At 46.3% G+C, this 70,379-nt stretch overlaps 3 protein-coding genes and 1 long non-coding RNA gene across 4 annotated transcripts; 3 read left to right on the top strand and 1 right to left on the bottom strand.

Annotated features, from left to right (window-relative positions):
- The first annotated feature begins 15,959 nt into the window (after window positions 1-15,959).
- TP53TG5 (TP53 target 5) lies at window positions 15,960-21,747 on the top strand. Its single transcript, XM_005569134.5, has 5 exons — window positions 15,960-15,980; window positions 17,030-17,104; window positions 17,301-17,431; window positions 19,125-19,638; window positions 20,668-21,747. The coding sequence occupies exons 1-5, from the start codon at window positions 15,960-15,962 to the stop codon at window positions 20,770-20,772; spliced, it is 846 nt and encodes a 281-aa protein (XP_005569191.3). The 3' UTR covers window positions 20,773-21,747.
- A 3,696-nt stretch (window positions 21,748-25,443) lies between these two features.
- SYS1 (SYS1 golgi trafficking protein) lies at window positions 25,444-31,164 on the bottom strand. The gene is made up of 4 exons (XM_005569132.5): window positions 30,988-31,164; window positions 30,610-30,774; window positions 28,928-28,995; window positions 25,444-27,737 (listed from the first exon to the last, which is right to left on the bottom strand). Exons 2-4 carry the CDS (start codon window positions 30,769-30,771, stop codon window positions 27,497-27,499), a joined length of 471 nt encoding a protein of 156 aa, XP_005569189.1. The 5' UTR covers window positions 30,772-30,774; window positions 30,988-31,164; the 3' UTR covers window positions 25,444-27,496.
- Window positions 30,869-37,159, top strand: LOC141407930 (uncharacterized). Its single transcript, XR_012419439.1, has 2 exons — window positions 30,869-31,235; window positions 34,442-37,159. It is a non-coding gene; the product is annotated as an uncharacterized lncRNA (long non-coding RNA).
- An 8,705-nt stretch (window positions 37,160-45,864) lies between these two features.
- On the top strand, window positions 45,865-68,727 carry SDC4 (syndecan 4). Its single transcript, XM_005569131.4, has 5 exons — window positions 45,865-45,964; window positions 58,315-58,453; window positions 60,930-60,976; window positions 63,422-63,620; window positions 66,574-68,727. Exons 1-5 carry the CDS (start codon window positions 45,905-45,907, stop codon window positions 66,723-66,725), a joined length of 597 nt encoding a protein of 198 aa, XP_005569188.1. The 5' UTR covers window positions 45,865-45,904; the 3' UTR covers window positions 66,726-68,727.
- The last annotated feature ends 1,652 nt before the right edge of the window (window positions 68,728-70,379 follow it).

The raw sequence follows: 70,379 nt of genomic DNA, 5'->3' as shown, positions 1-70,379 counted from the left end.
GCAGTAACTGAGTGCCTCTCCCCATCATCTCCATGATATTCTTGGAGGTCACGTGGAGAAGCTGCGCTGCCATCCCCATCCAGTAGTAACAAGGCTCATTCCTTTCCCCACAACGTAAAGGAGGACAACTGTGGAAGCCTAGATTTCCGCCTCTTCCTAGCAATAATGGAGCCACCCTCCCTTACAGGGAGGTGTCAATGGAGGCCATGTAATAAGGCTGGACTACCAGTTTCGGCAGAGGCCTGTTAAACAGAAGACGTAAATAAGATCCAGAATCTCATAACATAATATCCAAAATGACCAGGTTATAAGTGAAAATAACTCACCATGCCAAGAACCAGAAAAATCTCAACTTGAACAAGAAAACATAATCAACAGATCCTAACACAGTTTGTTGGAATTAGCTGACAAGGATTTTAAAAGAGGGACTACAAAAATGCTTCAACAAGCCAGCACTTACAAACATTCTTTTTTTTTTTTTTTGAGACAGAGTCTCGCTCTGTCTCCCAGGCTGGAGTGCAGTGGCTGGATCTCAGCTCACTGCAAGCTCCGCCTCCCGGGTTCAGGCCATTCTCCTGCCTCAGCCTCCCGAGTAGCTGGGACTACAGGCGGCCGCCACCTCGCCTGGCTAGTTTTTTGTATTTTTTTAGTAGAGACGGGGTTTCACCGTGTTAGCCAGGATGGTCTCGATCTCCCGACCTCGTGATCCGCCCGTCTCGGCCTCCCAAAGTGCTGGGATTACAGGCTTGAGCCACCGCGCCCGGCCACAAACATTCTTAAATAATTGAAGACAAAAAAGAAAATCTCAGGAAAAAAGATTCCTAGAAATAACCTCAGAATGTGACTTTATTTGGAAATAGGGTCTTTTCAGATGTAATTAAAGCGAAGTCATACTGGATTAGTATAATCGCTAAATCAATGACTGCTCTCCTTATAAAAACGCTATATGAAGACACAGAGAGACACACAGAGGAGAACACGTGGAGCTGGGGCAGACATTAGAATGATGTGTCTACAAGCCAAGTGAAGATTGTTGCCAACCATCAGAAGCAAGGAGAGAAGCATGGAACAGATTCTCCCTCTGAGCTTCCAGAAGGAACTAACCCTGCCAATATCTTCATTTTGGACTTTTGGCCCCCCATATTGTTAGATAATAAATTTCTGTTGTTTTAAGGCACAAAGTTTGTGGTCCTTTAATACAGAAGCCCTAGGAAACTAATACAGTAGCCAAAATTGTTTAAAACTCACCAGATGGGTTCAATAGAAGAATAGAAATGTGTAATGGACAGAATATTGGTGTCCTCCCTCACCTCATTCATATGTTGAAGTCTTAATCCAGTGTGGCTGTACTTGGAGATGGGGACTCTATGAAAGCAATAAGGTTAAGTGAGGTCATAAGGGTAGGACTCTGATCCACTAGGATGAGTATCTTTATACGAGAGACACCAACGCACTCTGTGTGTGCACACAAAGTTGTCATGTGAACACACAACGAAATGGTAGATGCTTACAAGCCAAGAGAAGAGGACTCAGAATGAATCTATCTTGCTGTCACTTTGATCTTGGCCTTCCAGCCTCCAGAACTAGGATAAATAAATGTCTATTATTTAAGACATCCAGTCTGTGGTTTTGTTACGTGCAGCCTGAGAAGACTAATACAAGACAACATAGGAAAGAATCAGTGAATTTGAAGATAAAATAGTAGACATTACCCAATCTGAAAAAGAGAGAAACTAGATTAAGAAGGAAGGAAGGAAGGAAGGAAGGAAGGAAGGAAGGAAGGAAGGAAGCGAGGGAGGGAGAGAGGAAGGGAGAGAAGAAAGAGAGAGAGAGAGAACAAAGCTTCAGGAACCTGGAAGATTATAACAAAAGATTTAACATTTGTGTCATGGGAGTCCTAGGTGAAGAGAAAAAAAGAAGGTGGAGTTAAAAAAGTGTTCAAAGAAATAAGGATGAAAATTTCCCAAATTTGATGAAAGACATACACACACAGATTCAAGAAACTGACTAAACCCTAAGCATGATAAATCAAAAATATCCATGACAAGACACACCATAAACAAATTTCTGAAAACTAAAGTCTTGAAAGCAGTTGCAGAGAAATAAATCTTACCAATAAAAGAGCAGCAATTTAAACTGCAGCAGATTTCTCATCAGAAACCATGAAAGCCAGAAAGAAGTGGCACAACATGTTTAAGTACTAAAAGAAAAAACTATCAACCCAGAATGCTAAGCCAAGTGAAAAAATCCTTCAGGTATAAAAATCAAGACATTCTCAAGTGAAGGAAAAACTAACATAACTTGTTAACTGAAGAACTATAGTAAGTCCTTAATATCGTCAGTAGTTTATTGGAAACTGCAACTTTAAGCAAAATGATGTATAATGAAATCAAGTTTATCATACACTAATTTATATTAACAAGGTAAGTCCATACAGTATATTTCTGGTCACAAAAACAACACCGTGCTTCTAAATAAATGCCCAGACACATCTAGTATTAAATGTTAAAATAAATGTGAGCTATACATACACTTAAGAAAGAATAAAACAAGAAAGGTAATTATTTACTCACCTGTTGGTGATGTAATTAAAGTGAGGTCATGCTGGATTAGTATAATCAGTGAGTGACAGCAGTCATCGTGGTGGGTTTAACCAAGGAATAAATCTTTGCAGAGCAAAAATTGTAATGAGTATCTTCTACCACCATGCAGTTCAAAAACAATAATAAATGTGGCAGGCTGGCTAAGTGATCTTATACCAAATTATTTACTGTTATGCATTTGTATGATTATTATATACTTCACAAATTTTTATTTTACAATAATTCGTATTTACTTATTCTTCATTTCCAACCTGCTTATTCCATTTCAGGGTCCTGGGTGGCTGAAGCTTATTCTGGCAGCTCAGGGTGCAAAGCACCCCGGACAGGATGCCATTCCATCACAGGGCGCATGCGCGCGCGTGCACACACACACACACACACACACACACACACACACCCCTCACTCATACTTGGATAATTTAGATAATTTAGATATACCAATTAACCTAATGTGCACATCTCTGGGATGTGGGAGGAAATTGGAGTACCCAGAGAAAACCCACACAGACATGGGGAGAATGTACAAACTCTACACAGACAGTGGCCATGGCTGGGAATCAGTTGGTGGTTGTTTTTTTTTTTTTTTTTTTTTTTCTTGTCAACATTATAAAGAAATGACATTAAACAAAATAACATTATTTGAGGACCTGCTGTACCGTAAAAGAATGGATAAAGGAAGTTCTCCAAACATAAAGGAAATGATGAAAGCAGAAAACCTGAAATTTCAGGAGTGAAGAAAGAACAATGGAAATAATAAAAATATGGATAAATATGATGGGCTATCCTTCTTCACTTGCATTTTCTAAATTATGTTTGAGGGCTAAAACAGAAATTACAACATTGTCTGATGAGGATTCAATTTATGTAATGAAGAGATTTAAGACAATTACATTATGAAAGGAGAAGGGTAAAGGGACCTAAATAGAGGTCAGGCTTCTATCCCTCACTCAAAGTGGCTATCCCTCACTCACTCAAAGTGGCAAAAGTGTCGATACCAGTAGATGGTCATAGATTATGTTATGTATGACGTAATATGGAAGGCAGCCACTAAAACCTACACAAAGAAATACACTTAAAAAAAAAAAAAACCTCACCATAGATAAATAAAAATGAAATTCTAAAAACTGTTTAACCCATAGGAAGAGTAGAGAAATAGAAGAATGAAAAGCAGAGGGAACAAAAAGAAAACAATCAAATGGCAGGCTTAAATCCTAACAAATAATTACATTAACTGCAAATGGTCTATAAATATAATTTATAACTCTGAGACTGGCAAAATGGAGTGAAAAAAATGACCCAAAGTAAGCTCTCTATAAGAAACTCACTTCAAATATGACATAGGTAGATTGAACATAAAAGGATGAAAAAAGACACACCATAGAAAGATTAATTAAAAGAAAGCAGAGTTGGCAATTTCAATATCAGATAAAATAGACTGCAGGGCCAAAAAAAGACATTGTATAATAATAACAGGGCCAAATCACAAAGAAGACGTAGCAATCATACATGTGTATGTACCAAGCAACAGATCTTCAAAATCTATGAAACAAAAATTGATAGAACTGAAAAAAAAAAATAGACATCCACTATTAAAGTTGGAGACTTCAACACATCTCTCTCAACACTTGATAGAAATACTAGACAGGAGACTGGGCGTGGTGGCTCACGCCTGTAATCCCAACATTTTGGGAGGCCAAGGCGGGTGGATCACCTGAGGTCAGGAGTTCAAGACCAGCCTGGCCAATATGGTGAAATCCCATTTCTACTAAATATAAAAATTAGCCGGGTGCGGTGGTGGGTGCCTGTAATTCCAGCTACTCAGGAGGCTGAGGCAGAAGAATTGCTTGAACCCAGGAGGGGGAGGCTGCAGTGAGCCGAGATTGTGCCACTGCACTCCAGCCTGGGCAACAGAGCGAGACTGTCAAAAAAAGAAAACAAACACCAGACAGGAAAGCAACAAGGATGTATAAGAACTTTTAAAAAACCATCAACTAAAAGAATCTAATTAACATTTAGAGAATACTTCACACAACAATAACAAGATCCACATTCTTTTGAAATGCCTATGGAACATTCACCAAGACCGTATCTTAAGTCACAAAATAAAAGTCAACTAAAAAAATTTTTTTAAAGAGACAGGGTCTTGCTCTGTTGCCCAGGCTGGAGTACAGTGGTGCTGATCATGGCTCACTGCAGCCTTCAACTCCTATCCTCAAGCGATCCTCCTGCCATGGCATCCAAGAGACATGGGATTACAGGCATGAACCCCTGTAGCCGGCCTCAAGGAATTTTAAAAAATCAAAATCGCACAGCTTATGTTCTCAGATCACAATGAAATTAAACTAGAAATCAATAATAAAAAGATAATAGGTAAGTCTCCAAACATATGGAAATTAAACACTGCATTTCTGAATAATACGTGAGTCAAAAGGTGCAGTTGTGCACTGGGTCACCAAGATGACTCCCCCAAAGTATACTCCATCACACCTGGCCCCTCTGCCCACGACCCTCAATCCAGCTGAATATGACATATCTCCACAAACTGCAACCTGAGCAGTTGGCCATAAATCTGGGTTTAAACAGGGGTACTTATTCAGCACAATGACCCTAACCAATGATGATTCATCAAGGGCTCATCAAAGATCTTGGCTTAATTTGTTGGACTTGTGTAAGATCAGCAAATGTCTATCCCAATTTCAGACCCATTATCAAATACTCGTCCAATAGCTCTATGTGGAATCGGATCCGTCTTTTTCTGGTGGTGTTTTCAAAACTGGTAGGGATAAGAAAGAAAAGCTTATCTAGGAAGAAAAAATGGGTCAAACATTTAACATCTCATATTAAGTCTAGTAATGATGACTATATGTATTCCTGCTTAAATACACTTCTATTAATCCAAAAATCCCACCACATTTCTAAATAATACATGTGGGCTGGACTCAGTGGCTCATACCTGTAATCTCACTTTAGGAGGCCAAGGCCAGTAGATCACCTGAGGTCAGGTGTTTGAGACCAGCATGGCCAAAATGGTGAAACCCTGTCTCTACTAAAAGTACAAAATTACCCAGGTGTGGTAGCATGCGCCTGTAATCCTAGCTACTCTGGAGGCTAAGGCAGGAGAATCACTTGAACCCAGAAGGCGGAGGTTGCAGTGATCCAAGATCACGCCACTGCACTCCGGCCTGGGCGACAGAGTGAGACTCCATCTCAAAAACAAACAAACAAACAAACAAATTTCTAATACTGGTAATTTGTATCTTCTTTATTTTTTTTTAAATGGTTAACCTGGCTACAGATCTGTTAATTTTATTCATAATTCAAAGAGCCAGCTTTTGGTTTCACTGATTTTCTCTATCATCTTTCGGTTTTCAATTTCATTGATTTCTGCTTTTTTATTCTTTCCTTCTACTTACTTTAAGCTTAAATTGCTCTTTCTCTAGTTTCTTCTTTCTGAAGCTTAGATTGATTTTAGATCTTTCTTCTCTAATATATGCATTTAATACTATAAATTTTCCTCTAAGCATGGCTTTTGCTGCATCCCACAAATTTGGTAAACTATATTTTTCATTTTAATTTAGTTAAAAATATTTTAAAGTTTCTCTTGAGACTTTTCTTTGATCCATGTGTTACCTACTAGTGTGTTGTTTATTCTATAAATCCCTTGGGGATTTTCCAGCTCTCTGTTATTGGTTTCTAGTTTAATTCCACTGTGTTTTGAGAACATATTTTGTATGATTCTATTATTTTACATTTGTTCAAGTGTGTTTTGTGGCCCAGAATGTACTATCTCTTGAATGTTTCATGTGAGCTAGATATGAATGTGTATTCTATTATTGTTGGACGGAGTGCTCTATAAATGCCAGTAGATCAAGTTGATTGATGGTGGTATGCAGATCAAATATATACTTACTGATTTTTCTGCCTACTTGATTTATCAATTATTGAAAGAGGGTTGTTGAAGTCTTCAACTATAATGGGATTTGTCTATTTCTCCTTGGAGTTCCACCAGTTTTTGCATCATATATTTTGGTACTCCATTGTTAGTGACATACACATTATAGGTTGTATGTCTCCTTGGAGAATGGACCCTTTATTATTATTTAATGCCTCTCTTTATCCCTGGTAATGTACCTTGTTCTGAAGTCTGCTTTGCCTGAAATTAACACAGCTACTCCAGTTTTCTTATGATTAGTGTTAGCATGATATACTGTTCTCCATCCTTTTATTTCTAGATTATCTGTCTCTGTATATTTAAAGTGTGGTTTTTTTAAAGGCAACATATATTTGGGTCTTGTATTTTTTACACATTTTGACAAGCTCTTTTAATTGGTATATGTAGACCATTCACATTTAAAGTGATTATTGATACAATTGGTTTTATATTTATCATGTTTATCATTTTTTAAAAATTTGTTGTGCTTGTTCTTTGTCTCTTTTTCTTTCTTCCCTTTTTTTCCCACCTTTCTGGTTTCAATTGAGCTTTTTATATGACTCCATTTTCTCTTCTCTCTTAGCCTATAAGTATACTTTAAAAAACTTTTTAAGTGGTTCCCCTAAAGTCTGTAATACACATTTATAACTAAATTAAGTCCACTTTCAAATAACACTATACCACTTCAAAGGCAGTGCAGATACCATAAAACATTGACCCATATTCAATTGAATCCACTGATCTATAAAACAAATTATACACCAAAATGAAGTGGGGTTATTCAGGGGTGCTAGTCTGGTCCAATATTCAAATTAAATTAACATAATCTACCACACTAATGAACCAAGGGGACAAAAACCACATGATCATATCAATTGATAAAGAAAAATCATTAAAGAAAATTCAATATCCATTCAGGATAAAACCTCTCAACAAACTAGGAATGGAAGATAACTTTAAACTTGATAAAGGCACCTACAAAAAAGTATGTCTAACATCATACTTTATGGGGAAAGATTGGATGCTTTCCCCTCAAGATCAAAAATAAGGCAAGAATGTCTGCTCCCACCACTTTTATTCAATGTAGTGCTGGAAGTCTTAGTACAATAAGAGAAGAAAAGGAAACAAAAGACATACACATTTAGAAAGAAAATATTTGCAAATCACAAATCTTACACAGGACTCGTATCTAGAATATATAAAGAACTTTCAAAACTCTAAAGTAAAAATACAAACAGGCTGGGCACAGTGGCTCACACCTGTAATTTCAGTGCTTTGGAGGCTGAGGTGGGAAGATGGCTTGAGGCCAAGAGAATTCAAAATCAGTCTGGGCAACACAGCAAGATCCTGTCTCAAAAGAAAAAAAATTAGCTGGGCATGGTGGCGAGCCCTGGTAGTCCTAGCTACTTGGTAGGCTCACTTGGGTCCAGGATTTCAAGGCTTCAGTGAGCTATGATCATGCCACTGCACTCTAACCTGGGCAACAGAGCAAGACTCTTTTTCCAGAACAAACATCCAAACAGTCTAATTAGAAAATGGGCAAAGGAGGTGAACAGATATTTCACCAAAGAGGATATAGAGATGGCAGATTAGCACATTAAAATTGTTTGGTTTTGTTTGTTTTTTTGTTTTGAGTCTTGCTCTGTCGCCCAGGCTGGAGTGCAGTGGCGTGATCTTGGCTCCCTGCAACCTCCACCTCTTGGGTTCAAGCGATTCTCCTCCCTCAGCTTCCCAAGTAGCTGGGATTACAGGCACCTGCCACACATCCAGCTAATTTTTGTATTTTTAGTAGAGACAGGGTTTCACCATGTTGACCAGGCTGGTCTCGAACTCCTGACCTCAAGTGATCCACCCGCCTCAGCCTCCCAAAGTGCTGGGATTATAGGCATGAACCACCGCGCCCAGCCTAAAATGTATTAAACATCAATAGCCATCAGGGAAATGCAAATTAAAACTATAGTAAGATATCATTACACACCTATTAAAACAGCTAAAATAAAATAGTGACCATTCTAAAAGTAAGTCAAAATGCAGAGAAGCTGTATCAATGTATGAACATTGCTGATGTTCTGGAAAATTGTTTGGCAGCAGTCATATGCCTTGAAGTTTATTCCAGAGAAATGAAAATTATGTGTGGAGACAAAAACCTGCATAATAGCCCTAAATTGGAAACAAACATTCTTCAATGGGTGAATGGCCAAACTGTGTTATATGTAATTGCACTCAGCAAAAAAGGGACAAACTACTGATACAACCCGAGTGGATATAAAGGGCATTATATGGAAAAGCCAGTACAAAAGCCAATCTTGAAAGGTTACATACTATAATTCCATGTATATAACATTTTCAAAATGACAACATTATAGCAATGAGGTGGGGTTTTTAGTGATTGGGGTGAGAGGAAGGAGGGGTGACTGTGTCTATGAATAGCATGAGGAAGCCTTGGGATAACAGAACAGTTCTATACTTGATTGTGATGGTGGCTACATGAATTTATACATGGTTCTGATATTATACCAAAGGTATGTAAGATTTTCTCACCCATTGGAGGAAAATGATCGAAGGGTACACAAAACCTCTACGTATATTTTTTAAAACTTTCTGTGATTTTTAAAGTACTATTGATACATGCGATAACTTGGATCTCAAGAGCATTATGCTGAGTGAAAAAAGCCAACTTCAAAAGGTCACATACTGTATGATTCCACTCATATAACATTTTTAATACCTTCACTTGCTTTTATTCATATACTATTATTGAAATGACAACAATTATAGAGTGGATAACAAATTAGTGGTTTCAGCCTGGGTGTGGTGGCTCACACCTGTAATCCCAGCACTTTGGAAGGCCAAAGCGGGTGGATTACCTGAGGTTGGGAGATCGAGACCATCCTGGCTAACATGGTGAAACCCTGTCTCTACTATAAATACAAGAGATTAGCCAGGCATGGTGGCACATGCCTGTGGTCTCCGCTATTCGGGGGGCTGAGGCAGGAGAATCACTTGAACCCGGGAGGTGGAGGTTGCAGTGAGCCGAGATCATGCCACTGCACTCCAGCCTGGGCAACAGAGGGAGACTCCGTCTCAAAAAACAAACAAACAAACAAACAAAATCCAAAAAACAAATTAGTGGTTTCCAGGGATTATGTACTGGATGGAGGAGAGAGGTACAGATGGCACAAGAGAGATCTTTTTGGTGATGAAACACACAAATGAGTGCATGTAAAACTGGTTCAGTCTCAATGTGGTTTGTATATTGTACTACTGCCTATTTTCTGCTTTTGATATTGTACTAGTTTTGTCTGGTGTTACCTCTGGAGGAAACTGGGTGAAAGGTACACAGGACCTTTCTATTTTTGCAACATCTTTGAATCGATAATCATTTCAAATTTTTTAAAAATCTTAAAAAGTGAAAAGAGGCCTTTGCATCCCAAAATTCTACTGGGAGGAAGCAAATTGAGAAAACAACTCAATGGCAAATGCACAGGAAAAGGAAGGAATGACTCAGAACGATGAATCCAAAGGGGAATCAAAATCCTAGGAGGATTTTATGTAGAAATCAGTACATTGATTTTAAAATTCAAAGGAGAGAGGTAGTCTTTTCAAAAAATCATGTTGGGGCTGGGCATGGTGGCTTACACCATGGGAGACTGAGGCAGGTGGATCACTGGAGGTCAGGAGTTCGAGACCAGCTTGGTAACATGGTGAAACTCTGTCTCTACTAAAAATATAAAAAATAGCCAGCTGTGTTGGCACGTATCTGTAATACCAGCTGCTTGGGAGGCCGAGGCAGGAGAATCACTTGAACCCGGGAGGCAGAGGTTGCGGTGAGCTAGGAGTGCAACACTGCACTCTAGCCTGGGCAACAGAGAGAGACTGTCTCAGAACAAAACAAAACAAAATCCTGTTGAAATAATTGGATATCTATAAGCAAAAGAAGAACCTTAATCCATACCTTAGACTATACGCAAAAGTTAAACAACAAATAGGTCAAATATCTAAATTTTAAAAACTAAAACTATAAAATGTATAGAAGAAAATATAGGCGTAAGCCTCTGTGACTTCAGGTTAGGCAAATATTTCTTAGATATGACACCAAAAGCACAGCCCATTTAAAAAAGTGATAGACTGGACTTCATCAAAATTAAGAATCTGTTCTTAAATAGATAGTTAAGAAAATGAAAAGATAAACCACAGGCTAGTGGAAAATACTGGCAAGTCATATATCTGATAAAGAGATCCAGAATTAGTGAAGAACTCTCAACACAATTATATTTAAAAGAAGTAACTTAAAAATGGGCAAAAGACTTGAACAAAAACTTCATCAAAAAAGACAGATGGCAAATAAATACATGAAAATATGTTCAACATTATTAGTCATTGGGGAAATGCAAACTAACACTACTATAAGATATGATGACATACCTACTAGACTGGCTAAAAACAAAACAAACAAATAAAAATCTAACAGTACCAAATACTGCCAAGAATGTGAGTCAACTAGACCTCGAATATATTGCTGGTGGAAATATAAAACGGTAAAGTCACTTTGGAAAATTCTGGCAGTATCTTCTAAAGTTAAACATATAATTACCATATGATCGAGTAATCGCACTCCTAAGTATGTATCCAAGTGAAATAAAAACTTGTATACCCACAAAAACCTGTACACAAATGTATTTAGTAACTTTATTCATAATCACTGAAAACCAGTAACTAGCCCAGATGTCCTTTAATGATTACATATACAAACTGTAGCATATTTATAGAATGAAATACTACTTAACAATGAAAAAAACCCCAAATTATTGACACACCCAACATGTGCAAATCTTAAGTGAAAGAAATCCAGATTCAAAGGGCTGCATACCATATGATTCCACCTATATGGTGTTTTGGAAAAGGCAAAGCTATGGAGACTGAAAACACACATCAGTTTGTTGCCAAAGCTGGGAGTGGGAAGAGGAGTTAACTACAAAGAGGTGGCTTGAGGGAACTTAGGGGGGTTATGAAGCCATTCCATATATTGACTGTGGTATTCTATACTAGAATGCATTTATCAAAACTTAAAGAACTGTATACTAAAAAAGGCATATTTTACTGTATATAAAATATACCCCAGTAAACCTAACTAAAGAAATTAAAGAACGAAGTATGAGAGGAAACAAAAGAGTGGAACCTCCCCCTCCCACCCATTAAGATGGCTACTATCAAAGAAACAGAAAATACCAAGTGTTGGCAAGGATATAGAGAAACTGGAATCCTTGTACATGGTTGGTGGGGATGTAAAATGGTATAGCCACTGCAAACACCAATATGGTGGTTCCTCAAAACATTAAAAAGAGAATTACCGTATGATTCAGCACTTCCACAGTTCCACTTCTAGATATTACACAAAAGCTGAAAGCAAGGCCTTGAAGAGATGTTTGTATATCCTTGTTCACAGTAGCATTATTCACAATAGCTAACAGGCAGAAGAAACTCAAATGTCCACCAATGAATGAACAGAGAAAGAAAATGTGGCCTATACTTACAATGGAATACTATTCAGCCTTAAAAAGAGAAGGAATTGGCCGGGCACAGTGGCTTATGTCTGTAATCCCAGTACTTTAGGAGGCTGAGGCGGGCAGATCACAAGGTAAGGAGATCGAGACCATACTGGCTAACACGGTGAAACCCCATCTCTACCAAAAATACAAAAAAGTAGCCAGGTGTGGTGGCGGGTGCCTGTAGTCCCAGGTACTCAGGAGGCTGAGGCAGGAGAATGGCATGAACCCGGGAGGCAGAGGTTGCAGTGAGCCGAGATCATACCACTGCACTCCAGCCTGGGAGAAAGAGCGAGACTCCATTTCAAAAAAAAAAAAAAAAAAAAAAAAAAAGAAAGAAAGAAATAAAGAAAGAGAAGGAATTTTTTTGTTTTTGTTTTTTTTGAGATGGAGTTTCGTTTTTTGCCCAGGCTGGAGTGCCGTTACGCAATCTCGGCTCACTGCAACCTCCACCTGCCAAGTTCAAGTGATTCTCCTGCCTCAGCCTCCCAAGTAGCTGGGATTATAGGTGCCCACCACTACGCCTAGCTATTTTTGGTACTTTTAGTAGAGACAGGGCTTCACCATGTTGGCCAGGCTGGTCTCGAACTCCTGACCTCAGGTGATCCACCTTTCTTGGCCTCCCCAAAGTGCTAGGATTACAGGCGTGAGCCACCGTGCCTGGCCAAGAGAAGGAAATTCTGACACATGCTACAACATGGAAGACATGTTAAGTGAAATAAGGCAGTCACAAAAAAAGACAAATATTGTATTATTCTACTTATATGAGGTTCCTAGAGTAGTCAAATTTATAGGGACAGGAAGTAGAACGGTGGTTGCCATGGGCTGGGGGAGGTAAAATGGGCAGTTATTATTTAATGGATACAGAGATCCAATTTCATAGGATAAAAAAGTTTACAGATGGATATCCATGATGGTTGTACAAAGAGAAGGTACTTAATGTCACTTAACTACTTTTTTAAATGGTTAGGGCTGAGTGCGATGGCTCATACCTGTAATCCCAGCACTTTGGGAGGCCAAGGTAGGTAGATCACTTGAGGTCAGGAGTTCGAAACCAGCCTGGCCAACATGGTGAAACCCCGTCTCTACTAATAATACAAAAATTAGCTGGGCATGGTGATGTGGGCCTGTAGTCCCAGCTACTGGGGAGGCTGAGGCACGAGAATCACTTGAACTCAGGAGGTGAAGGTTGTGGTGAGCCAAGATTGCACCACTGCACTCCAGCCTGGGCGACAGAGTGAAACTATGTCTCAAAAACAAAAACAAAAATGGTTAGAAGGTAAATTTCATGTTATCCATATCTTATTATACCATATTTTTTTTAAAAAAGAGTGGAGGTTTTCACTCAACAGCCTTGGATTTAGTCCCCAAGGCTTACCAGCTGTGTGTCATTGGGTAGGTCTCTTTACCCACTTCTCCAGTTTTCGCCCCCGCCACTCTTGGCCCCTACTTTCTATTCCAGCAACATCCAACATATGACATAATTCCATTCCACACTCACATTCTTTAAATTCCCTCTTTTGAGAGTGCTCTGCCCACCTCCCCCAACTGGCCCCATACCCCTATGCTTGGCCAACATCTACTCATCCTTCATTCCTCCTCACCTTCTCTAGGAAGAGTCCCTGATGTCCTCAGGCTGGGTTGGGAGGCTCCACCTCTGTGCTCCCACAACCCTCAGTATTAGCCATATCATAGACAATGCTATTTATTTCATTTTTCAAAAAATACTTTTTGGGCACCCACTGTCCACCAGGTACTGTTCTAGGATCTGGTGGCTAATCAATGAATAAAACAGACACAAATACCTGCCCTTGAGGAGTCTACATTCTAGGAGTACCTATCCCCTTGGTCTGTGAACTCAGAGGCATGCTCTGCCTATAATGTTGCTGTCCCTCAGTGCCTCGCACACAGTGATTCCCCAGCCCTCGAAGCTCAGGAGATAAGTATCGAGTATAGGTGATTCTGATACAGCCCGCCAGGCACCAGGGCCTCAGAGCAGCATTGTTCAGTGAAGTCCAGTTGATCAGAGCTGAAATTGTGTGCAAGGAAGGGAATGTCTGAGCAGGCAGAGCAGCCAAGGAGTATGGGGGTAGACAGGAGAGAGAGAGGGCGTACCCTCTGTGTCTTCCTTGCCAAATCATCACATTGCTTTCTTCCCTAGGCCACAGCAGCAGTTTAACCCACTACCTAACCTTCACTCTAATAAGAAAGGATATTTATATGTGAGAAGCTGTCCCACAGCCTAGGGTTGGCCCCTCACCCCTCCATTCAGAGCTAAGCACCCCCTGTGCATGTACATCTCTCCCCACTAGAAGTGGAAGGGTGTGGAGTGGGTCCCACATTTGATTGGTTATCTGATTGGCCTACTGAATGGGGTGGTGCCCACAAAAATGTTTTTCACAAGCTCTTCATACTATTCTGATGCAGCCAGCTGGGCACCAGGGATTCAGGGCAGCCAGCGCCCTTTAAAGCCTGTTGTGATCTGCCTAACCCACCACAACTCCCTCTCTGCCTCATCTTCTCCCTCTCAGGTGTTTGTTCTAATCTCATCCTGTTGATGAATCTTTCCTAGACCACCTTTTTAATAAACCAAACCCTCTACCTCTGCCCTCCCTATTCCCCTTACCCTGTTTGCTGTTCTCCAGGCACTTATTTCCATCTGACGTAGCATTGGCGTGCTGAAGCTGACTCATAAGGGCTCACAGAAGTCTACTGTTACATTTCTAGGAATTCTGCAGGCTGGTTGTTAGGCATGGCCATCATTAAAATGTAATTTATAGCAACTTCCAATTAAATATGTGACATTAAAAACAAAGGTGAAACATGCTTAAACTTGTCACTCTATTTTTTACCACCTTTTACTATTACCTATGTTCTTAGAATTCTTTATATCTGTATATCTGTATAGTAGAAATATATCATATATAAATCATATATAGATCTGTAAAAAGACCCCCCAAAAACAACAAAAAAGAGAAAACGTAAGCAAGTGTCCTGTCCATAGCTGTTCAATTGTAAATAACAAAAAGAATCTGAAAAATATACTTCCAGTATTCAAAAATTATGGTCCAATTCAGCAAATAGGTCAATGAAGTCATTGATAAATGAGTTAAATTTCAATATCTCTGTTGTTTCACTTTTTCACCTTCTTCTTACTATTTAGTGTAAATGAAAATGCCAACATTAATTTTGGTATTATACTTGTTTATCCACTACAACCATAGGTTGGCTACAAATAGAAGGGTTAGGCAAAATCCAAGAAAAGCATACTGTAAGAAGCAACTCACTAATAGAAGTTACAATAAAGAGTATTATAGGACTTTATTATTTGTTGGTTTTTATCAGTAAAATTTATAATACAAACACATATACATTTTGCTTCAGAGAGCCAATTATTAAACATTTACAAGCACACACACAGTTTCCCCTCCACTAGAGAATGTAAGCTTGAGGGCAAGAATTTTTCTGTTATTCTAGCACTTAGAAAAAAGCACCTGGCAAGGCCAGGCGTGGTGGCTCACGCCTGTAATCCCAGCATTGTGGGAGGCGGAGGTGGGCGGATCACGAGGTCAAGAGATCCAAACCATCCTGGCTAACATGGTGAAACCCCATCTCTACTAAAAATACAAAAATTAGCTGGGCTTGGTGGCGGGTGCCTGTAGTCCCAGCTACTCAGGAGGCTGAGGCAGGAGAATCACTTGAACCCAGAAGGCGGAGGTTGCAGTGAGCAGAGATCTCACCACTGCACTCCAGCCTGGCGACAGAGCAAGACACTGTCTCAAAAAAAAAAAAAAAAAAAAGAAAAGAAAAAAAGAAAAAAGAAAAAGAAAAAAGAAAAAGCACCTAGCATGTAGCAGGCGCCCAGTCAAAACAGGCGACATGACTGAATGGATGAGCATGGTTTGGGAATCCCTGGTTTCATGGGTTGACTATCAGACTTTGTTAGGTTTCCAGCCCACTATAATCTAGCTGGGTTAGATCTAGTGTGGCCTTGAGTACATTATTCAACCTCTTTGAACCTTGGCTTCCTCATTTAAAAAGAGGGGATAATCCTCTTACCTCACAGGGAGGTAGTGACAATGTACACAGCTGTCTGTCACCTATTGTCTGTATTTCTTTCTCACCCTCTACCCCTCACCTCTGCCACATACACACCTTGGAGACCCAGCCCTGCTACTGTCACATTTCAGTGATGTCACAGCTGCAGGTGGTACAGAGCCAGCACCACCATCTGATGCCCAGCCTGAGTGCTGGCTGAACTGAGAGGAGCAGGGTGGGTGCCTGGCACTGGTGTTGCTCCATTCGTCTCTGAGGTCTCACAGCCCCAGCATGAGTCCATCAGCAAAGAAGAGGCCCAAGAATAGCAGGGTTTCCAAGGTCAGACTTGGGACTAGACCCTGGGGGTGAGTCCCTAGAGGGGACCTTAACAAAGAATCACCATGACAAGGACAGGACTTTCCAGCAGGGGAGAAAAGGCAAAGGTGAAGGGTGAAGGGAGGTCAGGAAAGTTAAAATGGTCTCCCAGTTCTGTCCCCAGACCAAGATGACAAAACTCCCAGCCTAGGATTGGTCAAACCATGCTCGGCCAAATGGAGAGGCACATGGAGGAGTACAGGAGGATTTCTCCAGTGTCTCACTCTGTCGCCCAGGCTGGAGTGCAGTGGCGAGATCTCAGCTGACTGCAGCCTTCACCTGCTGGGTTCAAGTGATTCTCCTGTCTCATCCTCTTGAGTAGCTGGGACTACAGGCACATGCTACCACACCTAGCTAATTTTTGTATTTTTTTCAGTAAAGTCAGGGTTTCACTATGTTGGCCAGGCATCTCAAACTCCTGACCTCAAATGAGCCACCCACCTCGGCCTCCCAAAGTACTGGGATTACAGACATGAGGCACCACGCCTGGCTGATTCCTCTGGATTTATGTCTCTCTCTTATCCTCTGTCCCTCAGATACAAGATGAGAAACCACAGGACAAGACAGAGCAGCCTCTGAGCAAAGTAATTGAGCGGAACCGTCTGAGAACGGTGAGATGCCCTGTTTTGGTCCCAGCTTGGGGAAGCTCGTATACTTATGCAGTGCTGCCCCTGGTTGCCAGGCTGAGTGGCCCAGGGGAGCCAGCAGGCCGGCCCTTGGCTGAGCGGAGCTAGAGGCAGGCAGGGGAGAGGGAGGCTGTCCAGGAAAGCTGAAGCTTCTATTCATCTGGTTTCTCGACCCTGGCAGGTGTTAAAAAACTTGTCGCTCTTGAAGCTACTCAAGAGCTCGAACCGCCGGATCCAAGAACTGCATAAGCTGGCCAAAAGGTGTTGGCATTCACTGCTCAGTGTTCCAAAGATTCTCCGAATCTCCTCTGGGTAAGCTGGGGCCTGGCCCCCATAATGGACCCAAATGCCGTCTTACTGGGAACAGGCATTGTGCTAAGGAATTTAGAGAACAAGTCTAATTTTCACAAAGCCTCTGTGAGAGAGGTATTTATTAACTCTGTTTTAACTCTTGGAGAGCTGAGGCTCAAGAGGTGAAGTGACTTGTCTCACTCAGTTAACTCAGCTGATAAGTGGCAGAGCTAGGATTTGAAGCCATTCCTGTCTGATATCAGAGCTGTGGCCATAACAATGGTTGTAGTCATCCGATTGTGGTGCTCACTCCACCGTGGGGCACTGAGACAGGTCACTCCTCCTCCTCCTCCCCTTGCAAGTCAATATAACCCAGACAGTCACCTGCAGACTGACCCCTCAAATATGAGGATTAACCTTGCTGAGGCTCAGTTTCTTTATTTATATATATATATATATATATTTTTTTTTTTTTTTTAACCATGCCTCCGAGACAAGTTCAAACCGTTTGCTCGTAAGTCACATGAGAGTACTAAGAAAGCTAACATTGGTTGGTGCCTGCTAAGTGCCATCTACTATGCTAAGCACTTAAGAATTTTCCCAGGTAGTTTATTCGTCACAACAATCCTGTTAGGTAGACAGAATTATCCAAGTTTTACAGATAAGGAAGCTAAGGCTCTGAGAGGTTAAATATCTTGCCCAAATCACACAGGTGGTAAGAGGCAGAAGCAGAATCTGAGCCCGTTTGTCTGAACCTAACAACATCTGTGCTCTGTAAGCCACTCTGCTTCACTGCCTTCTACTTTACAGAAGTAGTAAGGATCCCAAGTTGTAAGGATCCCAAGTCTGGCATAGAGTGGGGACTCAATCAGCGGGAGCCATTATTATCATCACAGTATTGCCATTATCTGCAGCCCAAGGCCTCATCTCTCTCCACACCCTTGGCTAGGATGGTGTTGCCACTGGGGGTTTGCAGGGGGCCCAGTCTGTTACAGACACCCTTTGGGAAAGTCTCAGCATTTAATATTTCTGTCAAGGCCATCTTTCTGGGCTCCTCTTTCTCATTTGGCCTCTAGTTGCAGGCAGTCAGGAAACACAGAGCTAGAAGGATCAGGATCATCTAGCCCCATCATTTTCCAACTTAATTTTTTTTTTTTTTTTTTTTTTTGTATGGAGACAGAGTCTCACCATGTTGCCCACGCTGGTCTTGAACAGTTTCCCAACTTTATTAAAGCAGTGAAACCTCTGTTCAAATATCTATTCCCAAGCCCCAGTTGTGTTGTTATGGGCTGGGGGGAGGTATCCTGCCCCCATTCGGTGAGGGGAAGTGACATTGAGACACCTCCTCAGAACCCTAAGGTTTCTTGGAGCACAATTTAGAAAAACTACTAGACTGTTCACCCTGCCACCTGAAGTCCAGAGAGACAGAATTCTAATCTAGTGGCAGATGATGTAGACAATATCCATTCCTAGGGGCCTTAACTACTAGTCATGGCTCTCACCTTCCCAATCTCTCACATCCCTTCTGCCAGTGCTCATCACACCCCCTCATACCAGCACAAGGCCTCTGGGCAACAGAGAAGTTTCTTTGCATGCCCCTCTAGCTTTATTAACAGGCTCCCCTGAGCTGACTACATATCAACTGTCTCGGGGCAAGGCTAGGCAACCAGGGCCTTGGTCCTGCTCTGCTGACTGCCTTTCCTCTCCCTGCCAGGGAAAACAGTGCCTGCAATAAAGCGAAACAAAATAATGAAGAGTTCCAGGAGATCGGGTGCTCCAAGAAGGAACTCAAGTCCAAGAAATTAGAGTCCACAGGGGACCCTAAGAAAAAAGAGTACAAGGAGTGGAAGCCCCAGGTGCAGTCAAGGATGAGTAACAAGGCAAAAACGTCATCGGCAGCAATGCCATGGAAAGAAAAGCATGTAGAGCCTGAGGTTCCAAGGACATCGAGGGATTATGGCTTGAACCTTGGAGCCCAGGGGAGGCAACTACTCACTGAGGGCCCCCGAGTCATCTTCATTAAGCCCTACCACAATAGAACTCCCATGGGGCACATGAAGCAGCTGAATGTAGCCGACCAGTGGATCTGGTTTGAGGGGCTGCCCACACGAATCCACCTCCCGGCACCCCGGGTGATGTGCAGATCCTCCACCCTGCGTTGGGTCAAGCGCCGCTGCACCCGCTTCTGCTCCGCATCACTTGAAATGCCTATGTGGCATCCATACAAGGTGGGTGTGATAACAACACTGCCAGGCTAGGTGAGATGCAAGCCCCAAGCCAGGCCCAGATCTGGGGCCCAGAGTCAGGGCTCAGGATCTGGAGTCTTGAGTGGTGTGTGGATGGCAGTGCTGGGAGGCTCCGCCTTCATGTCCAGAGATGGGGAAGCCTTAGACCAACGTCATACAGCAGGGTAGTGACTAGGTTGAGGCCTCTCAGGATACAGCTAGGAGACCTGGGGAAGGAGGCGCACTGAAGTGAGCCTTCATTGCCTGAAGGCCTTAGCAGAGGTGGAAACTGCTGTGGCTCTGAATCTCACAGTCAGAGGCCTACATAAGTGGGTTTAAGGATTTCCAAATGTGGGAGGGGGAGATGGTCAAGTAGGGCTTTGCTGCATCCCATTCCCTCTTAGATCAATTCAACTCTCCATTCATGTTTGATTTATTCATGCCTCAAATAAGATTTACTCTGAACAGACTAGGCATGGTGGCTCACGCCTGTAATCCCAGCACCTTGGGAGGTCAGGGCAGGAAGACTGCTTGAGGCCAGGAGTTCAAGACCAGCCTGGGCAAGATAATGAGACACTGTCTCTACAAAAAATTTAAAAATTAGACAGATGTGGTGGCTTGCGCTTGTAGTGTCAGCTACTCAGGAGGCTGAGGTTGGAGGATTGCTTGAGCCCAGGAGGTCGAGGCTGCAGTGAGCTGTGACTTCGCCACTGCACTCCAGTCTGGGCAAGACAGCAAGACCCTGTCTTAAAAAAAAAGAAAGGAAAAAAAGAGATTTACTCTGAACAGAAAGTTCCTTAGCAAAAAAAGAAGAAAATACTCCAGCCCTTTCGTGGGAGGATTAAAGTCCCATGAAAGGAAGGGGGTGAGTGCCCACCGGGTCTAGCTTAAAGGGAGGCTTTTCCTTTTTAGCAAAGCCATTTCCAACCTACCACAGACACCACAGCACCCTTGTCCCTGCGCCCGCTCCCCAAACGACCAGTGCCCCCTGGGGACAGTCTTAGCATCTAACACCGAGGTTTCTGCTGGCAGGTTGATGTGACCTGGACGGGAGCCAGAGGTGCGAGCAGAGGGTGGAGATCGCGCAGTCAGCTTAAGGGGAGGGATGGGTGGCGAAATTCACGAGTCTACAAATAAAATCTTCCATATGGCACCTAAGATGAATACTGCTTACTCTGCCTGTTTGTCTGGGGCTGGGAAGGATGAAGGAAAGAGGCCTTCGGTAGAGGGAGCCTGTGTCGCGACTTCAGGCTTCCCCCACCTCCACCCCCTGGCCCCGAAGGTCAGTCTAGAACCAAATAAGCCAGCGAACTGCACCCCTCCCCCACCTCCACGAGCTGGTCTCCTGAGTGGTGCGCTCTATGAAGTCAGGGCGCTCGTGTGCTTCCTGGATGCAAGGTGCCTCACAATCGCCCCGTGAGCCCTCAAGAGGAAACCGCGGCACGGAGGCAGAAAGTAACTTGTCCAGGCTCACTCAGCTAGAAAGTGGCAGGAGCAAGGGCTCCTGGTTACTCCCCATTCCATTTTCCCAAGAAAGGGAAAAGGTGAAATGAGAGCCTGCTCAGAAGTCACGAGGCAGGAGGAATAGCCCCAGCACCCTGTGGGTCATGCGCGTGCATTGCGACCTGATTGTCAAAAACTGATTGTCAAAAACTGATTGCATTGCGGCTGGTGTCAAAAAGTGGATGTCAGCTGGGCCTCCAAATGTGTCGTGCCTTCGTCACAGATCATAGAAGGCACCGGATCAGGCGGAGGAGCTGGTACTGCATCTCTACTGCTCCAGCATGACATGGCAGGTCCACCCTCAATCCGAAGACCTTAACCCCAAGCCCTGGTCGACCCCATCTGGCCGGGGTCACCCTCTGTCGGTAGGAGTCACAGGACCCTAACTTAGACGTTGCGGAGAGGAAAGCCAAGGGAGCCCGAGTTTTCTCCGGACAAAGGCCTCCATATTCCCCAGAGGCAGGCTGCGTGGAGTGGGCGCCCTCGGGAGAGCAGTGGAGCCATTGAGGGGCACACAGCTCTCTGGGGGTGAGGGTCAGGGCAGCGATGAAGATAGATCTCCAGTTTGGGAGAGAGGGAGAACGATTGGATGGACTTCGCCCCCCGCCCCGCCCACTCACACACTCCTCCCCACTATTACTGGGCATCAGCAGCCGCGCGGACCAGCCTGGGCAGAGCCACGGTGCGGGGACTGCTTAGCACACATAGTGGCTGCTGCGCGCTCCCGAGCTCCACCTCCCAGCGCAATCTTCCTGGAGCTCCCCTACGGTGCCTACCTCCGCCCCCACCACCCCGCCACTTCCCGCGCCACCTCCACCCCAGTAACCTCCACTTCCACGGGTCTTCCCACCCAGCTTGCACTCCAGCCCATTTCCTGAACAGTCTCCATTGCGGTTCCCTTGCTGGGTATTTTCAATTCCATCAACTTTCGAAAATAATCTCTACTCACTCTTTCATTCCATCAACCTTTGCGTGAACTTCTGTCCTGAGCGCGCTGTCAGCGACAGTCAAGACAGCGCCCTCCCAGCTAAAAAAACCCGACCCTTTCTGGGGAGCCCCCTTGCACTAGCCTTCATGGGGGCCTGCCCAGGGAGCCCCAAGTGGAGGCTGGATTGGGGTGGGCCTGAGTGAGACTGGCAACTTCACTTTGCTCCAGAGAGCTGGAGTTGGGCCCCAGTTGCCCACTGGGAATGCCACCGAGTATAGGGGAGGGCTGTGTGTGAAGGCGGGGACCCAGCATGGCCAGGGCAGCAAGGGGCAGGCCTGGGAGTGAAGGAATCCCAGCAGTAGGCTCCTTCCACCTCATCCCACCTGCCTCCCACAATTCCACAACCGGGGTCTCCCCACTACCAACCTCCCTTTGTTTAACCATTTCAACCTAAAGCTCCTCCTCTGGGCCCAGTAACACTGATTTGGAGAGGAAGCCACCCCAGAAATGGCTGCTTAACAGTTAACTGGGAAAAAACTGAAGTGTGTGAATCTGATTTTATATTGAGTGACTTTTTAGAAGTCACCTGACCTCTCTGAGCCTATTTCATGTTTATAAAATAGTGATACTAATGTCTGTTTCAGGGGGTTTTAAGCAAATCAAGCTTGATGTAGGAGAAGCCAGTTTGTGGGGCACTGAACAAATGTTTGGCCTTTTCTCACGCCACACCAGGGTCATCATCATAAAGCCCTGTGGCCAGTCAGTCCTGGCTCCATTTCTCATCAGCAGCTACCTAACTACCCACCTTTAGGGAGCTATCTACTTGTTAACAAGCCAAATGTATGTTTACATTCACAACCTTTGGCTAATACGGCATATGGCATCTAGATCCCTAAGTCTGTCTATCTCACAATTGTCTGGATCACACATAAACGTAACTGGAATGTGAAAAGAGGATGAGGCAGACAGGCCTAGTTTCCTACCAACTTTGTAACGGGGAAAAAGTTGTTTACTCCCGATCCTCAGTTTGTCTGCAAAATGGGGGAAATAGTGGTGCTTACCTTATTGGACTGAGTAAGAATACACATAAATCACTTTGCAGTACATGCCAGATAGGAGCTCAATACTTGGTAGTGGTACCTAGAGGACTGGCAAGCCTATCCCCCAACATTTGAAAACACAGGCTCAGAAGAAAAATGTCTCCTCTTCTGTAAAATGGATAGGGGGGCGGTAGCCTAATAATTGCCTAGAATTATGGATCACTTCCTACATGTCAGGTGCTGGGCTAAGCGCTTTACACATGACATCTCATTGCATCTTCACGGTAAAACCAGGGAGGGAACACTTTTTCCATTTTATAGAATTAAGTGTTGACTTACCAGAAAAGAAGGCAAAACAAAACTCAGGGAAATAAGTACCATTATTACGCTCATTTTACATATGAGGAACTCTAGGTAAGGGAGATAACATAGCTTACCCAAGATCTCACAGGTAGTAATGGGACTCCAGGACTTTGTACTCCACTGCAGCTCTCTAAAGCCTTTCAGCATTGGACCCCTATGACTGTGACTTGCCCAGGTAGTGGCAGGGCAGGGACTAAAACCCTCAGCTCCCTCTACTCCCTCCTGCCTCAATGCTATTTCTACCACCCTTTACTACTTTCCAACAGAAAACCTTAAGACGGTGGTTTTTAATCTCTCCACAGAAGAGTTCTCTTGTACGCTGATTCTATCCCTATTCCTCCTGCCCTAGGTCCCCAGGGCCCTGCTTCTGAGATTCCGTGGTCCCCGGGCTGCCAGCACAAGGTGTTCCACACCTGTGCACTGACTGCCCTCTGGGCCTGGCAGAAGGAAGCTACTGACCTGGGAGTCACTGAGGAAGGAGTCCAAGGGGATTCCTGTCCAGGGGAGCCTGTTTGAGCTGTGTACCCTCCAGGATGTTGGGAGTCCCGGAGCTTCAGATTGTACCCCCTGATGTCTGCTGGCTGCCATCCTGGCTCTCATTTGGCACTGATATGGACAGGGCTGCCTAGAGCGAGGGGTTAGAAGTACCCTCTGAGCCAGACATCCCTTTTTCCTTTCCTGTTCTCCTTTAAGGGTAATAAACTATTCTGAGCATCAGCTATGTAGGAGTCTCCAGTTTTCTTTCTGACTGGCCCGAGTTCACGTGGTGGGTGGGAAAAAGGGAGGTCAACTTCAGACACCTGGAGAGTTAAGAGATATGCCAACTCAGTAGTGGGCTAGTACTCTCTTATCTAGGTACCACCCTTTATCCTTTGGAAATAGATTTCCCACATTCCTAAGATCACTTGAAAATCTCTGGCCAATGCTGGGCACAGTGGCTCAGGCACGCCTGTAATCCCAGCACTTTGGGAGGCTGAGGTGGGTGATCACTTGAGAGGCCAAGAGTTCGAGACCAGCCTGGCCAACACGATGAAACCCTGTCTCTACGAAAAATAAAAAAATTAGCCAAGCACAGTGGTGCACACCTGTAATTCCAGCTACTTGGGAGGCTGAAGTACGAGAATCGCTTGAACCCGGGAGGCAGAGGTTGCAGTGAGCTGAGATCAGGCCACTGCACTCCAGCCTGGGTAATGAAGGCGGAGTGAAACTCTGCCTCAAAAAAAAAAAAAAAAAAAAAAAAAAAACCAGCTGGGCTTGGTGGCTCACACCTGTAAAGTCCCAGCACTTTGGGAGGCCAAGGCAGGTGGATCTCTTGAGCCCAGGAGTTCGAGACCAGCCTGGACAAAGTGACAAAGCCCTGTCTCTAAAAAAATATAAATAAATAAATAAATAAATAAATAAATACAAAAATTAGCCAGGCATGGTGGCATGTGCCTGTAGTCCCAGCTACTGGGGTGGGGGGCTGAGGCAGGAGGATCATTGAGCCTGGGAGGTTGAGGCTACAGTGAGCCAAGATCACACCACTGCACTCCAGCCTGGGTGACAGAGTGAGACCCTGCCTCAAAAAAAAAAAAAAAAAAAAAAAAAGGAAATGTCTGGCTATATTTAATGTACTGCATATCAGCTTTTCTTAGAAAGCTAATACTGTTTATAAGGTACTATTCATCCTTGGTATTTAAAAAAAATATGACAGGATAATATGATATGATAAGGTGATAGACTATTTAACCAGACTGTTTAACCAGTCAGAACTTATACATCCCTAAAACTACTGACCTCTTCAAAATGAGCTTATTAATATCACTATCAAAGCCCAAATCCTGGCTCTGCCAGCTCCTAAAAAGTCACCTTGAGTAAGTTCCTTACAGTTCCCTCATCTGTAAGATACAGATGCGTTACTTCTTACTTCAGAGGGTTCTTGTGAAGATGTTGAAAAGAGACATAAAGCACTCACCCCATGCTGCTGGACACCTCTTAAGTACTCAATAGATGTTATTTATTATTAAAATGACAAACATGTCACTGCCATTGCCCTGCCCTGTCTGGAACTCAACTCTAAAAACTGCTTTTATTGTTACTTTAGAAATCACAAAAATCTCATTAAGGTCACATATTTTTGATCCCCAACTATCATGCAGCTCAGTCTCCATAGAACTGAAAAAAAGTTTGGATCACGTGACTTTTGGCCATTTCTAAAAATCAAATTAACACTCAGGGGACAGAGATTTGTCATCATAGAAGATATGCAGAAAAACTGGCACAAGACCTTGAAGTGAATCCCAAAGAGGTGCTCCAACCACAGATGGAGTAACCACCACCACAGCTGGTCAAGGGTGACAGCAGCCACATGATGGGTGTTCTTTCAAAGTCAGTCACATGCCTGTACAGTTTGTGTTGTTTAGAGGGAAACTGATCAACCCAGGGAAGGTCATCCCAGCTGGTCTTACCTTCTAGACCCTACAGCCAGGATTACCGCGCCCCATTAACAAACTGCTTCCTTCCAACTTGGCCAAGGCACCATGAGTTACTGAGGTGCCTCACCCTAGAACCTTCCCAGTCTCTTCCCAGGCATATTTACTCCTAAACTTTCATACTGTCAGTATCAACTCCCTACTCTGTAGGGCTGACAGCCAGGAGGTCGGATGGGCTTCTCAGGGAGATAGCAAAACTCATTTGTGTTACCATAACACTGACAGCTGAAAACTGACAGCTCTCTTGGGAAAGCTCCCAAGAAACCAAAGAGGAACAGTGAAGGTTTCAATGCAGAAGTGGGTCTAGACTGTGTGCCACTCCATTGAACATGTTCAGAAATCACTAGCAAGTAGGAAAGGAAACTCAAGAATCACGTGGTTCACCTGAGGCATAGCAGGGGACATTGCAAGTGAAGGAGACAGGATGTAAGAGTTCCCTGCACTGAGTATTTTAACCAAATGGAGGAATGACTCTGGGGTCCAGGAAAGGGAGAAGGTGGCCTAATAATTCTTTAAAGTTCCCTTGCCTGGCTGCGCTGATCTCTCTCAATCTCAACCATGGCATTACAAAGTAAGTACAGGCAGAACCATGGAAAATACTGTATTTATATACACAGGAAGGACAGCTGCAAGCCCCTCACAGAGGAAACTCCACCCCAAAGAAAAATCTTAGCAGCAAATTCCTATCTCCCTCAGCACTATCAGCACAGCCCAGGCCAGAAGGTTGGGCTTCTTGTCTCTGGGAACCCATCATATCCTTCCCGCCACAGAATTCTAAATAAGGCAGGAAAAAGAACTGGAGTCCAGTGGGAGTTGGGTGCCTGGTCATTCCTAGAAGACAGGCAGTGTCTTTATGATGGTTAGACTTTGAGCAACGCTGGGATTCTTCTCTGGGTCCTATGGCCTGCTATGTTGAGAGCTGGCAGCAGGATGGGGACCTGGCAGAAGGAACTGGAAGAAAGTCATAGGTTCTTGGGTGCACACGAACGTGCGTGTAACAGGGCACAGGTTGTGCATTTTCCTTGTGCTTGATGCATCCATCTGCCATCCTCTCCCTGACAGCAGCCTAATACTTGACACCTACATTTCTTTCTGTGGCTCTGGATCCGGAAACCAAGCGTTTCTCCAACATAACTGCTGTGATTTGGCAACAATGCAAAGGTAACAGCTGTCCCAGGGAGGTGAGATAGATGACTAAAGAAGTGGTTTGCTCCAAACAGATATCCTTGATATTTTTTCTCTCTTAAAACAACAAGCTGGTGACAGGTATTGTGGCTCAAAAGTGGCATGGTTCCAATTCTGTTATTACCCTCAAAGAGGTCCCCTTCCTGACCTCTCAGATACCAAGGCTTCAGCAGACAGAGGCCATTCTTGCAGCTGTCATGCTGACTGCTACCTGCCTTCTTTGACAGGCCCTCACTATGTCTCCCACACCAACAGACACTTCACATTTCCAGGGTTCCTCTCAGATCTGGGCTGGACCTCATCTGTAGGGTCTGGGCAGCCCAAGGTGTTAAGGGGCCCAAGTGTCAGCAGGATGTCCAAAGGGCCCGATTCTAGACATTGGATTTAGGGGCTGAGTTGAGGGGTATCTCCTTGAGCTCCGTCCGCATGCACAGGTACTCCCCGATGACAGCCATGAGTGCAATGCACACGGCTTGGACCAGCCACCAGGTCAGCGCCGAGGGGAAACGGGAGCTGTAGAACCAGCAGCCCAGGAGGTGAAAGAAATGGACAGTGACAGTGAAATCCAGACACTGCTTTCCTCGCCGGATGAAGTACAGCAAGCCCAGGGCACTGTGGGGAGAGGACAGCAGTGAGTTGTCACTGGGTTGTCCTGGTCTTAGGTTATTTGGGAGGGTAGGGACAATTAGGATGGCAGCATAGTGGTCAGAAGTGACAAGGTAAGTGTGAAGCAAGGGTTATGATATTAGATGCCTGGAAGAACCTGGCGGGTAATGTCAAGAGTGAAGCTGACTGAGTATGAGCTTGATGATTGATGGCAATTGTCACTAGGGGATACTAGGAATTGGTGGGGATTATGACACCCTGAAGCACACATGTTCTAGCTAAAGTGGGGGCAGTAGTTACTTGCATCTAGGCAAATCTTATCATGCTAGAAGGTTGGCCTAGAATCAATCAGTCATTCCATTATTCAAGAGAAGCCAGAAATCTGGATTTTTATATAAAATAGCCTGATTTTCAACTAAGTGAAAAAAATGTTTTAAACACCGTGTGTGGGCTGACATCTATGTAAGCCAAATAGAACCTATCTGGAAGACAAACTTAGGTCAAAGTCAGCCCACCAGTTTTCAATCTCCAGTGTAAGGACAAGAATAATAATAACGTGCAAGGCATTGTTCTAAGTCCTTCTTGTGAATTAACTTATTTAATCCTTACAACTATGAGGTAGGTAATATTATTAGCCCCATTTTACTGATGAGGCAACTGTGGTTGATTAACTTGTCCAAAGTCACTAGACTAGTGGTAAAGTTGAGGTTCAATGCCAAATAAGTCTGCCTCCAGAGCCTGAGACCTTGATCACTATGCTAAACTGCCTCTTAAGAGACAGGCAATGATTATGTGTGACCTTAGACGTCACCGAGTCCAACCCCTCATGGACAAAAGAGGAGCCTGAGGCCCATGGCAGGTAACTTGGCCAATGGCACACAAACCAAGAACAGAACTCAGCTCTCCTGCCTCTCGGTCGAATCCTTTCCTCAGCTCACTCCACATCAGGGAAGTTATCTGAGATGGAAGTTGTCTTGCAGGCAGCACAAACATAGTGACATAAGAGCTTTCCAGGTAAGTCAAAATAGCAATGGAAGGAAGCCCATGATGCAGCCGGTCCCAGAACTGGCCTCTGTCACCCACCTTACTCCACCACTCCCCAGAAACAAGTGCCAACCTGTCTCATGCTCAAACTTAGGAAGTTAGTCCCAGCGCTAAGAGCCCAAAAGCTGGATAGCCAAACTGGTGATACTCACCAGGTGAGGGCGTTGAGGATGAAGGACATCATGGAGAGCCGGCCTGGAGGGGTGGAAAAGCCCAGGATCTGAGGGGGAATCACAAATGGAAATATGCTGGAGAAGTGACTTGGCAGAGCCCCAGGATCTCAGCAAGCCTCCTAAGGAACAAGCATTCTTCCCGGAGCACAGAAGATAATACCTCCCTTCATTTGTACGGCAGCCTATTTCCAACTAGGTGCTTTCATAGACATCCATTATGGGATTTCATTTGTTTCTCACAGCAGGTGGAAGGGGATTATTTTCATTTTACAAAGGAGGATGTAAAAGCTCAGACAAGTTAAGTTGCCCAAAGTAATAAACACCAAGAGTAAAGTCTAGAACAGCGTTCAGCTGACTATGGCTCCATAGGCCAGGCATCTACTCCCGTACATAAAGTTTTATTGAAACACAGCCATACCTATTCACTTATGTATTTGTCTATAGAAGCTTCTGGGCTACAATGGCAGAGCTGAGTAATTGTGACCTAAAATCCTTACTACTTCACCCTTAAAGGAAAGGTTTGCTGATCCCTAATCTAGAACCCAGGTGGTGTGCATCAGATGGCTCTTCAACAAAGCCCAGCATTGCCACAGCTCTTCCCAGGAGGATAGAGGCTCCTATGACACTACAACTAGGCACATGGTGGGTGTGCAACCTCCACTATCTAACACAATACTATCAAATGCCAAACATCTGCACCACACTTTCAGCTGACAAAGAAAGGTCTTTGACATACACAATCTTGTATTATCCCTAAAAAAACCTCACAAAGCCATTCTTCTTTTGATTCTTATCACTTTTTGGACAATAACTTGCCCACAGGCTACACAGAGAACAAGCAGCAGGAGCAAGGACTCCACCCCAGGTCTCCTGGCTTTAAGAACTGTGCTCACCACCACACGCCACAGCTGCCTCTTAGCCGTAACAACTTACAGGCCTCCTTTACACTTTACGAAGTACTTTCTTATTCCTAAACCCCTCTGTGCCTTGTAACATTTTGTTGAGGGTGACATGACAGGCGTATTCTGCCCACTTTTCAGAAAAGGCTCAGAAGGGGAAGCAACTTGCCCAAGGTCCCACAGCTAATATTATATGGTTAGGCCTAGATTGAACACTTGCTTTTCTGAATCCAACGCACATGCTCTTTATATTGCATATTGCAGTCCACGACCTCGTTGCAACTAGTCTCATGGTTTTGAAGACAGGAAAACAAGTTCACAGAGGTGACATTTGCCCCAGGTCACACAGCTAGTAAGTGGATCTTAAACGGAGGCCTGTCCTGACCCCAAAGTCCAGGCAGTTTCCACTGTACCCGCATGAATGCTCTTTTATCTACTCTTCTCTCCGGTGTGGCACCTGAGAACCTAGCTCAGAGAAGTTAAGTCACTTTCCTAGAGTATCAGAAAGGAAATGTATCACAGTTGCCTGGAACACAGACGTGTTTATTGTATTAACTTCCAGGCCCTTTGCTTTGTACTAATCAGCCTCTGCTGTCATTCCATTTTATGGATGAGGCAACTGAGGCTCAGAAAGGTGAAATCCCTTTCCCAGGGCTACAAAGCAAGAAGGTGACCCAGCCAGGTCTACAGCACAGTAGTGCTGGATCACAAAGCCTAGTCGGGGAGGCCGAGATCCCACCCGCGCCAGCCCGGGGACCCTACCTCGGCGTCGAACATCTGGTCCAGCGAGGGGCTGCTTCGCACTAGTCCGTCCACCAGCGCCAGCCACAGGCCCAGCGAGCCATAATACACGGTCTGCATGAGGACGATCTGCGACAGGATCAGCAGCGGGTCCCACACGTAGCTGCGGAACTGACCCGCCATGCCCTGCAGGGACACCAGCCGGGCCTCAGCCAGCGGCCCGTCGCCGTGGCAACGCCGCCCCGCCCGGGAGGAGGGACTGGAACCAAGGGGTGAGCCCATTCCAAGAGTTAGGGGGAAGGCGGGGCGGACAGACCCATTCTCAGAGTGAGGGGAAATCCAGCCCATTCCGGCTGCGCGGCCCCCGCCCGTACACGAGCTCCTCTGGGGTCTACTCACCAGTGACAGACTCGACGATCGAAGTGTTCGAGCGTGGCCCGGCCTCACCCGCTGGCTCCCAAAACAGCGCTGACAGACATGACCATGGAGAAGAGGCGCTGCCGGCCTAGAGAGGCAAAGCTCCAGCGACCGCAGCGGCGGGAGCGACTCCGTAGGAAAGAAGCGTTTCCGGGGAAAGCTGCGGAGGGGCGGGGCTGAGATTGCGCAGGCGTAGTGGGTGCAACCTTTGCCTGAACCGCCTGAACGAGGTACTAGCAGCCGGATAGCGAACTGAGCACATGCGCAGAAGGAAGAGTGAAGGCAAACGGAAGTGAGGAACGAAGGCCGCAGAGCTTGCGCGCCCTCTAGAGGGAAATTTTTTTTAAAGGAAGGCGGCTGGGGAGAGGGAGGTGGGGTGGATTAGGACGCAGTAATGATGTTTGGGAATTAACGAGGTGATAAACTGTGTCGCTATTTTCAGCCTACATTCTCAGTGTTTTCTCCCAGTTAGAGTCTGATAGCTTGAAATGGACCTGCAAGCTCCTCCACTTAGGAGTTTGCCACTGTTCCCGCTATACGGATAGTTAAGCTAATGGCCAGAGAAGGAAAGCAACATACTGTTTCAGCGACACAGTTAGTAGCAAAGTAAGGATTAAAATTCAAGTGTTGGCCGGGTGCGGCGGCTCATGCCTGTAATCCCAGCACTTTGGGAGGCTGAGGTGGGCGGATTACCTGAGATCGGGAGTTCGAAACCAGCCTGACCAACATGGAGAAACCCAGTCTCTACTAAAAATACAAAATTAGCCGGGCGTGGTGGCGCATGCCTGTAATCCTAGCTACTCGGGAGGCTGAGGCAGGAGAATTGCTTGAACCCGGGAGGCAGAGGTTGCGGTGAACCAAGATTGTGCCATTGCACTCCAGCCTGGGCAACAAGAGCAAAACTCCGTCTCTAAATAAATAAATGAAGTAAATTAAATTCAAGTGTTCCTCAACACTACAACATTGATTTCACACCCACTGGGTGGCAGGAAGGCTAGAACATGTACATGTAAGACAGTCCCTGCCCTGAGACACAGTTGAACTACATTAGAAGGCAGAGTAGTGGGTGTTTTAAAATGTGGGTGCCAAATGGGAAAAAGCACAGATTCTGAAGTTGCACCTAGGAGTAAATCCTGACCCTCTCTGCTGCCATGACTATTTTATCTATCTTCCAAATCCGAATGGTGGACAGCCAGTAAATATTTGCTGAATGAGTCAAGAACAGAGAAAGCAACAGCAAGTCGATGACTCACTTATTCCTACTCCAGCAGAAGAAAACTCATCAACTTCATTGATCCTAGGTTCCCCCTCCCTGGAGTGGAAAGAAGGGAAGTAACTGGTTCCAGGAAAAGAATTTGGGTTTTAGGGCCAGCTATGCCACCCAGTGTGACCAGGAAGCCACTTCCTTCTTTAAACCGCAGCTTCCCTGTTTATGAAATGAGGAGTTGGACATGATTAACGTTTTCCACCATTTAATCTACCTTCCAGTAATTATTTTCTTATTAAAAAAAACTTAGGCCCGGCGTGGTGGCTCACGCCTGTAATCCCAGCATTTTGGGAGGCTGAGGTGGGCAGATCACGAGGTCAGGAGATTGAGACCATCCTGGCTAACACGGTGAAACCCCGTCTTTATTAAAAATACAGAAAATTAGCCGGGCGTGGGGGTGGGTGCCTGTAGTCCCAGCTTCTCGGGAGGCTGAGGCAGGAGAATGGCGTGAACCTGGGAGGCAGAGCTTGCAGTGAGCCAAGATCGGCCACTGCACTCCAGCCTGGGGGAAAGAGTGAGACTCTGTCTCAAAAAAAGAAAAAAAAAACTTATCAAAGAGCCATGTAACTGCCAATCAGAATTTCTGAACGGCTTGTGTTAGCCATGTTATCACCTTGAGCTGATACAATTCCAGACAAAAGTAAAGAAACCTGAGACTTTATTGAGAGTATGCGATTGTCCTTATCATTTGGAAATACCCTGAACAGTTGACTTGGGCACCAGTTTGGGAGTTACTAAGGCCCAAAGATCTCTTAGGTGCTTTCCAGCCCAACCATTCTTTAAGGCACCTCAATTCAGTTCAACAAATATGTATTCAAATTCCTCTAGTTCACTGATGATGCACATGATCTAGTGTTTCTGAGAAAACATCTGTTTCTTAAGTGTTTACATGATCTTGTTTAATCCTCACAATCAGAAAATACAGCTATTATCCCCTTTTTATAGGAGAGGAAACTAGGCTATGGGGGAGGTGGTGTGACTCTCTAGGTCAGAGAGCTCACGGGGAGCAGAGCTGAGATTCAAATTCAGGACAACTGACTCCAAACATCAAGATGCCTTTTAGTTTAGTTTTGGTTTGGTTTAGTTTGGTTCTTTGAAACAGGGTCTCACTGTGTCACCCATGCTGGTGTGCAGTGGTGCAGTCATGGCTCACTGCGCCCTCAAACTCCCAGGCCCAAGCCTCAGCCTCCCAAATAGCTGAGACCACAGGCATGTGCCACCACACCTGGCTTTTTTTGAAATGGACTCTTGCTCTGTCGCTCAGGCTGGGGTGCAGTGGCATGATCTTGGCTCACTGTAACCTCCGCCTCCCGGGTTCAAGCGATTCTCATGCCTCAGCCTCCTGAGTAGCTGGGATTACAGGCATGTGCCACCATGCCCAGCTAATTTTTGTATTTTTAGTAGAGACGGGATTTCACCATGTTGGCCAGGCTGGTCTGGACTCCTGACCTCAAGTGATTTGCCCCTCTCAGCCTCCCAAAGTGCTGGGATTATAGGCATGAATCACCACGCCTGGCCCACACTTGACTTTTTTAATTTTTCAGTTTATTTTATTTTATTTTTTTGTAGAGACAGGGTATCCCTATGTTGTCCAGGCTGGTCCTGAACCCTGGGCTCAAGCAATCCTCCCACCTTGGCCTCCCAAAGTGTTAGGATTACAAGCATAAGCCGCTGTGTCCAGCTGAGATGCCATTTTAGAATAAAAAAGAGGAAAGAAGGGAGGAAGGGAGGGAGGAAGAGGGAGATGAAGGAAGGGAGATAGTAAAATAGTCAGGTGGTGGAGTAGCAGGAAGTGGAAAAGGGGCAGTGAATCTCTCTGCTCAGTTAGCCCTGAGGTGAGGGATTAGGGAGAAATGGGAGGAAAGGCTTAGGAAAGGCTTAGGAAAAGGGTGACAATAGCCAGGGCCGATGTCTTCCTTGCAGGTGCTGGAATGCGTGGCTCTTCCTGGACTCTGCCCCCTTCACGTCACAGCTGGGCCCACTCCACCCCATCTCCTCCCAATAGGGAAGGCCCTCCCTACCCATTCTGCTGAACTAGAAAACACAGGTAGCTTTCGACATTAGGGCTGGTTGGAATGTCTGATGTCATCCCTGGAGTCCGGAGCTCACCTCTGGGCAAACCCCAATGGGCGTGCAAGCTAACCTCCCACCCTTTCCTTTTCCCTTCAGGAATTCAGTTCTTGGATTCCCGCCTTGCCAAGCTTCAGAAATACATACCATCCTCTGTCTTAATTTGGATCCAAGAAGGAAACCAAGAGCTGGGGAAAATCATGGCAACCCACTTGTTTAGCTTCAGTGGCCCATCTTGAAATTTGAACACAAGCAGTCTGCTTCAGGCCACAGAGTCTGAACTAGAGCCCCACTGGCTTGCTATGTTACCTTGGGCGAGTCCCCGGTGGGTCCCAGTATCCCAAACTATCAAATGAAAGAAGAGGGACTCCAACTTGCAGATGTTGTCGTGGAGCTGTGCCATCTGAATCACCTGAGGAACATATTGGATATTCAAATTTCCAGTCCTTGTTTGCAAAACTAAGTCCAAATCTCCCAAAGCAGAATTGTGGAGATCTGCATATTTAAAGAGCTCCCCAAGTGATCCAGAGGTGCACCCACATTTGGTAACTACAGCACAAGATGATCTGTAGTTGACCCTAAACCAGCTCCTTCGTCCAACAGAAGACTGCTCTGTGACCTTGGCGAGTCACATTCCGGCTTCAGGGTTTTTTTCCATCTGTAATATGAGGGGTTTGGATTTGAATAGCCGGTCTCCAAGGGTTCTTCCTACGCTGCCAAGTCTGTGGTTCCAAACTTATGAATGAAATGTTAAACTTTAGGTCAGAGGCAGAGTGACGAACAGCCACAAGCTGGGACAAACTGTCCTCTGGGTGGAGGGGAGGGGAGTGCCTCTGGTCACTTGGTCTCTTCCGTCACTCTCACACTGGGGCCCCACTGCGTGCATGTAAGGACAATCGCTAAGGTCACCTTCTGAATCCACCCCCATAAATCCCTTGGGAAATGTTCTCCCATAGGTCCATAGGCTTGAGAGCCCTGCTCAGATTCGAATCCTGGCTCTCCAGCCGTCTTGCTGTCCTGCTGGGTGACCTTGGGAAAGTTACTTCATGTCTCTGAGTCTCAGTTGGTTTCCTCTTCTATAAAGTGGAGTTCAGAATAGTACCCATGTTATGGGCTGTCCTGAGGGTCAAACGTGTGCCTAGTCCACCGCCTGATGTGTAGTTGGCGATATGTTAACATCAGCAATGATAATATGATTGTTATTATTTCTTCCTTTGGAATGTGGGAACGGAAATGCCTGATATCAGATTTATGGCAAGGATCTAACAATGTATCAGACAAAACAAGCCCGGTGGCTGGCCCATAGTAGGATCACATTAAATGTGGTACCTTCTCTTCCTCCTGTCACCCCTACTCTCGTGTTCTCTAGATCCCTCCCTCTCTCCCTTCCTCCCTGGCTAGGCTGCCCTACTGCCCTGCTCCCATGTTTCCTTTCTGGGAATATTTGATGAAGACACTTCAGTAGAAACACGTGTCTCAGGGACAGGTTATGCAACTCTGTGCTCACAGTTTTTTGGAAATCCCACGTGGGAGGCTTGGAGTTGGCTGCCTGTCCTCTGCATCGGTGACCATCCTGGACTCTGGCCAGTGAGTTCCTCTCTTAGAAGGGAAACTGGAGAGAGAGCTCATTAGCTGCCAGTTTTCTCCTCAGACTGAAAACCCCTTTGTTACCCAGGTTGCTTTAAGTGCTGTTTGTGTCTGTGTTTGGGGAGGAACATTTGCTGAGCATCTACTGTACGACAGGCACTTATATAATTTAATCCTTATTTAATTTCTAAAACAAGCCTGTGAGTTGAGAACTATTAATAGCCCCACTGAACACATGCAGATTCTGAGGCTCAGAGAAGGGGCATTTACCCAAAGCCATGCTGCCAGTGAGTGGTAGAGCTGAACTCCAACCCAGGTCAGTTTGACTCCACACACTATTCCTTTTCAGTGTGTAACAAAAAGTGCACTGGAGGCTGGGCGAGGTGGTTCTCGCCTGTTCAACACTTTGGGAGGCTGAGGTGGATGGATCTACCTGTAATCAGGAGTTCTCGGCCAGCCTGGCCAACATGGAGAAACACTGTCTGTACTAAAAATACAAAAATTAGCCAGGAGTGGTGGTGCATGCTTGTAATCCCAGCTACTTGGGAGGCTGAGGCAGGAGAATGGCTTGAACCTGGGAGGCAGAGGTTGCAGTGAGCTGAGATCGCACCACTGCACTCCAGCCTGGTTGACAGAGTGAGACTCTGTCTCAAAAAAAAAAGGGCACTGGACATTACAGTCACATATAGCTTACATCTACCTGACCTTATCTTATTGTCACAACAGCCCCAGGGATGTAGGTATAAACATTGTCCCCATGTTACAGATTAGGAAACTGAGGCTTGGAGAAGGAAGTGACTCACACTCAGTACACATTGAGGTGTGGCGTGTCTTGTCAGCTGGAATAATCAAAAGTTAAGAAATATCTGGAGTGTCTGTCTTTCCAATCTAACTTTCCATCCCAACCTCCCTGTTCTTTCCTTCACACCAGAAGGAGTCAGGAAACTGGTTTTCTGTATTCTGTGTCTAATGATCAGGGGTTTTCCGCAAACCTCTCTCTATGCAGGGTGGATGATGCCAGGCATGACAGTGGGTGGAAGGACCTCTGAGTACAGCCATCCTTCAGCATCCATGGGGGGTTGGTTCCAGGACTCCTGGCAGATATGAAAACCCAGAGAAGCTCAAATCCCTTATATAAAATGGTATAGTATTTGCATATAGTCTATGCAGTCCTCCCACATTCTTTAAGTCATCTCTAAACATCTAATACAATGTAAATAATTGTGATACTATATTTTAATTTTTATTTGTATTATTTGCATTGTTGTATTGTTGTTATTGTTATTGTTTTATTTTATTTTTAAGACGGAGTTTCACTCTTGTTGCTCAGTCTAGAGTGCAATGGCGTGATCTTGGCTCACTGCAACCTCTGCCTCCTGGATTCAAGCGATTCTCCTGCCTCAGCCTCCTGACTAGCTGGGATTTACAGACATGTGCCACCACACCCGACTAATTTTGTATTTTTAGTAGAGACAGGGGTTTCACCATGTTGGTCGGGCTGGTCTCAAACTCCTGACCTCAGGTGATCTGCCCACCTCAGCCTCCTAAAGTGTTGGGATTACAGGTGTAAGCCACTGTGCTGGCCTTTGTTATTATTTTAGAGACAGGTCCTTACTCTGTCACCCAGGCTGGAGCGCACTGGCGTTATCATAGCTCACTGTAGCCTCGTACTCCTGGGTTGAAGCAATCCTCCCACCTCAACCTCCTGAGTAGCTGGGACTACAGGTGCACACCATCAGGCCTGGCTATTTTTATTTTATTTTATGTAGAGAAGGGGTCTCACTATGTTGCCCAGGCTGGTCTCAAACTTCTGGGCTCAAGTGATCCTCACACCGTGGCCTCCCAGAAGGCTGGGATTACAGGCATGAGACACTTTGTCCAGCCTCACACCTTCAAGTTTTCTTACCTTGATTCTTGACCCCATCATGTACTAAACTTTCTGTCCCTACCTAGAAATTATTCTTTATTCTGACCTTAAAGGACTCAGGGCTTTGTTTTAAGACGAAAAGTTGTTTTTTTCCACCTTCCTTTTTATCATCATTTATTCATTCAATCATCTACTTGATGAATATTCATTGAGCATTTATTATGTGCCAGAAACTGATCCAGGTGGTATGGATATAAAAATACAGTGAATAAAGAGAAAATTTTAATCTCGTAGAGGAGAGAGATGATAAACAAGTCAATCAACAATATAAAATCTAGCATCAAGGAATGTCAGTGTACTCAGAACACCAACAGTGCGGGATTCTGTTATAACATCAGAAAATGGATGAATACAATATTTATCTCTGCTCGATTTAGGACAGGACACTTGAGAATCAGGAACAGGAATCAGGGCTGTAAGCTCAGTGAGACAGCATAGTGACACAGACAGAATCAAAGAAACCTACGTTTGAATCTTGTTTCAGTCAGCTTTTGCTGCATAACAAACACCCCACAAATCTCGGGGGCAACAGCAATGGATTTTTCAATCATAAGTTTGCAGGTGGGTTAGGGCAACTTTGTTACAGTTACAGTTTTGTTGTCATTTCTCCTTGCTCAGCCTGTTTTCTCATCTGTAAAACAGAGATAAAACTACTTACTTCACAGCATCCATGTGAAGATGATGCTCAACACTCCCTTCTGATTAAACATACCCTCTGCTCAGGGTACCTGAGAAGCTAAATGTTCACCCTGTAGGCTGAATAGTAATCCCAAAAGTGGTCTGGGCTGTAGATGCTCACTTAAGGAATAAGGAAGGCCATTGGCCAAGCCAATGAGTTTTGTGGTCCCCTCCCAAAATTTAGAATAGAAGAAAGAACCAGTAAGTCAGTAAAAGAGAGAGAAGCACACATCCAGGAAAAAGAAGAGACACTCTTAAAGAAAGACCAAGCAGGCTTAGAGAGCAGCCAGCCTGTGGCATCATCTCAGTCCTTGATATTTCCCTTTCAGTTTTAGCCTTTAGCCCTCCTGGCCCTCCTAATAACTCCTAAGCCTTTTCTTAAGGAGTCCTGAATGAGGCATGTTTCCTTGCAATTGCAAGAACTGTGCTAAGACCAAGAAGATGCATATAAGTTACCAGCCCACAGCTTGGCATATAGTAGATCCTCAGTCTACTGTATAGCTGGCAGCTATTGTCCACTAATCAGAGAGCTGCTTAAGAACACGGACAGATCTTGTTCACCAGGATTTATCGAAAAACTTATCACACACAAGATATTCATCAGATGATTTTTGGATAAATGACCAAGTGAGTGAATTGCTACATCTGAGCCTCTAAGGGAAAATGTCCAAATGGCATTCTTCCAGTTATCCATGCGACAAGTATTCACTGAATGTAAACCTGTGCCAGACCTTGGACAAGGTGCAAGGGATGCATTTGTGAACACGACAATGTTCTTGCCCTCATGAAACTTACACCTAGCAGAGGAAACAGAAAATAAACAAGTAAAAGAATAAGTGCGTGATGGCAGGTAAGGGAAATGTGATGACAAAAAGCAAAACAAGTGGAAAGAGTAATTGGAGATGTTATTTTTAGAATTCTTCAAAATGCCTGTGGTGGATGCTGACTTACTGAGTGGGCCTCGGTTTGCCTATCTTACAATGCGGGTACTGTTGGACTGAATGATTTGAGAGGACCCTTCTGGGCCTAGTGTTCTCAATTTCTGTGGTTATGCAAGGCAGTGCCTGGACATTCCATAGCCCCTGGAAACTCCAGGCTGTCATTATCTGTAGCTGGAGAGAGATTTACATAGAGTGAGGAAGACCAGAAAGGGTTGGTTGGCACCGTTCCAGGAGAGAGCCCTACGGCACAATCCCTTTTCTTTTCTGAAAACAGTAATGTGATTACCTGTTATTTACCATGTGTGAGGAGCTGCTGGGGAGGGGAATAAATCAAGACTCTTATGGGGAGGCCCCCTTGATTATAAAAATAGATAACACTTTGATGCTCCATATTATGCTAAGTACTGTAGTCTTAACATTCTTATGATGTTAAGAAGTATAATAACCCTAAAATTACATGGGGGGACACATGAGAAAACTGAGGCACAGAGAGGAAAAGTGTCTTGTTCCATACCAGCCAGTCACGATTGCAATCTAGGTCTCTCTAACTTTGAAGACTCTGCTCTTAACCTAAAACTAACATGAGTGAGAAAGGGATGCCTGCCCAAAGAGTGGGACAGATAGAGTCCTAGAAACCTCAAGGCAGGAAGAAATGAGAACTAAAAGAAGAGGATGGAGGCTTCCAGGAGAAGGCAGCATTTAAGGTGTCTCTGGATGTACCAGGTGTGCACCTAGCCTTGGTTAACTGTGGGCTAGGAAGTCTGAGAAAAGGGGGAAGGACACCTTCACCTCTGTTATAGGCTGGGTCTCAGCTCATTTTGTAGCTCCATGGGAGGGGGGCTGCCTGTGGATGTCTTGGATCATTTCCTTTTGCTTGAAAGGAAGCTAGGGGGAGGATGTAAAGTGTTTGACCAATGCCATCTCTCAGACTCACTCACTCTCAGGTTAGAATATACAGAAAGGGTGCTGAACCCAACATAGGTACCTGAGTATGTATTATGCGCTCACCACTTCACCTTACTCCATTCTCCTAATTAGTTCAAGAGGGAATTATCTCCATTTTAGGGAGGAGCAAAGGACTCACAAACTTTCCTCCAGTTGGCAAGTCCTGGAAACAGGATTTTAATGAAGAACTTCTGGCTCTAAACACTGTGGGTTTTGTTTGGTTGGTTGGGTTTTTGTACCTCAGCCCCATGCAGGAAATTGGGAACTCCTATTCAGTATTACAAACCTTTGACTACTGCATTTTGTGTTTTGGAGGCCAAAGAAGAACCCAATAAAACTTCTCAAAGAATCTCAGGTTTTGGACAAATTATTGTTAACTCTTTGGGGATCAGGATCACCCAAAAGGAGGATCCCCCAAACATACTCTTTTTGTGGATATAAAGAAAGAATCTGAAGTTTCTTGCCCCAAAATAATGTATGCAGAGACACATAACCTAGAGGAGTACTGACCATTCATGTGTCCTCTGCCCCCAGTCATGGAGCCCAGGTTAAAAACCCATACATCCACAGATAATTATATTCAAACATGTTGCATCCCTTTAGAGATTCTCAGAACTTGGGGAAGGAGAAATTATTAATTATATCCTTAATTCCAGGAGGTTAAGATAGTTTTATAGGAGAACTTCCATTAACTGTCTAAACAATCTGTTTTCAGTTTTATGTTTTATGTTTTTTTTTTTTTTGCTGGCGTACTTTCTAAATAATTATTTTAAGACTATGTACTCCTTGGCACAATTTTTAATTGATAGCTTAACATTTTTCATCAAAAGTTTACATAATTGCAAAGGTTGTAATTTCTGGCATATTGTAAATTTATACACTTAAAAGTAAAACAATTACATCACTCTTTTAAATGTATCCAGTTAAATTAAATGCCCTAGGAATTCGATACCCACAATCATCCATTTAAAAAATAGATGAACACGCTCTTTTCTAAGGATCAGACATTTTGTATCATTTCTTTTTCTATTTGAACTCAAATTTCTGCTCCATGGTCCACCACAAAATTTTATCATAATTTGTGTGTGTGTGTGTTTTTTTTTTTTAATGCATCAGAGGCCTACTGATGACTCTTTTAGAAAGTCCTACAGCAATTTAAACAGCTTTATTAAGGTACAACTGGCATAAAATAAGCTATACATATTTAAAGTATACAATTTGACGTAAATATATGCTTGCTGTATTAGGCTGTTTGCGTTACTATAAATACATGAGACTGGGTAATTTATAAAGAAAAGAGGTTTAATTGGCTCACAGTTCTGCAGGCTATACAAGCATGGCTCCAGCATTTGCTTCTGGTGAGGGGCTCAGGAAACTTCCAATCATGGCGGAAGGTAAAGGGGGAGCAGGCATCTCACATGGCAACAGCAGGACCAAGAGACAGGGAAGGTGGAGGTCCCAGACTCTTAAACAACCAGATCGAGCATGCACTGAGAGTGAGAATTCATTTATCACCAAAGGGATAATGCTAAACTATTCATGAGGGATCTGCCCCAGGATCCAGTCACCTCCAGGCCACACCTGCAACAGTGGGAATCACATTTCAACATGGGATTTGGAGGGGACAAACATCCAAATCACATCACTCTCTAAACCGTCCTACAAACTTTGGTAAATAATTATTAAATAGAAAAAGTAAAATTGTTTAAGAAATACCTGTCTTAATTAGGTGGCTGGGGCAATTTTTCTCTCCAATTAGCTCACTAAAACCTCCATGAGGTCGTGTATAGTGGCTCATGCCTGTAATACCAGCACTTTGGAAGGCCGAGGCATGCAGGTCACTTGAAGTCAGGAATTTGAGCCTGGCCAATGTGGCGAAACCCCATCTCTACTAAAAATGCTAAAATAAGCTGGGCGTGGTGATGTGCACCTGTAATTGCAGCTACTCAGGAGGTTGAGGCACAAGAATCACTTGAACTCGGGAGGCTGAGGTTACAGTGAGCAGAGATTGTGTCACTGCACTCCAGCCTGTGTGATGGAGTGAGACTGTCAAAAACAAACAAACAGACAAATGCCTTAATGAACATTGCTAGAATGAAATTGGTTTTAGCAATAATTTTATTTCTATCTTTCATTTATTATAGCTGTCAAACCATGTTGTGCTAAAGCCATCTTGTAGTGGTTCCTGAAAGTCAATTTTTAGAAATTTTGTGCCTGGGTGCCATGGATCATACCTATAATCCCAGCACTTTGGTAAGCTAAGTTGAGAGGATTGCTTTAGCCCAGGCATTCAAACCCAACCTGGATAACATAGTAAGATTCTGTCTCTACCAAAATAATAATAACAATAATAATAAGCTGTGGGTGGTGGCGTGTGTCTAGTCCCAACTACTCAGGAGGCTGAGGTGGGAGGATCTCTTGAGCCTGGGAGGTCGAAGCTGCAGTCAGCCATAATTTTGCCACTGCACTCCAGCCTGGGCTACAGAGAGAGACCCTGGTTTTTTTTTTTTGTTTGTTTGTTTGTTTTATGTCAGCCAGTTGTTAAATATAACTATTGCTAAAAATTAAATTATATGAACATACAATTATGTTAAAAACAAAGGAGGCTGGATGCAGTTGCTCACACCTGTAATCCCAGCACTTTGGGAGGCCGAGGTGGGTGGATCACGAGATCAGGATATCGAGACCATCCTGGCCAACATGAAGAAACCCTGTCTGTACTAAAAATACATAAATTAGCCGGGCATGGTGGTATGTGCCTGTAGTCCCAGCTACTCAGGAGGCTGAGGAGAATCGCTTGAACTTGGGAGGCAGAGGTTGCAGTGAGCCGAGATTGCGCCACTGCACTCCAGCCTGGGTGACAAAGTGAGACTACGTCTCAAAAAAACAAAAACAAAAACAAAATCATAAAGGAAATAAATACTCAAAACTCATCACTTACTAATTATCTCACTACACTTTACTGTTATCTATGCTTTTGAGATTATTTGCACCTATTGTATCTGTGTGGTAGAAATATATCTTCCCAGCTCCATGTTCAGTGACATCTCATTGGTAGCTTGAAACCAGCCATTGCTGGTGGTATTTACACTACAGAAATTGGCAAATTAGCGCTTGCTACTTCCCCTAGCCAATTGTCAAACATTTGCCAGCACACTGCTGGCTGTAAGTGCTGAGAAACTTTCTTCACTTATAAAAGTTAGTAGGAACAGAAGAACTCTTGTTACAACAATGTGACAATAGATAACTAAAATAACATAGTTATCTATTCTATATTTAATGATCTATCTACTGACAACTAGATTAGGCCACCCTGCAATTTTGTGGAAAGCAAAGACTGCAAACCATTTAACTTGCAAAAAGATTTCTTATTCTGGCATGAGATTTCTTCATTTTCTCAGTTTTGTTCCAAATCCTAGGGAAGCATGTTAAAAACCACTGAAAGTAATTGCTTACCTTTAAATCTGTGGAAACCCCATGGTCAGCATTTGAAGCTTGCTTTACTGCCAAGGTTCTCTGCCACAAGAGACTTTTATTCTTTGATAATCAAGGGGTGGAAAAAAAAAAAAAAAAAGATAATCAAGGGGTGGAAAAAGGGAAGTCACTACAAATTCTCCACTCCACAAAGTGTATGAATTCATAATATGCCAACAGAGACCAAAATGCCCTACTTCTAAGGCTATGTTACACCCTTAGAAAGATTTATACGTAAGTCAGGGAGAAACAGGGTTAGGCTTCTTTTGTACTTTGATCATCATAGGATGCCCACCTTCACACCCTGCGATAATTCTAACAGTACCTGTGCTTGGGGCCCCAGATAATTTTACAGTCTCCATATAGCAACCCCCTCCACTTCTTGCCCCAACCTGCTCCCACCAATGCACTGTTAGGAGGATGACGGGTAAGGAGGACACACAATTTTCACTTATAAAAAGTGGAAGCTGACCTAAGGATGGAAATAAACTTGCAGACCAGTTCTCAGAGAGATCAAACTTTTAAGAAAGTTCAAAATCTGGAAGATGAAGCCCTTAGAACAGAAATCAGCCACTCTGAGACCAGTGTCAGTGGTCACTAAGTGGTCTCAGAGTGGCTGAGGCCCACTGCCTATTTTTGTTCAGCCCACTGCTAAGAATGGTTTTTGCATTTTAATTTTTAATTTTTTATTTTTTTGAGATGGAGTCTTGCTCTGTTGCCCAGGCTGGAGTGGAGTGGGGAGACCTCAGCTCACTGCAACCTCTGCCCCTCGGGTTCAGACGATTCTCCTGCCTCAGCCTCCAGAGCAGCTGGGATTACAGGCACAGGTAACCATGCTTGGATAATTTTTGTATTTTGTAGAGATGGCGTTTCAGCATGTTGGCCAGGCTGGTCTCAAACTCCTGAGCTCAAGCGATCTGCCGCCTCGGCCTCCCAAAGTGCTGAGATTACAGGCATGACTCGCTACATCCGTCCTGCATTTTTATTTTAAAATGTTATTTATCTATTTATTTATTTATTTTTGAGACAGGGTCTCACTGTGCAGTGAGCAATCATGGCTCACTGCAGCTTTCATCTCCCTGGCTCAAGCAGTCCTCCCACCTCAGCCTCCAGAGTAGCTGGGGCCACAGGGGTGCACCACAATGCCTGGTTAATTTCTTTAAAAACTTTTTGTAGAGATGGGGTCTCATTATGTTGCCCAGGCTGGTCTCCAATTCCTGGGCTCAAGGGATCCTCCTATTCCTTGGCCTCCCAAAGTGCTGGGATTACAGGCCTGAGCCGTAGAGCCCAGCCGATTTTTGCACGTTTAAATGGTTGGGAAAAAGGTTAAAAGAATAATAGTATTTCGTGACACATGAAAATTATATGAAGTTCAAATGTCGGTGTCTATAAGTAATGTTTTACTAGGACCTAGCCGCCCTCATTCCTTTAGTATTTATGGCTGCTTTTGAGCTACGACGCTGGAGTTTGAATAGTTGTCACAGTGATCGTATGGCCCGCAAAACCTAAAATATTTAGCCCTTTACAGAATAGTTTGCTGTCCCCGGTCTTAACACTGTTCACATCCCATTTGGGAAGTTCTGTATCTTCAGAGGGGAGCACACCCTGTTTGAAGGCTGGTCTAAACTCGACACCCTAGGCAAGTCCTTCCCGTCCCTGGGCCTTAGTTTCCCCAACTGTAAAATGGGGTTAGACGCAGTGATATCTGGGGACCTGCCTAGAAGTGGGTCAAATAAAGGAGGTTGTAGCTCCTGGAGGGTAGGACTAGGGGTTGACTAGGAGCCGGGGGCGGGGGGGGGCGCTGGCAGGGTAGGTCCCTTGGGGTTTCCAACTCCGCGGGCGGGCGCAGTGCCCCACAGGCCTCGCTTCCACTGGGGAATTCCGGGCGGGGTGCAGGCGGCGGGGCGGGGGCGGGCCGGGGCGGGGCCGGTAGGCCGCCTATAAGATGGGTGGCGCGCCCGCCTGGGGCCACTTGCTGCAGCCTGCGCGCCCTCTCCAGTCCGCGGTGCCATGGCCCCCGCCCGTCTGTTCGCGCTGCTGCTGCTCTTCGTAGGCGGAGTCGCCGAGTCGGTGGGTGCTTGGAGGTCCCCGAGGGGGCGGGGGGGCCTCAGGCCGGTGCCTCCTTTGTTCCTTGGAGCGTGGGATCGGGGAGCGGTACGCCACCCCCAACCGGACACCGGGGCCCGGGAAACTTTGTTGGAAACTTTGCTCCGGGGTCACGGGCCATCTCCGGGATGGCTTCACGCGCCGTGCGCCCCTCGCCTGTTGCTCTTCCCGCCTCCCCTGGTCCTGCGGGCTCGTTAGTGACTAAGCCGGTGTCAACTCTTCAACTCCCACACCCTCGTCCCTTCCCTGGTGACCCTGGGGCAGGCTTGGAGCGCTGAATCCCCTCCTCGCTTTCTAGGCGCCCAGAGCGGACAGCTTTAGGATCCGAGATGGCCTGGGTATCCGGGGGCTGCGTGTACTCGGAAGGGGGAGGGGTTTAGGGTTGTGCGAGGCCCTCTTTCACACACCAGCGAGAACTGAGCCCTGACCTCAGTTGTGGCCCCAGCTCTGTCATTGACTTGTGACTTAGGGCAAAGTCCTGCCCTTCTGAATCTCTTCCCAATACTGCACCACGGATCTGAGGGAATGGGGCAAGAGGGGACTGCTACTGCTTTAGGGTTTCTAGAAAGTTGGGGACTCTGCTCTTTTCAAGGACAGAGGAGAGGAATGGTTTAGACTCAACATTTAGCCAGGAGCTGAGCTTCTGCTTTCTGCAAGAAGTGTGTTCATTTTTTCTCAATTGCAGATAAGAAAATTGAAGCATCCACCTTGAGTGAGGTGAAGAGGGTTGGGGGAGAGAAGGCCTCGATCAGCCCAGAGAAACATTCTCACTGCCCACTGGTCTCTGTCATAACTGTCCCTGGGCCAGCAGAAGCTCTATCCATCCCCACAGCCAGCTGAGGAGGAGGGGGTCAATCTCATCTGGGAAACTGGGGGCATGGGAATTACTGGTGAAGGCAATCTGTCCCCCAGTGCCTGAGCTTTGTGCCCCTTTTGTGCCCTTTAGCTCCAGTTTTCAGAGAGAGTGAGTCCTTGCAGTTTAACCACTAATGTTAATTTCTTTGAAAGCCTTGGGGCTCCTATTCCTCTGAATTTACTTAGGGGAAGGTTGATTCTGCCTGCAGGCTCTTCTTGAGGAATGAATGAGACCCTAGGCAATACTTCAGCACAATTCCAGGCATGCCATGATGATTGCAAACATTTAGCGCCTTTGTGGGGGGGCCAGACATTGTTCTAATAACTTTCTAATGGGTATATCAAGGAGCTTAATTCCAACAACAATCCTACTGTGTATTGTTCTTAAACTGGTCCTGAGGCTAGAGAGGTTAAGTAACTTGCCCAGGGTCACACAGTTAATAAACAATAAACGGTGAGTCAGATTGAAATTTAGGCAGCCAGGCTTTCAAGTTTCTGCTTTAGCTTCTATGCTTTGTGCTACTCCAAGCGTCCCATACTTGGTAACTGAAGACGGGTTTAGAATCGGTTGAGATTTTAGGCTGGAAGGCAAAGGAATTCTGAGGTGGGAAGGAAACAAGGCCAGTGAGGTGATGACTTAACCTAAACCAAGGGCTACCTTGCCTGAAAGGTTAGTGGCTGAGGACCCAAGCCTTCTGCCTCTGGCGCAGTGCTCTGAACTAGGCTCTGAAGGATGTGTTGGGGTCAAGCAACTGGGGAAGCATCCGAAGGGATACCTCCTGGGCACTACAGGGAAAAAGAGGAAAGGACCCAGGAGGTTGCTGAGGTCACCATGTGCCCAATCACATGCCAGTTTCCTCCCGGGGCTGTGAGTCTGCAGGTGCTTCGGGGTGCTGAGCAGACAGCTGTGTCCTGGGGACATTCTGAAGGATGTGGTTTGGGGGAAGGGGACTGTGTCAGTCCTGCCTGGGTGACCCATCAGCTGGAGGAGACATCAGCCCTGGGCAGCTGCTTCCTGAGAAAGGTATCAAGTCTCATCCTGACCTCAGCTCTCTCCTTCCTGGCTAATATCACAGACCTCCTGCCTGTAACTGGGGCACAGGGCTTCCCCTTTGGCCTATCCCCTCCCTCTTTTCTAGGTTGTGGTTGGAAAAATCAGACCTAGTCACAGTTGGCTTGGACTGAAGAGATGATCCAGCATGTCCTTTTCTTTTTGCAGGTAGAGAAAAGTGAGGAGGCCCAGGGAGAAGGACTTTGCTAATAGCAGCTAGGATTGATAGAGTACTTTTTGTATGACAGATCTGGTGCATTTTATCCTCACAAAAAAGACCTATCACATGGGGATTCTATTATGCCCACTTTCCAAATGTGACAGGTAAAATGGTACTACTTTGAGTTAGCAGAGAGCATCCAGGACCCCAGGATCTCTGACTAGTAGTCCTCCCATTGTGAGTGGTGTTCCCCCCACTGTTCCATCATTCCCCTTACCACCCCCATGTTTTGGAAGGGAACCCAGGCTCAGTACCCAGCTGTCCTCTCCTCTGTTTGGCTGGGCTTGCTATACTAAACCAGTTCTTCCTGTCCAGCTGGGAGCATTCCCTGATCTGCCTTCCTGCCACTCCCTCTCAGGCCAATTAAAGGCAGCCTTGTTTAGGGAGTCCCCTCCACCCAAAGGTGTTTCTACCCAGGGGCACAGCCTACTGACTTGGCCCCAGGCCCAGGCAGTTCTGGGGAAGTGTCCCCCACCTATCAAGTGTACTTGATAGTTTAAGGACATTTCTGGTCTTCTACAGCGTCCTCTTCTTGAGCGGGGGTGGGCCGGAAGCCGAGGGACTTCTAGGACCCTTGAGTGAACAGTGAGAGCTCTTGGGACTTCTCGAGCCCAGGGAGTTATCAAAAACCCAGGAAAATATTTGGGCCATGATTTGGAGGGTTCCATGAGGTTGGGGGGAGGCTTCTTTCCCTGCTGGGCTGACATCCCCCATCATAAAATGAAAGATTTGAACAGGGTGGCCTCGAATCCTTTCCATCTCTGAATTTGATTAATAACTTAAGTACCTACTATTCAAAAGAGGTCTCTCTCTTGAAGGAATTAAGAAGGAATGAACATACTCCACCAAATTCTGAATCCCCTCCCCCTCCACCCCCACACACCCAGGGCAGGAACTCTGCTCTATTTGTTTTTGTGAAATACCTGTCCCCTAGTTAGTACTCAGGAAATGCTTGTATGAATGAATAAATTCATGCATGTAACTTTATTCTAAATGGTTCATTAACGTTATTTATTTCTAGTAGGAATATCTCCCCGTACTGCAAGGTACTATTTTCTCTATTTTTACAGGAAATGGATGCTCAGAGGAATGCAGTGGCTTGCTAAGGTCAGAATCAGGTCCGACTGATAGGGCAAGGTGTCTGGTTTGAGTGTCCTCAGAATATTCCAGATGAGGAAATTTGCTGGGTTTGAAGGTAGATACCTTAGGTCCTACTTCTGCATTGCTGGGTGACCTTGAGCAAACATGCCCTATTTCTGGGTCTCAGTGCCCCCAACTCTAAAATAAGGAGGCTGGACCATTGCCTTCTAAGGTCCTTCCTGCCCGGAGAGCCCATTGATGAGGGGAGGGGCCCTTTCCTGGTCTCGTTGGTAAAGTCTAAACAAATCCCAGTCTCAGAAGAGAAGTGGGGGTGAGGGGACATTCGGCTCCTGCCATCCCCAGCTCCTAGAAACAGAGGGCTTTTCCAAGGACTTTGAGTGCTAAGCTTGCCTGAATGGGGAGCTGGGGAAGCCAGGCTGGGCTCCCAGCCCCAGCTCCCTGTTGGGAGAAGTTGGCTGCTAGCTGTCCTTCAACCTCCCGGACTGGACAGGCAGGTATGATTTCCAAATGATCGCTTAAAATTGGGGTAAGGGGCTGCACCGAGCGCTGTGAGTCACTGCATGCTAGCGTAGCCTGCCTGAGTCACCCATTTCCTTTCAAACTCTTGGCTAATAGGACAGCTCTGTGGTGGGGGTGTTGGAATGCGCTCAGAGTTTTACCTCGTCCTTTGGGAGTCATTGTTTCAGTGTCCAGGGCCTTGAGGGGACATACAGGAAATGTTTGTACTAGGGCCGGCACTTTCACGTGTGGGCTTTGACATTGTACATTGCCTGCGTGTGGACTTTGACATTGTACGTTGTGCAGCCAGTCCTCAAAATGGGGCTTTAGACCTCTGCAGAGCAGGTAGTACTGTTTTCCCCTTTAAGGCAAAACTGAGGCTGCAACTGGCCTGCATTTTTTCATCGAGCAAAAGCTGGTACCGTTCAGGTTTGGTTTGACCCCAGGATTTTCTGATATTTGTGATGACCCCTCTTTGCTTCCTGGGGCTGGCCAGAGGGCATTGAAACATTGGCTTGGTGTTAGGCAGACCTAACTCCAGACGTGCTAAGTCCACCTCTTACTAGTTACATGAACTCAGTCCTGCTACTCAACCTCTGAGCCCCAGCCTCCCAGTCTGTTAAGAAGATCATGATACCAGTGTGGCGAAGCTTAAAGGAGACGACAGGCCTGTAAATAAAGGCACCTAGTACCATGCCTGGTAGGGAGGAGGTGTTACTTAGTGACAGTTCCCTTCCTTGCCCAGGCCACCTTCATGCCAGGGGGTCCTATCTCCTCCTGGAAAGCTTTCTCCCATTCCCCTTATCCCCCTTATCTACCCCCACACTGGGAGGTGGGAAGGGAGAAGTCCAGGGTGGGGCTGTTGGAGTCCGAATCTCCTATTTGTTTATCTTAGAAGTGGGCTGTTTGCTAATTATTGAATGGGTTTATGTTTAAACAAGAACCAGTTCTGGGCAGCCCCACCTCTCCTGCTGGGATTTGCTGGAGCCTCGTGCTGAACAGTTTGCAGCCTGGAGGGAGAGGGGGCAGGGGGTTTGCCAAGAGTAACGGACCACTCTGGACACGGCCCAGGACTTGGGGTCACCCTCCTGTGCTGGAGGGGCAGAGTTTCTACTCTTAAGGAGGCTGAGTAATTGCAAATAGCACTTTGGGGGGTGAGGTGTTGGTGGACAGAAAAGGTACAGTGTTCTGAAAAGCCAGTTTCTCGTATATTTTCACTGCATGGTGCCCTAGGGAGGGAGGAGAGAGAACACGTATGTCAACAGTTGGGGTCTCATTTAACCTTAGAAGAACAAGCCTGACTTCTTGGGCTGGTTTGTCATTAACTCAGTGGTGACCTTTAGGCGCATTCTTGAACCTCACTGGGGCCTCTCTGGTCCTGTCTGCTGAAGGCTGGGTGACTGAAAAACGGTACAGAAAACTCCAGACCCTGTCCTAGCTCTGCTGCTCACCCAGGGACACACACAGTTAATACGTCACTTTGTTGATGTGAACCCCAGTGTCCTCTATAAAACACCTGTGGCACTCAAAGGTCATAATCGGTGTTTGGCAAACTTGTAAAGTTCTGGCTTTATTAGCACTTAGACAAGGGTTCTTAACCTGGCCAGAGTTTAGCTTTGGGGAGGTGGTGTCTGTGCATGTGTTGAAAATGTAAACTAAGAGTTACAGTTATTGAGGTTTAGACCTTTTTATCCTTTTCAGGGGGCTTCAGTACTCCCCAAAAGGTCACTCTGATCTCAGCAGTTCTTTCTGGCTTTGACCTTTCTACAGTCATCCTTCCTCCCTCCCCCACTTCCCAGCCTTGTTCATGCCTCCCGTTTACCCCAACCCCCACCATCAGCCCAGACCTTCCTATTCAGCGGCTCCCACCCCTTCAGGCTGCGTCTCACCCCTCCCCCGTCCTCCAGGCCAGGGAGCTCGGCTGCTCCAGTTTTCTCTGGCACAGTAGAAGAGGCTGCTGGTCAGGTGACACCTGGGGTAATGGAAAGGGGAGGCAGGGAGAGGCTGGTATGTGTGGAAACAGTGACTTGGTGAAGCCCAGCAGTCAGTGGCCGGCCTGCGGGAACTGGCGGTGTCACTCCAGCCTCTGGGCGTGGGGGCAGCTGTGGCACATGGCTGGCCCGGCTACCCAGAGTGGGGATACTCCTCACCTTGGGGAAGCCCTGCCGGAGCCGTCTGTGGGACAGACTGACCTGGTCTGGAGGATGGCTTCTCTGCGGGGTGGTGAAGGAGGCTGGGAAGAGGCAGGAAGCCAGACCCAGGGCTGATCTAATCAACTGAGACAAGGCTGCAGCGTGGGTTCTCTGCTCTGAGAACACAGGAGGTTTGTTTACATCCCAAGAGCCTCCCTAGCCCTCGGATCCAGCAGGGATTTCGGATCTGCTGCCTAGATTACAAGCTCCAGCTTCAATGCACCTCTGTCTCCGAGGCCCTGAGGGAGCCAGCCCCCTCCTGGCTGTCTCCACCAGTAATCGGAGCAATGCCCAGCTTGGTTACCGGGCTGGGACAGAGGGAGGCTTGTCTCTTTGAGACCTTTTACAGATTGGGAAACTGAGGCTCAGAGAAGGGAATTGTCCACGATCATCCAGAGAGTTGATAACAAAGGTGCTGGATCAGCTCCTGGCAGGGAGACGTCCAGAGGCTCCTGAACCCTTCCCCCATTTCTAGCTGGTACCCTAGGATCCTGGAGTTCTTGCTATGGGAATGGACTGCCTTGGGGCTTGGTGAAAAGCTGGTTGCTGGCAGTGCCAGGCCTGGCGGTCTCCTGAGTGATTGTGTTCAGAGTAACCCGACCTTGAAGGCGACATTTGAACCCTCACTCCACCCCCACCCCAGACCTGGTTTAACCATTCAGGCAGGCACCAGAGCACCAGACCATGGATTGGTGTGTAGTTTCTTTTTACCTTCTAAATACTTTTTTTTTGTCCCTGGGGACCCAGGTCCCCAAGTAGAATTTCAGGTGTTTCTGATCACTGTCATTTGTACCTTCGGGGAAAATAAAAATGGTCTTTACCTCTATCTGCTTAGGACAGGTGGTCAAAGCTGTGTGACCTTGGGCAGGTCTCTGACTATCTGCATCTTTTTTTTCCCACAGTCTGAAGGGACCTGACTGGTTGTTGAAAAGTCTCTGGGCTCAGAAGCAAAATGATAACCCATTATAGGTTATATTCCTTTACAGTTTGCAAAGCACCATCTCCCTGTCCCCAGGCAAACTTCCTTCCAGCGATAGAACTGCCTCTGCAAGTTTTCCCAGGCCTCTGATCCTTTGAGCACTAATCCCACTGGCCAGGAGGAAGGCAGGTGGGGGTTAATCACAGCCACTATTCATTGATCACCTGCTGTGTACCAGGCCACGTGCTGGGTCCCTTGCACACACAAATGCATTCCACTTACCCCTCATCACCCTGCAAGGTGCTACCAGCCCTAGTCACAAAAGAAGAAACCAAGGATTTCAGAGACGAAATAAACTCCCAAGCTCATATAGTTAGGAAGTGGCAGAACTCACACTTGTGAATCCGCCTTGATGCACGACCACTCCGGGTGGTAGAGTCACAGTTGTGGGCCCCAGGTTTTAGCCATTCTGGGGAATGTCTGGCCCTTAAAGAAGTGGGTGGGGTGGGGAAGAACAGTTACTACTAGTGTACACTGCTGGGGGTCGCCTGCCAGAAATCATTCTGGTGGGTCCAGGTGTTGGAGCCCCAGGTACTTGCCATCCCCTCTCCCCACTAAATTTGGCTTACCCAATTATTACCCTTCTGGTCTTGCCTCCTGAAAGAAGGGTCAGGTGTGTCCCCAACCCTGCCTCCCCTGGGGAGGAGCCAGGTGCGGGGAGGCTCTCATTAGTTCACAGTTATCCAAGCCCAGACCCTGAACTCCTCCCTGGTGCCCCAGCCAAGTTTCTGTTCCTTTGTTTAAGCAATATCACTTTCATCTTTGTTTACTCCTGGGCAGGAGCAGGGGTGCCCTGGAGCCCTGGCCCAGGCAATGTGTTGTGGACTGGCGGGTTAGGCTGGAGAGAAGTGAAGAGTGGGTGGCAGTGAGAAGTCTAGTTGTGGTTAGGATGTGGTCTTGAGAAAGATCTGGATTTGAATCCCAGCTCTATTGCTTTCTAGTTGCATGACATTGGATAAGTGACTCAGCTGAATCTTAGTTTTCCCGTCTGCAAAATGGGTAGAGCACCTTGCAAAGCTATTTTGCCAATTAAATGAACTCGTATAAATGAAGTACCCAACATGGTGCTTGGCATGTAGTGGATACTCCTTTTAGTCACTCATGCTTTTCCTGGAGTGACAGAAGCCATAGGATTTGGGGATAGGGTTGGGATAGGATCTTTTCGTAGCTTCATGCCTATAGCCAAAAGACTAGATGGGGAGTATAACTGTAATGACAGCTGCTGCCTGTGGATTTGCTGAGACGCTTAGGGGCAGCCAAGACCCTCGAAGGGGAGAGAAGGTAATTCCAATCTGGGAACCAGGAGACCTGGGTTCTAAGTCCATCTCTGCTGCCAGCTGCTTGGATGACCTTGGCAAAGTCCCTTGTCGTCTTGTCTGTTTGCTAGGTTATAAAATCAGATACCTTCTGTTGGCAGGTGTTAGTTTCTATAGAACAAAAGAGCACTTGCCCTCCCTTCTTTCTCCCCAACAGTCTGGGGAAGAATCTAGGATCTCTAAACCCCAGGCACTGATCCCAGATCCCCACCAGCCACAGGGCCGGCAGGGTCTGTGGGACCCAGGCCCACTGCCCTATTTTTTATTTTTTGGAGACAGGGTCTTCCTCTGTCACCCAGGCTGGAGTGCAGTGGTGCAATCATAGCTCACTGCAGCCTTGACCTCCTGGTCTCAAGTGATCCTCCCACCTCAGCCTCCCGAGTAGCTGGGACCACAGGCATGCACAACCACATTTGGCTAATTTTTGTAGAGATGGGGTTTCACCATGTTGCCCAGGCTGATCTCAAACTCCTGGGCTCAAGTGATCCTCCCACCTTGGCCTCCCAAAATGTTGGGATTAAGCCACTGTGCCTAGCCACCACTGTCTTATTTAGTTGGTAATTTCTGTTGTGTGTTCATGAAAGGGACAAAGATACAAGGAGACTTGAGGGCCCAGAGGGTGCCTTTGCATGTACACACATGAACACACATGCCTGGGCAAAGGTGGGGTGAGCTGAGGAGAACAGACCACATTCTTAGCCAGGAGCAGGGCGGGGTCCATCTCTGGTCAGGGCTGGGTCTGGCTGCTGGGTGGCCTGGTTCTTCAAAGCCATCCCAGACTGAATGGGCTTTATCTGAAAAGAGGGCGGAGGAGAGGAGGGCCGCTGGTGACTTCCCAACCTTTACAGAAAAAAGAGCGATTGCCCACAATCCCACAGGGCTTGGTCCCGTCTTGCTGGCCTAGTCCTAAATGGCTCTTACCCACTTGGGAGTTTCCTTCCTTCTTGTCAGAGGTCATGGGTGGAGAAGGGACCAAAACAGGGCAGAGAGGGGACTTCCAGAGCTGAAGGAGAGATTTAATTCCCTCTGTCCTCCCATCACCACTGGGAGCTGAAAGAAGTTTCTTCCCAGCCCCTTGACTTGCTGTAGGAGGGAAATCCTGGGCTCATCTAAATGCAGCCTTTGAAGACTCCATCTTTCCAGAACTTTGGAATAGTATCGAATCCCGGCCATGCCACGGAGCCCCGGGGTGACTTTAGACTGGACTAGTTTCTTTTTTGAAAACTGAATATAAAAATGAAAGGTTAAGGATGAACAGGTGCCCACAAAGAAGGCTGAACTGGAAATAAATCTTGGTTTCAGCCTTGGTTTTGCTGCTGACTTGGCTGCAAGATCTTCACACCCCACTTTCGCTCATAGCCTTCATTTCTTTAATGTAAAACGGAGGTAATTCCTAACAGCCAATGGGCATGCTAATCCCATGGGTTGTTTTGAAATATCTCTTAGCACTTTCACATACTGAAGAGAGGCTGGATGCATAAACAACATTCCGTGGCTCCCAGGGGCAATGAGGAGTGGGAAAAGGTCTCTCAGCCTGAGACAAATCTCCTGATGGAACTACAGCCCCTATTGAGGACTTTCACCTGGTCAACAAGTGGCCAAAGTGTACCATTCTTTCTTTCTCCCGACTGGATTTGACCCTCCCCCACCCCACCGACTTAACAGGGCTCCCTTGGAGCCTGGGGCAGGCTGGTGGCCCCGTGTGCATATGTGTTCATGCGTGTGTTTATGTGTTTGTGGTTAAAGATCCAGGTGAGTGATGCCTTGGTTCTGGTCCAGTGTGGCTACTTCCTGCTCGTGTGACCTTGGACAAGTGACTTTACTTTTCTGAGCCCTTGTTTCCATCTCTGCAAAAAGGGACTATTCAAAGGACCTAGAGAGGCTGTGTGCTTGTTGAAGGCCTGTCACTTGGGTTCTTGGGGGATTTGCCGCAGGAGATGGAAGTAGGAGCCCAGGGACCCTGCCCTTAGGTATAGTCACTTGGGCAGCCACGGGGAGCCTTCCTCCTGCTCTGCCAAACCAAAGCCACAGGCACGGGCTATATGCGGGGGCTTGAATTCCAGCACCAGCAGCCCAGCAGCTCCTGATTCCCGAGTCATGAAGTCATCTCTGACCAGGACTTAACCTCTCTGGCTTTCCACCCCCACGGGTGCCAAGTGTTCAGCAGAGATTCTCCCCACTCCCTGGGGAGAGAGTGATTCCTGGCCACTGCCTTTCTTGCAGCCTGACCCCGCTCCCTTCCGAGAATCCAGCATCCTCCCACTGTGGGGGTGGAAGAGGGGCATGAGGGTCAGGCTCCACCTGCCTCTCCCCGGAAGCCCAGGGGGAGAGTACAGGAGTGGCTCCGAGGCAGCTTTCCTGGGCCTCTCCTGCAATGACAGTAGCCTTATCTCAGGGACAGATGCTCCTTCTCACACCCCCTCCTTTGTCAATGGCAGTCTCAGCTGAGTGAAGGACAGGCTGGGATGTCCGAAACAGAGACCTGACCTCTTTCTATCCTGAGTTATGTAGCGAACACTCTGTGTGACCTTGGGCAAGTCCTTGCCCTGTTCCAGGCTCAGATTCAAGTTGTGTGGAACAGGAGGACAGGAGCTCCTTGGGTCCTGGAATTCTGTGATTCTAAGCAGACTCCCAGCTCCCGCAGTTACGGGGTCTGGAGATGGCAATGTCTTGCAGCGGGAGGGGCATGGTGTATTGAACTTAATGAAAAACCCCAGGTCTCCTGGCAAATACTAGGCACTTTAATGTTTGAATTAATTAATAGAATAATGAACTTTGCTCAGAGCAGCTGTTCTCTGGGCAAACAGAAGCCTGAGCCCAGAAGCTGGAGGAAGGGTGATGGGCATCCAAATGCTTCCTGTGCTCTTGAGGGTGCTTTGTTCCCACTCCGTGGAGCTGCAGGATGGGAGCAGGGTACCTGATGTACTGTAGGGCTGCCCGGGACCTTTGACACTTTCCTTTGGCAAGCTGTTTGGTGGGAGCGGACCTGAGACTCTGTCATGATCAGCTGTGTCTCCATGGGGTAGTGGCTGAGTGACGTTTATGGGTACTGGAGTGGATGGTCTGTGAAGGTGAGGATTGTGCCTCTTGGTGTCTGCATGGTGCTGCCAGCAGAGCCGATCTGTGGGAGATGTTTGGAAGGCAAGACTGAATCCAGGAGTGCACTCCTGAGTCATCAGGTCTGGGCAGCGCCCTGACCTGAGGCTGTCTTAGGGTGTGCGTGAGGCAGCCCTGTCTGTCCCGGCCCAGACTGACTCAGCTGGGAAAAGTGTCCTGGACTGGGCAAGACCAGAACCAGCAGCCCACTCCCTGTCCTGTGTGAATCAGCTGCCCCTGCATCACAGAGCCCTGGAGTGTAGCATCCCAGGGCCCTGTGCATGGAGACTCCTGGCTCTGAAGTCAGGCAGCCCTGTGTGTGCAATCCTTGCTCTTCCATCCGCCAGCTGTGTCACCAAAAGAAAATGACTCTCTCGGCTGTAAAAATAAGTGAATAACATGCCTCCAGAGTTATTAAAACAGGGCCCGGCACACAGCAAGTGCTTGGTAAATGATACCTAGCCATATTAATACTTTGATTATTACCTCATTTACTATTTTTATTTTTTTTTGAGACGGGGGTCTCACTCTATAGCTCAGGCTAGAGTGCAGCGGCACGATCCTGGCTCACTGCAACCTCCACCTCCCGGGTTCAAGCAATTCTCCTGTCTCGGCCTCCCAAGTAGCTGGGACTACAGGTGCAAGCCACCACGCCCAGCTAATTTTTGTATTTGTGGTAGAGATGGGGTTTCACCGTGTTGGCCAGGCTGGTCTTGAACTCCTGACCTCAGGTGATCCACCTGCCTCAGCCTCCCAAAGTGTTGGGATTACAGGTGTGAGCCACAGTACCCAGCCTCATGTACTATTTTTATTTGCCCAGAATGGGAAAGAGACTTGCTTAAGGACACACGGCAAGTTAGAGGTAGAGTGGGATCCAAGACGCAGGTCTCCAGGCCCTGGCCTGGTCTCTTTTTAGTTTTTGAATGCCCACTTCACTAGCTTTCAGGCATCGGCTGTCATGGAGCACTGGGGATGTTGGCTGATGTGTCTCCTTTCTTTATCTTAGATCCGAGAGACTGAGGTCATCGACCCCCAGGACCTCCTAGAAGGCCGATACTTCTCCGGAGCCCTACCAGATGATGAGGATGTAGTGGGACCCGGGCAGGAATCTGATGACTTTGAGCTGTCTGGCTCTGGAGATCTGGGTACGGAAGGTGTGGTGGGCAGGCGTAGGCACAAAGCTGGAGGGAGTGGTGGCCTAAGCAACCAGGAGGGTGCCCATGCCTTGAGACTTGGATTTTTGTGGGACTTTTCCTAGAATGCCCTTCCTCCTTCTCAAAAAAAGGGGAGACAAAAGTAATGGATTAACCTTTTCCATCCCTGAGAGCCCCTGGGGACAAGCTGTGTGCTGCTTTGAAGTCATTGGTAGCTCCGGGTTTTCTGAGCTCCAGCCTGAACCTGTCCTCATGGGCTCTTCTCTTTGCTGCAGGGCATGGTGGGGGTGGGGTGAGGGTAGGCTGGGTGGCAGGACAGGGTTGGGGTGGCGAAAGAGGACCCATAGAATGTTTTCCTTTCTCTGAAAGGAAAAGTTCCAGCCTGTGCCACATGGTGAGAACTTGTCTCTACAAAAACACAAAAATTGGCCAGACGTGGTGGCATGCACCTGTAGGAGTCCCAGTTACTTGGGAGGCTGAGGCGGGAGGATCCCCTTGAGCCTAGGAGGTTGGGACTGCAGTGAACCAAGATCATGCTACTGTACTCCAGCCTGGGTGACAGAGTGAGACCTTTGTCTCAAAAAAAAAAAAAAAAAAAAAAAGAAAGAAAGAAAAGAAAAGTAGCAGTTTAGAAGTGGGGATGGGGTGGGAGGGGGCATGAGTGGGCAGAGATGTAGTTGGGAAACCAAGAACAAGTCCCTGCTTCAGTGGGGGTGGGGTGGGTGAAGGGCCCAAGGCCTCCAGGCCAGACAACTGATAAATGTCCCTCCTATGTGCAGAGAGGTGTTAATGATCGCAAGTTTTAGCTCTGGAGTCACATGGTCCTGAGTTCAAGCCTCCACCCTGTGTGAACTGAGCCTCAGTTTTCTAATCTGTAAAATGGGAATAATAAAGATAGTAAGTACATCAGTGTTGTGGGGACTGAACTGACAAAGCTTTTGGCACCCACCAAGCACTCAGTACATGTGTGTTTGGTTTTTTAAAAATATAAATTTTATGATCAGGTGTGGTGGCTCATGCCTGTAATCCCAGCACTTTGGGCGGCCAAGGCAGGCAGATCCACGAGGTCAGGTGTTTGAGACCCACCTGGCCAACATGGTGAAACCCCGTTTCTACTAAAAATACAAAAATTATCCAGGTGTGGTGTCGGGTGCCTCTAATGCTGGCTACTTGGGAGGCTGAGGCAGGAGAATTGCTTGAACCTGCGAGGCAGAGGTTGCAGTGAGCTGAGATCGCACTGCTTGCACTCCAGCCTGGTGACAGAGCAAGACTCCATCTTGAAAAAAAATAAAAATAAAAACATAAATTTTATTATGTGCATTTAAGGCATACAACATGATGTTATGGGATACATATAGATAGTAAAAACGTTACTACAGTGGAGTTAATTAATATATCCATCATCTCACATAGTCATCCAGTAAATGTTTTAATATTGCAGTTAGAGTTTTCTTTCTCAATAGTTAATTCACTGGGGATCTTGTTAAAATGTAGATTTTGGCCGGGCATGGTGGCTTACACCTGTAATCCAAGCGCTTTGGGAGGCCAAGGCGGGTGGATCATGAGGTCAAGAGATCGAGACCATCCTGGCCAACCAACATGGTGAAACCTCGTCTCTACTAAAAATACAAAAATCAGCTGGGCATCGTGGCACACCCCTGTAGTTCCCGCTACTTCGGAGGCTGAGGCAGGAGAATCCCTTGAACCCAGGAGGTGGAGGTTACAGTGAGCCGAGATGGCACCACTGCACTCCAGCCCAGGCGACAGAGAGAGAGACTCTGTCTCAAAAGGAAAAAAAAAAAAAAAAAAGTAGATTTTGATTCAGTCAGCCCTGAAATTCTACATTTTTTTTTTTTTTTTTTTTTTGAGACAAAGTCTTGTTCTGTCACCCAGGCTGGAGTGCAGTGGCACGATCTTGGCTCACTGCAACCTCTGCCAACCAGGTTCAAGCGATTCTCCTGCCTCAGCCTCCCGAGTAGCTGGGATTACAGGCGCCTGCCATCACGCCCGGATAAGTTTTGTATTTTTATCAGAGATAGGGTTTCACTATGTTGGCCAGGCTGGTCTCGAACTCCTGACCTCAAGTGATCTGCCCGCCTTGGCCGCCCAAAATGCTGGGATTACAGGTGTGAGCCACCGTGCCTGGCCTTGAAATTCTACATTTCTAACCAACTCTCAGGTGTTGCTATTGGTTTTTGGATCCACACTTTGCAGAGCAAGGGTTTAGAGCAAATGAAGCCTCTGCCCAGCGACCAGCTCACACATTCCTGTGAAAGAGCCAGGGGTTGGGTCTGAGGAGCCCCATTTTACAGATGAGATGACTGAGGTAGGGGTGGGGAAGCTTGCTTGCTGGACATTGAGCATTTGGAGGCTGGTTGTAAGGTGGAGCTACCACCAACCCTGGCTGAAGGGGTCATTTTCCTGGGGTAATGGGCCTCACACTCACACAGCTATTCTGACCTTACAGATGACTTGGAAGACTCCACGATCAGCCCTGAAGTTATCCATCCCTTGGTAAGTAGCTACATGCTTCTGCCTCTTCCACTTTTCTCCTCTACAGCAGACCTATTAGGAGAGGCAGAAAATACAGCCCCCATAGGCAGAATAAGTGAGGGGTCTTACCCCACTATGCGGGAAGGCTTTTTAAAAATCTGGCCCTGGGCTGGGCGTGGTGGCTCAGGCCTGCAATCCCAGCACTTTGGGAGGCTTGAGGTCAGGAGTTTGAGACCAGCCTGGGCAACATGATGAAACCTGTCTCTACGAAAAATAAAAAAATTAGTCAGGTGTGGTGGCATTGTGCCTGTAGTCCCAGCTACTTGAGAGGCTGAGGTGGGAGAATGGCTTAAGTCCAGGAGGCAGAGGTTGCAGTGAGCCAAGATTGTGCCAGTGCACTCCAGTCTGGGTGACAGAGCCAGACTGTTAAACAAACAAAAAAATCTGGTCCCAGCCTCATTTTGCAGGTTGCTGGTAGGCCATCCTCCCTGCAGGGATAGTCACCATCAACACCAACTCCTTTTCTCTACATTTATAGCTATTTCCTAGCATTGATATAAAAGTATATATACAGGCCAGGCGCAGTGGCTAATGCCTGTAATCCCAGCACTTTGGGAGGCCAAGGCAGGCAGATCACCTGAGGTCAGGAGTTCGAGACCAGCCTGGCCAACATGGTGAAACCCTATCTCTACTAAAAACACAAAAAATTAGCCAGGCCTGGTGGCGGGCACCTATAGTCCCGGCTACTTGATTGGGAGGCTGAGGTAGGAGAATCGCTTGAACCTGGGAGGCAGAGGTTGCAGTGGGCAGAGCCATTGCACCCCAGCCTGGGCGACAGAGTGAGACTCCCATTCAAAAAAAAAAAAAAAAAAGTATACATATATAATTCTGTGAACTGTGTTTTTCACTTAGACTGGTCATGAGTATTTGCCTGCATAATTTAATGCTCTTGTCATTTTTATAGGCTGCATAATAGTTTACCTGATTCCTTTTATTGATGGAAAAATGGTTTATAATTTCTTAACATTTTAAAATGATAACACTGCAGCAAACATCTTTTTTATTTTTACAGAGCGATAACAAGTTTATTAAGAAAGTAAAGGAATAAAAGAACGGCTACTCCGTAGGTAGAGCAGTGGCATTGGCTGCTGGTTGCCCATTTTTATGGTTATTTTTTGATTATATGCTAAGCAAGGGGAAGATTATTTATGAGTTTTCCAAGAAAGGGGTGGGCAATTCCCAGAACTAGGGGGTCCTCCCCTTTTTAGACCATATAGAGTAACTTCCTGATTTGCCAGGACATTTGTAAATTGTCATGGCATTGATGGGAGCATCTCTTAGCATGCTAATATAGTATAATTAGCATATAATGAGCAGTGAGGCCAACCAGAGGTCAGTTTCATTGCCATCCTGGTTTTGGTGGGTTTTAGCTGGCTTCTTTATTGCAACCTGTTTTATCACAAAGGTCTTTATGACCTGTATCTTGTGCAGACCTCCTATCTCATACTGTTACTTAGAATGCTTAACTTACTGGGAATGTGGCCCAGCAGGTCTCAGCCTTATTTTACCCAGCCCTTATTCAAGATGTAGGCACTCTGATTCAAACACCTGACATTTTCCCCCTCCCTTTTATAAGAGAACCCTTAATCCTAAAGGTTGCAGCGGGACAAAGATCCATCTTCTGTAACTTCTTCATGCTGAATAGGGTGATGATATTCCTGCTTAACTATTAGGGCCTCTTGTAGGGAGGAGCTCAGTCAGAAAGCGCCAGTATGGTGAGGGCCATTCATAACTTTTAGTTCTGACAAAAGGTAATACCCAAAGTCCTTCAATCAGTGCTGCAGTTCATTTCCTTTTTGTTCCGGGGTCTCGTCCGTCTCGTCCCTTCTGTGGTTCTCCAGAAAGATGTTACCAGAAAGGTTCCTGATCCAGACCCCACGGGAGAGGGTTCTTGGATCTCGCACAAGGTAGAATTCAGGGTGAGTCCATAGAGTAAAGTGAAAGCAAGTTTATTAAGAAAGTAAAGGAATAAAAGAATGGCTACTTCATAGGCAGAGGAGCTACAGCAAGCATCTTTAACACGCAGTCTCTGAAGAGCTCCGTAAGATAGAGTTTCCAGGGCAAAACTGCTACTTTAAAGCGCAAATGATGTCTAAGGTTTTGCCAAACTGCTTCCAGGGTGGTTGGTCTGGAATAACCAGTGGCCAGCAGTGCAGGAGAGCACCTGCTCCCCTGTTCCCTTGGTCGCATTCATTTTTCATTTAAGACAGATATACTAGAAAAGTTGGGGATAAGCATTTTGGCAGCATAATTGTGGAGAGGTTGTTGCCAATTCCTGCTCCAGGACCACATGGTTCAGCTGAATATGGCAGAACCAGATTCTCTGCCTGGCTGAATGTCCCTGTCCCCTTTGCCCTGAGTCTTCCAAAATATGCTGAGTGTCTCTTCTCCTTTCTGCCCATCCAGGTGCCTCTAGATAACCATATCCCTGGGAAGGCAGGGTCTGGAAGCCAAGTCCCCACTGAAACCAAGAAACTGGAGGAGAATGAGGTTATTCCCAAGAGGATCTCACCCATTGAAACAAGTGAGGATGTGTCTAACAAGGTGTCCATGTCCAGCACTATGCAGGGCAGCAATATCTTTGAGAGAACGGAGGTCCTGGCAGGTAAGGCCCCATGCTGTTTATAAGATGCCCTGAAGGTGGAAAGGGGCTCAGTGGGGGAGAACACCTGCAGGCAGGGATGCCTCCAGCCCATGAGGCTCCTTGGTGCCCCTTCCTTTTGCCCATTCACATTCCTCTAGAACATTGAAAGACTACACCTCCCTTATGGGGTGGCTCTGACTGTGCAGCCTGGTGGAGGGCGAGGAAAAAGTGCCTATCAAAGGCTTCTGGAAAATAGGCATTGAGTCATTCTCTTGCCTTAAGTCCTTCTCATTTATTTTTCAAAGGACTTTCACTGTATAGGTTTGGCATCTGGGAGTTAATCATTAAAAGTTAATTTCCCTTATAAGTCTGGAGGCTCCTTCGAATTGGGTTAGCTCCCCCTCCTGCTACTGTATCACTTGGCAGCCTTGTGACCTTGGCTGAGAAGCTTTCGAACTTGATCAGCCTCAGTTTCCTTATCTGTAAAATGGGTACAGTGATACCTCCTGGGGTTGATATAATGAGTCCATGAAAAATAAAATATTAAAGAACTTTGCACACTGTAAAGGACTGTTCTGATTTGGCCTCAGTTGAGAGTTCTTTACTGGAATGTGCATCGTGAGGAATGTTTTGTCCCAGGGTGTTGACAAGAGGGATGGAGGGAACTCCTCAAGGTCATGGCTGAGGGCCTGTCTGGATGAACTGGCCCGGCAAGTGGGCACCCTGGACCCATGCTGGGTAGCTCCTGTCTCCTGGGAATCAGCAGGGCGAGCAGCTCCGAAGAGGCTTGAGCTATAGGGACAGAGCCTGGATTCATCCAGGACAGATAAAAGGTCTCACCTGCCTCTTGTAAAGAGGGTTCCTGGGAGCACAGCCCCAGGTGACTGGGCCCACCTCAGCCCTGACCCCGGCTTCCTGGTATCGGAGCCAAAGTTCTTTTTGCTTTTGTTTCAGAAGTAAAAAGATTTGCATAAGGCTTTGGGTTTGCATAAGGTTTTGCTCTAATTAACTAAAGGTGCTATTGCTCCCAAAGAAAAATTTGAAAACCACTGGTTAATACAAGCACCTGCTTCTTACACATGGGGAGACTGAGGCCCAGGCTTTGGGCCACATAGTGAGAAAAGAACTGAAGCCAGGTTATCTATTTGATCTTCCATTTGAGAATTATACAAGCCTAAGAGCCTTATGTGAAAAGTGACATTGTTAGCTGGTATGGTGGAATCCCCCATTCCAGAAGCTTTAATCAGCACCCAGGAGCTTTATTAAATGCTTGCTGTATACTGTGCGATTCCTGTGCCTCTCATTGAGTCCCTACAATACAAAACTGAGTCTAAAGAACTTATGCGAAGTCACAAAGCTGGGAAGCGGTAGACCTGGCATTTGGACCAAGGACCACAGTCAGCTTCCGAGCCTCTGCTTGAAACTTGACCCTGTGGGTCGTCCCAGTGCAGACCTAGGGCCTCATGGAGCAACTGGGGCCATCAGAGGGAAAGATGATAAAGACAAGAATGGGGTTGATGCCTGATATTCCATGTGCTTTCTCTGGCACCTCCTGGGGGTACTTTATTGTTGCTTTTTCATAGGATTTTACCTAAGAAAGAACCTTGCTTGACTCCTCTGTGCCACTCTGTCCCCATTGTGTACATAGATTTGTAGTGTGTGCAGGGATGGAAAATTAATCTTCTTAGCCCGAGTAAGACCGAATTAGGGGACTCAATCTGCCACAGAAGGGATTCTGTGAGGCATCCCCGCCCCTAGCAAACAGGAAAGAGTCATTCAGGCCACCTGGCAGAGTGGACAGGCCAGACCCACTCACCGTTAGACGCCCATCTTTGCCTGACACTAGGCAGGTTCTCCTCTCAGAGCCTGAACGTGTCATTTATTAAGTACCTCCTGTTGTGCACACCTGATTCCGGGGGTTCGGGACACAGATACAAACCTCAAACCTTTTCAGTTAATGAATCTTGAGAATATGCTATGCACTAGGCACTGTTCTAAGCACTTTGAATGGATTAATTTATTTAATCCTTAGGACAAATGTATGAGAAAGGTATGGCTATTCCCATTTTACAATAGGGAGATGAAGGAAACTTGCCCCAAATCACATAGCCAGGAAGTAGGAGTGAAAACCAGGCTTTAGCTACTGAGTTCTGTATGTAATTGTAACATAAGAGCTTGGAATTAGTATGTTCTGCATGTGTGCACTTTGAATGCACATACTTGTCCATGAAGGGTAGGCTATATAGGTAAATATGCACACAGGGAAAGCTAGAGAGTGCCCTGTGCTAAGGACTGCAGGATAAATATGTCTATAGGGATAGCCATAGCCTACCATTTTCTCCTGTTCCTAGCTCAGTTAGTGCTAGGCTGTTGCAGGGCAGTCTGCTTGGTGTTTGGAAAGAGCCTGGGCTTTAGATTCAGGCAGATGTGGGTTAAAGTAGTGGCCTTGGCCGAGTGCGATGGCTCACGCCTGTAATCCCAGCACTTTGGGAGGCCAAGGTGGGCGAGGTCAGGAGTTCAAGACCAGCCTGGCCAACATAGTGAAACCACATCTCTACTAAAAATACAAAAATTAGCCAGGCACGGTGACATGTGCCTGTAGTCCCAGCTACTCGGGAGTCTGAGGCAGAAGAATTGCTTGAACCCGGGAGGTAGAGGTTGCAGTGAGCCGAGTTCACGCCACTGCACTCCAGCTTGGGCAACAGAGTGAGACTTCATCTCAGAAACAAAACAAAACAAAAAAGTAGTGGCCTTGGCACTAGCCCTGTGGTCTTCAGTGACTTAAAATGCCAACAAGCCCCTTCTTATAACTGGGGTCATGAGGTCAACTTCAATAAGGCGTCAGCTTGCCTGGCACAGGCAGTGGTGACGGTGAGGACGTCTGGTTGTAAGAGAACTGACGGTGGGGGAAAGAGGGTCCCTAGGTCCCGATGAGGAGCTCTCACCCGCACCTCTTCTCTCTCCTCCTCTCCAGCTCTGATTGTGGGTGGCGTCGTAGGCATCCTCTTTGCCGTCTTCCTGATCCTCCTGCTCATGTACCGTATGAAGAAGAAGGATGAAGGCAGCTATGACCTGGGCAAGAAACCCATCTACAAGAAAGCCCCCACCAATGAGTTCTACGCGTGAAGCTTGCTTGTGGGCACTGGCTTGGACTTTAGCAGGGAGGGAAGCCGGGGGATTTTGAAGGGTGGACATTAGAGTAGGGTGAGGTCAACCTAATACTGACTTGTCAGTATCTCCAGCTCTGATTACCTTTGAAGTGTTCAGAAGAGACATTGTCTTCTACTGTTCTGCCAGGTTCTTCTTGATCTTTGGGCCTCAGTTTCCCTGGCAGAAAAATGGGTTCAACTTTCTGGCCTTTCTGAAGGCAAGCCTGGGATTGGATCACTTCTCAAACTTCCAGTTAAGAATCTAGGTCTGGCCTCAAGCCCATACTGACCATGCCTCATCCAGAGCCCCTCTGAAGCCAGGGGGCTAACGGGTGTTGTGTGGAGTCCTGGCTGGAGGTCCTCCTGCAGTGGCCTTCCTCCCTTCCTTTCACAGCCGGTCTCTCTGCCAGGAACTGGGGGAAGGAACTGGAACCACCCGCGCCTTGAGATGTTTCTGTAAATGGGTACTCGTGATCACACTACGGGAGTCTCTGTGGTATATACCTTGAGCCATTCTAGGCTCTTTCAAGTGACTTTTGGAAATCAATCTTTTTTATTTGGGGGGGAGGATGGGGAAAAGAGCTGAGAGTTTATGCTGAAGTGGATTTATAGAATATTTGTAAATCTATTTTTAGTGTTTGTTCGTTTTTTTTTTTTACTGTCCATTCCTTTGTGCAGAGTGTATCTCTCTGCCTGGGCAAGAGCGTGGAGGTGCCGAGGTGTGTTCATTCTCTTGCACATTTCCACGGCACCTGCTATGTTTCTATTTAATGGTTTTTGTTTTTGTTTGTTTCTTGAAAATGATAGAAGAGCTGGAGAGATGATTTTTATTAATTTTTTTTTTTTTTTTTTTTTTTTACTATTTATAGCTTTAGATAGGGCCTCCCTTCTCCTCTTCTCTCTTTGTTCTCTTTCATTAAACCCCTTCCCCAGTTTTTTTTTTTTTTTTTTTTTAATACTTTAAACCCTGCTCCTCATGGCCTTGGCCCTTTCTGAAGCTGCTTCCTCTTATAAAATAGCTTGTACCGAAACGTAGTTTTTTTTTTTTTTTTTTAGCAGATCCCAAAATATAATGAAGGGGATGGTGGGATATTTGTGTCTGTGTTCTTATAATATATTATTATTCTTCCTTGGTTCTAGAAAAATAGATAAATCTATTTTTTCAGGAAAGAGTGTGGTATTTCCAGTTTGATGTGGCTGGGTGGTTGAGCGAGTGAATTTTCATGAGGCTGGGTGGGTTTTTGCCTTTTTCTCTTGCCCTGTTCCTGGTGCCTTCTGATGGGGCTGGAATAGTTGAGGTGAACGGTTCTGCCTTTTCTGCCTTCTGTTTGGGACCCAGCTGGTGTTCTTTGGTTTGCTTTCTTCAGGCTCTAGGGCTGTGCTATCCAATACAGTAACCACATGCGGCTGTTTAAAGTTAAGCCAATTAAAATCACATAAGATTAAAAATTCCTTCCTCAGTTGCACTAACCACGTTTCTAGAGGCGTCACTATATGTGGCTCATGGCTACTGTATTGACAGCAGAGAGCATGTCCATCTATTGGACAGCACTGTTCTAGAGAACTGAACTGGCTTAACGAGTCACAGCCTCAGCTGTGCTGGGACGACCCTTGTCTCCCTGGGTAGGCGGAGGGGAATGGGGGAGGGCTGATGAGGCCCCAGCTGGGGCCTGTTGTCTGGGATCCTCCCTCTCCTGAGAGGGGAGGCCTGGTGGCTTAGCCCAGGCAGGTCAGTCATGTCTCCTCCTGACCCCAGTGGCTGGGGTGAGGGGAACCACCCTCCCTTGCTGCACCAGTGGCCATTAGCTCCCGTCACCACTGCAACCCAGGGTCCCAGCTGGCTGGGTCCTCTTCTGCCCCCAGTGCCCTTCTCCTCGGGCTGTGTTGGAGTGAGCACGTCCTCTATAGGCACCTCTCACACTGTTGTCTGTTACTGATTTTTTTTGATAAAAAGATAATAAAACCTGGTACTTTCTAAACTTCCTGCCTCTGTCATTTTAGTCATAACAAGTCATCCTTTTTGGGCTGTGTATCCCCTTGATCTCAGTGGAGCATGAAGAAACTCCCCTGACCAAATCCCCATGGGGTGCCAGACATGCCGGGGGTGGGCAGAGGGTGGGAGCAGAGCTGTAAGAAGGCAGGAAGGGGCCTAGAGAGGAGGGAAGACGTCAGAACATGCACCCTGATGGCCTATGCAGCATATCACCCCTACTTCAAGGTTTTGTTTAGGTGGCACTGTGTTTAAATAGCAAACACAAAAATCTTTGCATCAGTTGCCATCCATAGAAATCAGGAGGTTTCTCATAAAAATCCAGATTTCTCACTTTTCTTGGGAAAAAGAAATTTAAAAATTGGCGACTGTCGGCCTGCAGGGCAACAAGAGAGAGCTTCTGAGTGGCAGGCACTCATCTAGATGTGGGCTTTCCACACCAACATCTCTGCCTGCTTCACTCAGGTCGCTGCTGCAGCCAGGCAGGCTGGCAGCCTCTGGAAATAGCATTGGCCATCTCTCTTGACCACCATAACAACCCTGTGAGGTGGGGAGGATCCTTGTTACCAAGAGGGCAACCCAACCTGCCCCTAGTGTGTCTGGAGAGTCGAACCTTAATTTCAGGTCCTTGGACATTGGTGGTCTTCCTTTGGCACCATGTTGCCCAGTACTTTACTGGGGTTGGGGAAAGGACGCAAAGAGGAATTGGTGGTAGTTGGAGCAAACCCTCGCATACACACCATGTGGCCATGAACCCATTCTCAGGGCTTTATACCAGAGCCCATTTAATTGTCAGAGCTCCAGAGTAGCTGCTATTGGTAACTCCATTTGACAGATGGGGAAACTACATCTCAGAGGTTAAATACCTTGCTCAAAGCTACACAGCTTACCAGCTGTAGAGGTGGGATTTGAACCACGGCAGTCGGGCTCTAGAGTGCTCACAACCGCACTGCCTATCAAGGGGTTCATATCTCTCAAGGCTCCTTCACTGGGGGCTGTTCATGCTCCCACAAACCCCCTATGAATCAGTGAGTCTGGTCTCAAATCTCGTGTCCGCTTAAATCTCTCCTGAGACTTTGCTGCACTGTTTTTCTGAGTCCCATGAGGTTGAGTGGGTCTCTGTTCTTGTAACTTGTGTCTTGTAGAAGGCCCTCACATCTGTTAGATCTGTGCTGTCCACTATGGTAGCCACTGGGCACTGTGGTATATTGTAAATTTAAATTAATTGCAATTGTAACGATAAAAATTCTGCTTCTTAGTTGCACTAGCCTTGTTTTAAGTGATCAATAGCCACATGTGGCTAGTGGCTACTGTATCAGGTGGTGCAAACACAGAACATTTCCAGTTGCAGAAATTCCTGTTAGGGCTGCTTTGGATGGTGTGAGACTGTGAGTCAGGACCTCTGGGTTTGGGTTTCAGCTTTTACCAGCCGTTACCTTGTGCTCCAACAGCCTATAGGGAGGTAAGTCAGAGCTCAGCACCCAGTACGTGCTCAGTATATGGTGTTTTCATCATCAGTGCCATCTTTTTGGGTAAAGCGTTAGTTTAAGAAGACCCCCATATTATCCATTGATATTTAAAATTACCCCCAATCTTAGGGGCTTATAACGACATAAATATTATCTCGCATTGTTTCTGTGA

The sequence above is a fragment of the Macaca fascicularis genome, chromosome 10 (assembly GCF_037993035.2).
Source record: "Macaca fascicularis isolate 582-1 chromosome 10, T2T-MFA8v1.1".
NCBI classification, from domain to species: domain Eukaryota; kingdom Metazoa; phylum Chordata; class Mammalia; order Primates; family Cercopithecidae; genus Macaca; species Macaca fascicularis.
This window is presented reverse-complemented; position numbering and strand designations above follow the sequence as displayed.

What these genes read in the sequence shown, in the direction of transcription:
- TP53TG5 (XM_005569134.5), top strand. Translation starts at nt 15,960, where the DNA reads ATGACTGAATGGATGAGCATG. An exon ending in TGACTGAATGGATGAGCATG is followed by an intron (nt 15,981 to 17,029) that starts GTTTGGGAATCC and finishes TCTGTCCCTCAG; the next exon opens with ATACAAGATGAGAAACCACA. An exon ending in AGCGGAACCGTCTGAGAACG is followed by an intron (nt 17,105 to 17,300) that starts GTGAGATGCCCT and finishes CGACCCTGGCAG; the next exon opens with GTGTTAAAAAACTTGTCGCT.
- SYS1 (XM_005569132.5), bottom strand. Translation starts at nt 30,771, where the DNA reads ATGGCGGGTCAGTTCCGCAGCTACGTGTGGGACCCGCTGCTGATCCTG. An exon ending in ACCAGATGTTCGACGCCGAG is followed by an intron (nt 28,996 to 30,609) that starts GTAGGGTCCCCG and finishes ATTCCCCCTCAG; the next exon opens with ATCCTGGGCTTTTCCACCCC. An exon ending in ATCCTCAACGCCCTCACCTG is followed by an intron (nt 27,738 to 28,927) that starts GTGAGTATCACC and finishes CTCTCCCCACAG; the next exon opens with TGCCCTGGGCTTGCTGTACT.
- SDC4 (XM_005569131.4), top strand. Translation starts at nt 45,905, where the DNA reads ATGGCCCCCGCCCGTCTGTTCGCGCTGCTGCTGCTCTTCGTAGGCGGA. An exon ending in CTGAAGTTATCCATCCCTTG is followed by an intron (nt 60,977 to 63,421) that starts GTAAGTAGCTAC and finishes CTGCCCATCCAG; the next exon opens with GTGCCTCTAGATAACCATAT. An exon ending in GAGAACGGAGGTCCTGGCAG is followed by an intron (nt 63,621 to 66,573) that starts GTAAGGCCCCAT and finishes CCTCCTCTCCAG; the next exon opens with CTCTGATTGTGGGTGGCGTC.